This window comes from Ovis canadensis, chromosome 20, assembly GCF_042477335.2.
Source record: "Ovis canadensis isolate MfBH-ARS-UI-01 breed Bighorn chromosome 20, ARS-UI_OviCan_v2, whole genome shotgun sequence".
NCBI lineage: Eukaryota > Metazoa > Chordata > Mammalia > Artiodactyla > Bovidae > Ovis > Ovis canadensis.
In genome coordinates, this window is record NC_091264.1 from 16,758,755 (window position 1) to 16,830,843 (window position 72,089).

Sequence of the window (72,089 nt, forward strand, 5' to 3'; positions counted from 1 at the left end):
TCCAGTGGTTAAGAGTCCACCTTGCAATGCAGGGCATACAGGATTGATTCTGGTTCAGGAAGATCCCACATGACACAGGGCAACTAAGCCTATGCACTGCAACTACTGAAACCCGAGTACCTAGAGCCCATGCTCCAGAAAAAGAAAAGTCACCACAATGAGAAGCCCATGCACCACAACTAGAGAATAGCCACTGCTCACTGCAACTAGAAAGCTCACACAGAGTTTGGCTCAATGCAGCCAAAATAAATTTTAAAATTTAAGTCATATATTTTTAGAATGTTCAGCTGCTAGCTATTGATAGCTTTTGTGGCTGTTTAGTCCTTAAGTCGTGTTTGACTCCTTTGCAACCCCATGGACTCTAGCCCACCAGGCTCCTCTGTTCATGGGAATTCCCCAGTCAAGAATACTGTAGTGGATTACCATTTCCTTCTCCAGGGGTTCTTCCCGACCTAGGGATTGAACCTGTGTCTCCTTCTTAGCAGGTGGTTTCTTAACCACTGAGCCACCAGGTAAGCCCAGCTAGAGCTTAGATTCTTAGATAAAAAACGTATATTCTCAAAATTTTCATACATTATTTCTAGGTTCATTGTTAGAGTTAGCTAATCTGCTTCTTTTAACCACAAAACTAAACTCTCAATAGGGAAGTTCAACTGTCTATGAAGATCTCTTGTGGTCTCTTCAGTAAATAAAGGGAGAGTTCCAACATGAGTAAGCCTTAAAGTCCGTGATGCAATTAAATTGGGAAAACAAGACTATCGTTTTCCTTTTCTGTTAGGGGCCAACATCTGAAAATGTGCCATGTGTTTCAAGATGAAAAAATAAAAAGCAAGCACACACAAAAGCATTATCAGTTTCTAGGAGACCTTCAAAGTTTTCTGAAACTAATAAAGTAAAAAATCAAATTGTTAATGGAGCATGATTGAAATGCTCTATGATTTCCTGCATTATTTGTCTTAAATGTAAGGACAACTTTACTCTCCTTTAAATTACCCAAAAGTTAAACCTCAAAATACAAATGTTTAGAGCCACGAAGCAAGTAGTTTTGAGATTACCATTATGGCATTCTTTACAATAATGTGCCATTTAGACGAAGACCATGCAGTGGTTAGTTTTACATGTCCATTTAACTGGGCCATGGAGTGGCCAGATATTACCAGAAATTGGGACCAAGTATTTCATCATACTTTTTCTGAGTGTTTATCTGAAGGCATTTTTGGAGGAGATTAACATTTGAATCTTATTTGGGTTGGGAAGATCCCCTGGATAAGGAAATGGCAACCCACACCAGTATTCTTGCCTAGAGAATCCCAGGGATGGGGAAGCCTGGTGGGTTGCCATCTATGGGGTCAAAAGAGTCAGACATGACTGAAGTGACTTAGCAGCAACATTTGAATCAGTAAACTGAGTAAAGCAGATTGCTCTCTCCAGTGTGGCTGGGCCTCTTTCAATAAGTGAAAGGCCTGAGTAGGACAGAAAGGCTGACCCTCCCACAAGTAAAGGAGAGCTCTTCCTGCCTGACCCCATGGGCAGGAACATCACTTTTTCATGTCCAACTCTGTGATCCCATGGACTGTAGCTTGCCAGACTCCTCTGCACATGGAATTCTCCAGGTAAGAATATTGCAGTGTGTTGCCATTCCCTTCTCCAGGGGATCTTCCCAACCCAGGGACTGAACGTGCATTTCCAGCATTTCAGGCAGATTCTTTCCTATCTGAGCCACTTTCAGACTCAAATTGAGATGCTGGCACTTCTTGAGTCTCAAGCCTGCTAGTTTTCAGAGTAGGCCTATGCTACATTTCTATCTGCTAACTACAGGTCTTGGGGCCTCTTGATAGCTTACATTGAAAGGTGTCAGATTCTTGATCCCCAAAGAAGACCAGGGACCAGGGACCAGGCTTGATCACTCAAGAGCTTCTGCATAGTAGAGTTTTATCAAAGTATGAAAAGGGGCAAAGACAGCTTCTGACACAGACATCAGAAGGGAGATGGAGAGTGACCCCCATCCCTAGTCTTAGCAAGGGAATTATACATTTTTCAATTGGTTATTCAGTTCAGTTCAGTTCAGTCGCTCAGTCATGTCTGATTCTTTGTGACCCCATGAATCGCAGCATGCCAGGCCTCCCTGTCCATCACCATCTTCCAGAGTTCACTCAGACTCACGTCCATCGATTTCGTGATGCCATCCAGCCATCTCATCCTGGTTCGACCCCTTCTCCTCCTGCCCCCAATCTCATCAAAGTCTTTTCCAATGAGTCAACTCTTCACATGAGGTGGCCAAAGTACTGGAGCTTCAGCTTTAGCATCATTTCTTCCAAAGAAATCCCAGGGTTGATCTCCTTCAGAATGGACTGGTTGGATCTCCTTGCAGTCCAAGGGACCCTCAAGAGTCTTTTCCAACACCACAGTTCAAACGCATCAATTCTTCAGCTCTCAGCCTTCTTCACAGTTCAACTCTCACACCCATACATGACCACAGGGAAAACCACAGCCTTGACTAGGCAGACCTTGATCGGCAAAGTAATGTCTCTGCTTTTGAATATACTATCTAGGTTGGTCATAATTTTTCTTCCAAGGAGTAAGTGTCTTTTAATTTCATGGCTGCAGTCACCATCTGCAGTGATTTTGGAGCCCAAAAAAATAAAGTCTGACACTGTTTCCACTGTTTCCTCATCTATTTCCCATGAAGTGATGTGACCAGATGCCATGATCTTCATTTTCTGAATGTTGAGCTTTAAGCCAACTTTTTCACTCTCCTCTTTCACTTTCATCAAGAGGCATTTTAGTTCCTCTTCACTTTCTGCCATAAGGGTGGTGTTATCTGCCTATCTGAGGCTATTGATATTTCTCCCAGCAATCTTGATTCCAGCTTGTGTTTCTTCCGGTCCAGCGTTTCTCATGATGTACTCTGCATAGAAGTTAAATAAGCAGGGTGACAATATACAGCCTTGAAATACTCCTTTTCCTATTTGGAATCAGTCTGTTGTTCCATGTCCAGTTCTAACAGTTGCTTCCTGACCTGCATACAGATTTCTCAAGAGGCAGGTTAGGTGGTCTGGTATTCTCATCTCTTTCAGAATTTTCCACAGTCTATTGTGATCCACACAGTCAAAGCTTTGGCATAGTCAATAAAGCAGAAATAGATGTTTTTCTGGAATGGACCACATTCTGTCAGGCCTCTCCACCATGACCCGCCCATCTTGGGTTGCCCCACAAGCATGGCTTGATTTCATTGGGTTAGACAAGGCTGTGGCCTTAGTGTGATTAGATTGACTAGTTTTCTGTGAGTATCGTTTAAGTGTGTCTGCCCTCTGATGCCTTCTTGCAACACTTACCATCTTACTTGGGTTTCTCTTACCTTGGTGTGGGGTATCTCTTCACGGCTGCTCCAGCAAAGCACAGCTGCTAGCTGCTGTTCCTTACCTTGAATGAGGGGTATCTCCTTAACGCCACAGTTCCTGACCTTCAACGTGGGATAGCTCCTCTAGGCCCTCCTGTGCCTGCGCAGCCACCACTCCTCGGGTTGCTCCTCCCAGCTGCCGGCCCTGGCCTCGGGCATGGGTGGCTCCTCCCAGCTGCTGCCTCTGGCCTCGGCTCCAGGTGGCTCCTCAAGGTCACTGCCCCTGGCCTCGGGCAAGAGGTGGCTTCTCCTGGCTGCCCCTGATCTTGGACTCGGGGTGTCTCCTCCCAGCCACCACTGGCCTTGGACACGAGGTAGCTCCTCCCGGCCACCGCCCCTGACCTCAGTCGCAGGGTAGCTCCTCCAGATGCTGCCACTGACCTTGGACGCAGGGTAGCTCCTCTCAGCCATTCCTGCGCTGTTGTAGCCTGGCACTCTAGGCTGCTGCCCCTGACATCAGACGTGGGGTAGCTCCTCTTGGCCATGCTTAGTAAGCTGGCTCCCAGCCGCCTAATTGGTTATTACAATAAATCAAAAGAATGTCTCAAATTTGTAAAGATCTTACTAGACCCACTTCCATAAATTAAATTTTAAGATAACAGGACTAGCCAGAAGGTTTTCAGGAAGGAGACTTTATCTTGCTTGAGACCTGCCCTCTAGCCTGATACGTTTTTGTTATATAATCCTAAGTACAGAATTTAATCACAAGGGATTTTATTTAGGTCATACCTGAATGGTCTAGTGGTGTTCCCTACTTTCTTCAGTTTAAGTCTGAATTTGGCAATAAGGAGTTCATGATCTGAGCCACAGTCAGCTCGCAGTCTTGTTTATGCTGACTGTAAAGAGTTTCTCCCTCTCTGTCTGCAAAGAATATAATCAATCTGGTTTCAGTGTAGGCCATCTGGTGATGTCCATGTGTAGAGTCTTCTCTTGTGTTGTTGGAAGAGGGTGTTTACTATGGCCACTGCATTCTCTTGGCAAAACTCTATTAGCATTTGCCCTGCTTCATTCTGTATTCCAAGGCCAAACATGCCTGTTACTCCAGGTGTTTCTTGACTTCCTACTTTTGCATTCCAGTCCCCTATAATGAGAAGGACATCTTTTGGGGGTGTTAGTTCTAAAATGTCTTGTAGGTCTTCATAGAACCGTTCAACTTCAGCTTCTTCAGCATTACTGGTTGGGGCATAGGCTTGGATTACTGTGATACTGAATGGTTTGCCTTGGAAATGAACAGAGATCATTCTGTTGTTTTTGAGATTGCATCTAAGTACTGCATTTCAGACTCTTTTGTTGACCATGATGGCTACTCCATTTCTTTTAAGGGATTCCTGCCCATGGTAGTAGACATAATAGTCATCTGAGTTAAATTCACCCATCCCAGTCCATTTTAGTTCGCTGATTCCTAGAATGCCAACGTTCACTCTTGCCATCTCCTCTTTGACCACTTCCAATTTGCCTTGATTCATGGACCTAACATTCCAGGTTCCTATGCAATATTGCTCTTTACAGCATCGGACCTTGCTTCTAACGCCAGTCACATCCACAGCTGGGTATTGTTTTTGCTTTGGCTCCATCCCTTCATTCTTTCTGGAGTTATTTCTCCACTGATATCCTGTAGCATATTGGGAACCTACTGACCTGGTGAGTTCCTCTTTCAGTATCCTATCATTTTGTCTTTTCATACTGTTCATGGGTTTCTCAAGGCAAGAATACTGAAGTGGTTTGCCATTTCCTTCTCCGGTGGACCACACTCTGTCAGACCTACCCACCATGACCCGCCCGTCTTGGGTAGCCCCCTCATGGCATGGTTTAGTTTCATTGAGTTAGACAAGGCTGTGGTCCATGTGATCAGATTGGCTAATTTTCTGTGATTATGGGTTCAGTGTATCTGCCCTCAGATGCCCTCTTGCAACACCTACCATCTTACTTGAGTTTCTCTTACCTTGGACGTTGGGTATCTCTTCACGGTGCTCCAGCAAAGCAGAGCCACTGCTCCTTACCTTGGATAAGGTCGGCCCTCCTGACCTTGAATGTAGATTAGCTCCTTTCGGCCCTTCTGCACCCACACAGCTTCCGCTCCTTGGAAGTGGGGTTGCTCTTCTCAGCCGCCGCCTCTGACCTACGTATATTATTCAGCCATAAAAAAGGATGAGATATTGCCATTTGCAGCAACACGGACTTCATGTTTGGCCAAAATTTCTGATTCCTCTATGTCCTTGGTCCTTTACAAGAGTGACAGTGTACAGGAGAGAGGGATCAAGACCATTCCCAAGAAAAAGAAATGCAAAAAAGCAAAATGGCTATCTGAAGAAGCCTTACAAATAGCTGTGAAAAGAGACAGGTGAAAAGCAAAGGAGAAAAGGAAAGATAATCCCATTTGAATGCAGAGTTCCAAAGAATAGCAAGGAGAGATAAGAAAGCCTTCCTCAGCGATCAATGCAAAGAAATAGAGGAACAGCAGAATGGGAAACACTAGAGATTTCTTCAAGAAAATTAGAGATAGCAAGGGAACATTTCATGCAAAGATGGGCTTGATAAAGGACAGAAATGGTATGGACCTAACAGAAGCAGAAGATGCTAAGAAGAGGTGGCAAGAATACACAGAAGAACTGTACAAAAAGGATCTTGACCACCCAGATACTCACGATTGTATGATCACTCACCTAGAGCCAGACATCCTGGAATGTGAAGTCAAGTGGACCTTAGGAAGCATCAGTACGAACAAAGTTAGTGGAGGTGATAGAATTCCAGGTGAGCTATTTCAAATCCTGAAAGATGATGCTGTGAAAGTGCTTCACTCAATATGCCAGCAAATTTGGAAAACTCAGCAGTGGCCACAGGACTGGAAAAGGTCAATGTTCATTCCAATCCCAAAGAAAGGCAATTCCAAAAAATGCTCAAACTACCACACAAATGCACTCATCCCACACGCTAGTAAAGTAATGCTCAAAATACTCTAAGTCAGGCTTCAGCAATACATGAACCATGAACTTCCAGATGTCCAAGCTGGTTTTAGAAAAGGCAGAGGAACCAGAGATAAAATTGCAAACATCCACTGCATCATTGTAAAAGCAAGAGAGTTCCAGAAAAATATCTATTTCTGCTGTTTTGACTATCCCAAAGTGCTTGACTGTGTGGACCACAATAAACTGTGGAAAACTCTGAAAGAGATAGGAATACCAGACCATCTGACCTGCCTCTTGAGAAATCTATATGCAGGTCAGAAAGCAACAGTTAGAACCAGACATGGAACAACAGACCAGTTCCAAATAGGAAAAGGAGTAGGTCAAGGCTGTATATTGTCACCCTGCTTATATAACTTCTATGCAGAGTACATCATGAGAAACTCTGGGCTGGAAGAAGCACAAGCTGAAATCAAGATTTCTGGGAGAAATATCAATAACCTCAGATAGGCAGATGACACCACCCTTATGGCAGAAAGTGAAGAGGAACTAAAAAGCCTCTTGATGAAAGTGAAAGAGGACAGTGAAAACGTTGGCTTAAAGCTCCACATTCAGAAAACTAAGATCATGGCTTCTGGTCCCATCACTTCATGGGAAATAGATGGGGAAACTGTCAGACTTTCTTTTGGGAGGCTCCAAAATCACTGCAGATGGTGACTGCAGCCATGAAATTAAAAGACACTTACTCCTTGAAAGGTAAGTAATGACCAACCTAGATAGCATATTAAAAAGTAGAGATATTACTTTGTCAACAATGGTCTGTTTAGTCAAAGCTATGGTTTTTCCAGTGGTCATATGGACGTGAAAGTTGGACTTTGAAGAAAGCTGAGCGCCAAAGAATTGATGCCTTTGAACTGTGGTGTTGGAGAAGACTGTTGAGAGTCCCTTGGCCTGCAAGGAGATCCAACCAGTCCATTCTGAAGGAGATCAGTTTTGGGTGTTCTTTGGAAGTACTGATGCTGAGACTGAAACTCCAATATTTTGGCCGCCTCATGTGAAGTGTTGACTCATGGAAAAGACCCTGATGCTGGGAAAGATTGAGGGCAGGAGGAGAAGGGGACGACAGAGGATGAGATGGCTGGATGGCCTCACCGACTCGATGCACATGAGTTTGAATGAACTCCGGGAGGTGGTGAAGGACAGGGAGGCCTTGCATGCTGCAATTCACGAGCTCACAAAGAAACGGACAGGACTGAGCGACTGAAATGAACTGGACTGGACTGAACTGAACAGATTTTAAAAGGAGTTGTTATGTAATGTATGTATGTTATGCAATCATCAGTTTCAGGCTTAAAAAAAAAAGTTTTAGGTGACTAGACTAAGGAATGTAAAGAAAAAAAATAAAGAAAGGCCTTTGTCCTCTCCACCTCCTTGAGAATTTCAGACACCTATTTTTTCTTCAAGTGCCCCAGATCCCCTCTCCTTCCCAGGGACGGTGGACTTCTTATCACCCTGCCTAGGAATTGACTCCCTCACTCTCAGCCTGCATGAGCATATGAATTGATTCTTTACAGTATATTTTGTGGAGATATATATATATACACACACACATATATATATACATACACATATATACATATGTGTGTGTGTGTACATTTATATATAGACACACACACTTATACATATATATATAGAGAGAGAGAGAGAGAAAGAGAGAGAGAGAGCAAGAGAGAGATGGTTTATTTTCTCTAAAAAACCCTGAAGAATACAGACAGTAAAAGCAATACATACTTTAATTTCTCACTCTTTAAAGACGATCTGATAAATTTATTTTAATAAAAATTAAAATAAAAGACCACTTGATAAAAAGACAAGAGAATTAATGCACTCTATCCAGCAAGCATTAAAAAGACTATTGTTAAACAAAATGCAGACAACACAAAATGAACATATATTTCTTCTATTCAGTATTTGAACTTAAGATTAAAACTTTTTTTCAGAAAACTGTGAACTGTATATTCTTAGTCCTTCAGCATTGGGAAATAATCTACGACTTTCTGTTATATAACTTCTTATCGCATATATATGACTCAGATTATGTATATACATATACATACATGTATATATGTATGCATGTTGTTGCTAAGTTATGTCTGACTCTTTGAGACCCATAGACTGCAGCATGCCAGGCTTCCCTGTCCTTCACTACTCAGAGTTTCCTAAACTCATGTCCATTGAGTCCATGATGCCATCCAACCAACTATTTTGCAGAAAGCTTTCACTTTCCTCTCAAGTTCGAAAGATTTATTAGCAAAATAAGCTACTCATTATATACAAATAAATACTAATATTTATTAGAGAATTATCTAGCTTACTTTCAATACACTAAAGGAAAAAAAAGAGAAATACAAACAGCAGAGGATACATCACCAAACTAGGTTTTTACTAACACCTAGGCTTAAAAGCACAGGAAAGTTCCATGGCACAGCACATCCCAATTGGGAAAAGGTTTCCTGCAGTGTGTCTCATGGGTGAGATGTTAAAATTGCCACTCAGGTTTTTTGCTTATTATTCCAGAAAGCAAACTGATAAAATCACCAATCTGTGAACAAATTGCAGTTCTGGTTTCATGTTAATGCTGTTTGTTTTGTCTTGTAAAACTTGGAGTGTTGTTAAGCCCCAGCATGCTCAGCCCCTGGAGGGGGCTCAATAGTCTCAGGATTTATCCCCTAATTTATCTATGGTGCTGCAAGTGTTGCACTCACAGCCAGGGCAGTTTCCAGGCAGATTAGAAGCAAGGTCAGAGGCCTGCTCTATTTTATCTCTTAAACAAGCTTAAACAAGACTCTCTATTTAATTTTCCCAACACCATCTCATCCTCTGTTGTCCCTTTCTCCTCCGTGTCTTCTATCTTTCCCAGCATCAAGGCCTTTTCCAATGAGTTCGTTCTTGACAGCAGATGGCTTAAGTATTGGAGCTTCAGCTTCAACTGAAGTATTTGCCATCTACTTCATAGCAAATAGATGGGATATATATATATATATATATACATATATATGTGTGTATACACACACAAACACACACACACACACACACACACACACATATGGACTTCCTTGGTGGCTCAGATGGTAAAGCATCTGCCTACAATGTGGGAGACCCGGGTTCAATCCCTGGGTTGGGAAGATCTCCTAGAGAAGGAAATGGTAACCCACTCCAGTATTCTTGCCTGGAAAATCCCATGGACAGAGAAGCCTGGTAGGCTACAGTCTATGGGGTCGCAGAGAGTTGGACAAGACTGAGAGACTTCACTTTCACTTTCACACACACATACACATGTATAAATGTATACATATATACACACACATGTATATGCATCTATACACACATTATTATTATTGTTGAGTTTTCTAGTCATGTCCGACTCTTTGTTACTCCATGGACTGCAGCACACCAGGCCTCCATGTACCTCACCATCTCCCAGAGTTCACCCAAGTTCAGCCAAGTGCATTGGTGATGCCATCCAGGCATCTCATCCTCTGATGCCCTCTTTTCCTTCTGCCCTCAAACTTTTCCAGCATCAGGGACTTTTCCAATGAGTCATCTGTTCGAATCAGGTGACCAAAATACTGGAGCTTCAGGTGACCAAAATACTGGAGCTTCAGCATCAATCCTTCCAGTGAATATTCAGGGCTGATCTCCCTGAATTGGCTGGCTTGACCTCCTTGCTGTCCAAGGGACTTTCAGGAGTCTTCTCCAGCACAACAGCTTGAAGGCATTGAATTTTTTTGGAGTTCTTCTTTCTTTATAGTCCAGCTGTCACAACCATACGTGATCACTGGGAAGACCATAGACTTGACTATGTGGACCTTTGTTAGAAGAGTAACGTCTCTGCTTTCCAACACACTGTCTATGTTTGTCATCACTTTCCTGCTGAGAAGCAATTGTCTTCTGACTTCACAGCTACAGTCACCATCCACAGTAATTTTGGAGCCCAAGAAGAGGAAATCTATCATTACTTCTGTATTTTCCCCTTCTATTTACCATGCAGTAATGGGGCCAGAGGCCATGTTCTTAGTTTTATTTATTTATTTATTTTAATATTCAGTTTTAAGCTGGCTCTTTCACTCTCCTCCTTCATCTTGCTCTTTAGTATCTCTTTGCTTTCTGCAATGGAGTGGTCATCCACACATCTGATATTGTTGATATCTTGATTCCAGCTTGCAACACACATTGTACATACACACGTATGTGTGTATGCATTTATATAAGCTCGAATTAGAGAGTGGCAGAAGTGTGACTTGTTTAAAAAGGCTATTAGAAACCTGAAATTTGTCATAACTCTGAAATGCATTGTCCTAAGAGGGAAATCAATAGGACGAGTTATTGTTTGAAAGTTATATAAAGGGCAAGTAAAATATATTACCCACAGCCATTAAAATTTGTGATGAAAAGAAAAATCCTGACAAAAGAAGGTAAATAGCTATACATAGCACATACCAAATTAGTTAAGAGAAAAGTAAAATGGTTTTTGAGTCAATATTTCATTAAATGAGGCTTTCAGTAAATGATTTTGTCAGATTATGTTTAGCAATGTCAACCACATGTACAATATTGTATACATTGGCATTGGGAAAAAAAGGCTTAAACACAGATTTTATTTTAGTTATATTCATAAATCATTCTCTTATTCTACCTATTTGCAGTTTGTCCTGAGCATCAAATTCCTCAAACAATTTTTGAAGATCATAAATATTTTCAATAGTAAAATATTAGACTCTCATATTGATTATCTTAATGATATATTTGAGTATTTAAATTACCAAAAAAAAACTAATAAATCATTGGGGCAGAAATGAAAAACCCTTGCACTTGATGCACTGTCTGAGGGACCAGGACTTCACCCTGTGTGATAGATGTGAACTGTAGAACTCAGAGTCCCAGGGGAAATAGCTCTACCACTGGCTTAGCCAATCCACATTCCTGGACTAACAGAGCATGACTGTTATGAACATATGCTGACATAAAATTTTATTAGCTTTGTATCAAGTAATTGTTACTAATTTTCTATTATTTGTTTCAAGTTAGCTTAAGATATTTTGCATACATGAAGATAACATTCATATTTTAAAGTCTCATTATTCTTTTGATGTTTTGACATGATAACTATTTTCTGAGACAAAATAATTCAACATTTATAAAATGTTTACCTTCAAATATCATAATAGCTAAAAAAATTAAGTGAGCCATATATCTTTAAGGATTAAGCAGTCTTGTTTGCAAATATGCATTTAAAATTTTTGAACTTAGTTTATCATCTTTATAGTCTCTTCATCAAGACAAGTCCCCACTTTTTTTTACGTCACATATAATTTGTTCATTCATTTTGCCTTGCAAGATATTTGGGATCCATTTCATATGACACAATGGAAATTCTTGATTTCATAGTACTCCCTATACTTGTACAATTCAGTTATTTTGTTTGAACAAATAAATACAAAATTATAACTCTCTTTTAATACACACTCTTTGAAATCTACAAGTATAGTAATCAGGAAAAAAATAGATTTACAGTGGATTCTCATTCTTGACTTCCATAGATTTTTCTTTCATTATATGAAAAAAAAAAATCATGAGAAATACAAAACTTTCCACAAAAAATTCTTTCTTACATGTTTTCCAAGTGTTTTTATTATATAAAATTTACTTTACTTGAATGTAAACATAGTATAAACACACTTATTAAATTTGCTAGTTTTTCTCAATATCAAATGAAAGTATGTGGCTCACATTATTGACATTTTCACACTTGCCTTTTGAAGAACAAATAAAAATCCTAAAAGAACAATGTCAAAAATGAAGTTACAACAAAGCTCATATATTTGGCCTTCTCTATCAATTTTCTGCCCAAATGACCCACCAAGTACAATTCAGAAATTTTAATATGGCTATGGATGTTAGAGAGGGAATTTCTCTGCAACTCTGGTGGAGAATGTGTGTGGTGTGAACCTTGATTGCAGTATCAAAGTGTTTATTCAGCATCATTTGCCCCAAACCCTTGAAAAGACAGTGAACAAGTAAAATTTTATTTCTTCCTCACCTTACCCAACCTTGCAGAAATCAAATAACATCCTCTAATCAGGAATAAATGTTGGAGTTGGCCCCACTAAATATCTGAGTTTGGAGTCAATAGTGCAAGAATAAGTTGTTTGCAATCGATATACTCTGCCAGGATGCTAGGTGGATAACCCATGCAGAGAAATAAGAGCACAAAGATTAGTTCCCCTTGAGGTGGGCAGGCCTCAGCTCTGTCCAAAAATATATGAAAATAAGATTGCTTCTGGATAAAGTTCTGTAATCTCTCGTATAATACTGTTTAATTACCAATAGATATCATCTTTTGTAAACATATGAAAGTAAAGTGAAAAGAAATACAAGAAGATTCATTAGGTCAAAAGAAAGGGACGTAAATAGGACGTACATTTTGTCATTATAAACAATGGAAACAGTGACAGACTTTATTATTTTGAGCTCCAAAATCACTGCAGATGGTGATTGCAGCCATGAAAATAAAAGATGCTTGCTCCTTGGAAGAAAAGTTATGACCAATATAGACACCATATTAAAAAGTAGAGACATTGCTTTGCCAACAAATGTTCGTCTAGCCAAAGCTATGGTTTTTCCAGTAGTCATGTATAGATGTGAGAGTTGGACTCTAAAGAAAGCTGAGCACCAAAGAATTGATGCTTTTGAACTGTGGTGTTGGAGAAGACTCTTGAAAGTCCCTTGGACTGCTAGGAGATCCAACCAATCCATCCCAAAGAAATCAGTCCTGAATATTCATTGGAAGGACTGATGCTGAAGCTGAAACTCCAATACTTTGGCCACCTGATGCAAAGAACTGACTCACTAGAAAAGACCCTGATGCTGGGAAAGATTGGAGACGGGAGGAGAAGGGAACTAGAGAAGATGAGATGGTTGAGATGGTATCACTGACTCAATGGAAATGAGATTGAGTAAACTCCAGAAGTTGGTGATGGACAGGAAGGTCTGGCATGCTGCTGTCCATGGGGTTGAAAACAGTTGAACACAACTGAGTGACTGAACTGAAATGACTGAAATTTCAGAGACTCATAGGTTTATATTTTCCACTTTGCTTATGGGTGAAGAGGAAAGGGCCAATGAGCTTCTTCCTCTCTGACAAAGAAAACTAAGTATCCAAATAATTTGGCTATTTAATGTTGATAAATAGGTTTAAAAGCACATTCAGACAAGAATCAATCTTCCTAACATTTTTTTTCACAGATTGTAGCAAGAATTTCAAAGGTCTTAGGAAATTTAAAAGACAAAAAATAGCCCTCTGTTCAAATGACATTGTCATAGGTACATGTATTTAACAGAGAACAGAACAAGTTAATAATAGAGATGAATATTCACATATGTCTGTATTTTATAGAAAAGAATAAAATTTATATTCTTGGGAAAATTCTCATTTTAGCACATGACTATATGAGATTATTTATAAAAGTTTTATTATGCAAAAGAATATCTCTCCCCCACTCTTCAGAAATAGAATGCATCTCCTTCAAAAATTTCTCAGACTCCTTTTGTTGGTTATGTGAACCTAAAGCTTTAAGGGAAAGGTCTGGAATTTGATAATGTAGCATTAAGGAAAACAATCTTTCTATAGGGTTCTGTTTTACCAGAGGAAATTGAGAAAAGTCTGAACAAAATTTTAAGGATTTTACTGAGTTGCATAAAACAAAATCACTTTGTCATACAATTGTGTGGGTTTGAAATTTAGGCATAAGCTAATCTTTACCTGAGAAGATGAAGTCTTCAACTATGGCAGGTTGAAAGTTAGAGATGGTCTTGAAGGCTTGAATAGGACTATACATTTGAAGCCCTTAATCTGGATCAGCAGAGAAGGCAATGGCACCCCACTCCAGTACTTTTGCCTGGAAAATCCCATGGATGGAGGAGCCTGGTAGGCTGCAGTCCATGGGGTCGCTAAGAATCAGACACAACTGAGCGACTTCACTTTCACTTTTCACTTTCATGCATTGGAGAAGGAAATGGCAACCCACTCCAGTGTTCTTGCCTGGAGAATCCTGGGGATGGGGGACCCTGGTGGGCTGCCATCTATGGGGTTGCACGGAGTCAAACTGGACTGAAGTGACTTAGCAGCAGTAGCAGCAGTCTGGATACAGTTAATGTTTCTGCCCTTCTTCATTTTGTATCTATTGGGGCTCGTATATATGATACAGCATCTTCTTTCATGTATCTGCTTGTGGCTGGTAGGGCTGTGGAGTGGATTGGGGGACTGTCTCTCTTGATGACTTCTCCCTGACCTTCACACACCTTGTGCTCTCAGGGTAGCTGGATTTCTTATGTGGTCAGTTCAGTCCAGTTCAGTTCAGTTCAGCTGCTCAGTCGTGTCTGACTCTTTGCGACCCCATGAATCGCAGCATGCCAGGCCTCCCTGTCCATCACCAACTCCGGGAGTTCACTCAGATTCACGTGCATTGAGTCAGTGATGCCATCCAGCCATCTCATCCTCTGTCGTCCCCTTCTTCTCCTACCCCTAATCCCTCCCCAAATCAGAGTCTTTTCCAATGAGTCAACTCTTCGCATGAGGTGGACAAAGTACTGGAGCTTCAGCTTTAGCATCATTCTTTCCAAAGAAATCCCAGGGCTGATCTCCTTCAGAATGGACTGGTTGGATCTCCTTGGAGTGCAAGGGACTCTCAACAGTCTTCTCCAACACCACAGTTCAAAAGCATCAATTCTTCGGTGCTCAGCCGTCTTCACAGTCCAACCCTCACATCCGTACATGACTACTGGAAAAACCATAGCCTTGACTAGATGGACCTCAGTCAGCAAGGTAATGGCTCTGCTTTTGAATATGCTATCTAGGTTGATCATAACTTTTCTTCCAAGAAGTAAGCGTCTTTTAATTTCATGGCTGCGGTCACAGTCTGCAGTGATTTTGGAGCCCTCAAAAATAAAGTCTGACACTGTTTCCACTGTTTCCCCATCTATTTCCCATGAAGTGATGTGACCAGATGCCATGATCTTCATTTTCTGAATGTTGAGCTTTAAGTCAACTTTTTCACTCTCCTCTTTCACTTTCATCAAGAGGCTTTTTAGTTCCTCTTCATTTTCTGCCATAACGGTGGTGTTATCTGCATATCTGAAGTTATTGATATTTCTCCCAGCAATCTTGATTCCAGCTTGTGTTTCTTCCAGTCCAGCGTTTCTCATAATGTACTCTGCATAGAAGCTAAATAAGCAGGGTGACAATATACAGCCTTGAACCAGTCTGTTGTTCCATGTCCAGTTTTAACTCTAGCTTCCTGACCTGCATACAGGTTTCTTAAGAGGCAGGTCAGGTGGACTGGTATTCCCATCTCTTTCAGAATTTTCCACCGTTTATTGTGATCCACACAGTCAAAGATTTTGGCACAGTCAATCAAGCAGAAATAGATGTTTTTCTGGAACTCTCTTGCTTTTTCCATGATCCAGTGGATGTTGACAATTTGATCTCTGGTTCTTCTGCCTTTCTAAAACCAGCTTCAACATCAGGAAGTTCATGATTCATGTATTGCTGAAGCCTGGTTTGGAGAATTTTGAGCATTACTTTAACTAGTGTGTGAGATGAGTGCAATTGTGTGGTAGTTTGATCATACTTTGGCATTGCCTTTGTTTGGGATTGGAATGAAAACTGACCTTTTCTAGTCCTGTGGCCACTGCTGAGTTTTCCAAATTTGCTGGCATATTGAGTGCAGCACTTTCACAGCATCATCTTTAAGGATTTGAAATAGCTCAACTGGAATTCCATCACCTCCACTAGCTTTGTTCATAGTGATGCTTTCTAAGGCCCACTTGACTTCACATTCCAGGATATCTGGCTCTAGATGAGTGATCATACCATCATGATTATCTGGGTAATGAAGATCTTTTTTGTACAGTTCTTCTGTGTATTCTTACCATGTCTTCTTAATATCTTCTGCTTCTGTTTGGTCCATACCATTTCTGTCCTTTATTGAGTCCATCTTTGCATGAAATGTTCCCCTGGTATCTCCAATTTTCTTGAAGAGATCTCTTATGTGGTAGCTTGGCCTTACCTAGAAAAAAGCTATTACAAAAATGCTTGGATAGAAGCTACAAGTTTTCTTATGATCTAGCCTCAGAAGTTTCATCATTTCTGCATGTTCTCTTCATTAAATAAATAACTACAGCAAAATAATTTCAAAGATAATTAGATAAACAATTCTCAATGGAGGAAGTGACAAATATTCTGTGCTTATTTTTACTGTATCACAGAAACCTTTATTGTTTCACAGCAAGAATAATCAATTTATTCTAGAAAAAAATCTGAATTTAAAGATTAAGAGATAATTCTACACATATCTAATAAAGAAAAATCTAAACATTCAAGGAAAGGAAAATAATTTCTACGTTAGATACCTTTCCCACAAGAAAAAAAATGATAGAACATGATTATTTATGATATCTGAGTTTTAAACTAATAGTATTAGGAAGCAAAGTCTTTATACACTGCCAAAAGCTTTGTCATGTAAAAATTTAAAAAAATATTTAATATTCACAAATTTACAAAAGATGTCAAACAAAATAACTTTTCTTAAATTTTGATCAATGAAAGCTTGATTTCAAAGTTAAATATAAGTGATTATTAATGGGGATATGAGGATTAATATAAATATCAAGAAAGTAATATTTAATAATATTAATCATGCTGTAAATAATGGTAACAATCTAGACTTAAAATTTAGACTGTTTTAATAAATCTGGGAAATAGATAAGGAAACAATGGAAATAGTAACAGACTTTTTTTCTTGGGCTCCAAAATCATTGCAGATGGTGACTGCAGTCATGAAATTAAAAGATGCTTGCTCCTTGGAAGAAAAGCTATGACCAATCTAGATAGCATATAGAAAAGCAGAGACGTTACTTTGCCAACAAAAGCCCATATAGTTAAAGCAATGGTATTCCCAGCTGTCATGTATGGATGTGAGAGGTGGACTCTAAAGAAAGCTGAGCACCAGAGAACTGATGCTTTTGAACTGTGGTGTTGAAGAAGACTCTTGAAAGTCCCTTGGACTGCAAGGAGATCCAACCAGTCCATCCCAAAGGAAATCAGTCCTAAATATTCATTGGAAGGACTGATGCTGAAGCTGCAACTCCAATACTTTGGCCACTTGATGCAAAGAACTGAATAACTGGAAAAGACCCTGATGTTGGGAAAGATTGGAGGCAGAAGGAGAAGGACAAAACAGAGGATGAGATGGTTGGATGGAATCACCAACTTAATGGACATGAGTTTGAGTAAGCTCTGGGAGTTGGTGATGGGCAGGGAGGCCTGGCGTGCTGCAGTCCATGCGGTCACAAAGAGTCAAACACAAATAAGCGAATGAACTGAACTGAACAATATGGGAAGGGGGACAAGGCAAGATATAGAAAATTTTATTATGGAGATATTATTTCAATATCATGCTACTTCATTTTTATTCTGAGTTGCATATGTTTTCAATTTTTTTCTAGTTTTTCTAGTTCATATATTTCTCTTTTTTGCCACTTTATTTACTTTTTTAATTGAAGGATAATTGATTTAAATTTTTCTAGCTTTATTGAAGTTTTCTACAACATATATATGAAGTAAATCCTAAAGAAAACAGAAACAACTTGATTAATGTTTCAAATAACATAAAATACAAAGATAGCTTTAGGATAAGTAGACACACAATTTACAAAATATTACAACATGAATTGAGAAACCAACTTTTTTGTTAACTCGAAAATAAGAATAGGTTAATAGGCCCAAATTATCAGGTATAAGCTAATTACATGAGGGACACAAAATAATATCACATGTAAGATTGAAAAGCAAAGAATTAAATTCAGTTTGAAAGGAGGCAAAGAGACAACAGTATCCAAAGAAAAGAAATAAAGACAAAAAATATTACAAGATAAAAAGCAATTGTTCTTCATTGATGACAATACAAAGTATAAAATCATATCAAATGTATTTACATACCAAAATACATAGACTAGAAACTCTTTTTTAAATATAAATTTATTTATTTTAATTAGAGGTTAATTACTTTACAATATTGTATTGGTTTCACCATACATCAGCATGAAAAACAAAGAGACTGACTGTATAATTGATGCAGTAGATGTTAAGATGTAATTTTTAGAATAAGGTATTTTCAAGTAGAAAAAGATAAAACCTCTGTGTGTGTGTGTCTGTGTGTGTGTGTGTGCGTGTGAAAGTCACTCAGTCATGTCCAGCTCTTGGCAACCCCATGGAAATCCCCAGGCCAGAAAGCTATGGGTAGCCATTCCCTTCTACACAGTAAATCTAAATAATATAGTTTGGACTTTCCTGGTGGTCTAGAGGTTAATAATCCATCTGCCAATACAGGGAATGTGGTGCAATCCCTGGTTCGGAGGATTCCATATGCAATGGGGCAACTAAACCCCCACATCACAACTATTAGGTTGATGCAAAAGTAACAATGATTTTGCATTGTTGAACTTTGCAGTTGGATATCGGAATACAATCTTAAATAGATGTTGCTATTTTATACATAATTTTAAAGTTCATTTCCCACTTTATTTTTTTGCTAATGACTTATTCAGTTCAGTTCAGTTCAGTTGCTCAGTCGTGTCCAACTCTTTGAGACTCCATGAATCGCAGCACGCCAGGCCTCCCTGTCCATCACCAACTCCCGGAGTCCACTCAGATTCACGTCCATCGAGTCAGTGATGCCATCCAGCCATCTCATCCTCTGTCGTCCCCTAAACCCTCCCAGCATCAAAGTCTTTTCCAATGAATCAACTCTTCACATAAGGTGGCCAAAGTACTGGAGTTTCAGCTTTAGCATCATTCCCTCCAAAGAAATCCCAGAGTTAATCTCCTTCAGAGTTACTTACTGTTTATTTCTTATTTTATTTATTTATTTTTATTTTATTTTATTTTTTATTACTTTACAATACTGTATTGGTTTTGCCATACATTGACATGAATCCACCACAGGTGTACATGAGTTTCCAACCCTGAACCCTCCTCCCATCACCCTCCCCATATCATCTCTCTGGGTAATCCCAGTGCACCAGCCCCAAGCATCCGGTATCCTGTATTTAACCTAGACTAGAGATTCATTTCTTACATGATAGTACACATGTTTCAATGCCATTCTCCCAAATCATCCCACCCTCTCCCTCTCCCACAGAGTCCAAAATGAAGTTTGACAAAAAGCAAATTCAAGCGATTTTCTTCAGTACAGTTCTGTTCAGTCACTCAGTCGTGTCCAACTTTTTGCGACCCCATGAATCGCAGCACGTCAAGTCTCCCTGTCCATCACCAACTCCCAGAGTTCACTCAAACTCATGTCCTTCGAGTCAGTGATGCCATCCAGCCATCTCATCCTCTATCGTCCCCTTCTCCTGCCCCCAGTCCCTCCCAGCATCAGGGTCTTTTCCAGTGAGTCAACACTTCACATGAGGTGGCCAAAGTACTGGAGTTTCAGCTTTAGCATCAGTCCTTCCAATGAACACTCAGGACTGATCGCCTTTAGGACGGACTGGTTGGATCTCCTTGCAGTCCAAAGGACTCTCACGAGTCTTCTCCAACACCACAGTTCAAAAGCATCAAGTCTTTGGTCCAACTCTCACATCCATACATGACCACTGGAAAAACATAGCCTTGACTAGGCGGACCTTTGTTGGCAAAATAATATCTCTGCTTTTTAATATGCTATGCTATCTAGGCTGGTCATAACTTTTCTTCCAAGGAGTAAGTGTCTTTTAATTTCATGGCTGCAATCACTATCTACAGTGATTTTGGAGCCCCCCAAAATAAAGTCTGACACTGTTTCCCCATCTATTTCTTATTTGAGTTCAAAAACAGCTGAGACAACTCCCAACATCAACAATGCATTTGGCTCAGGAATTCCTAACAAACATACAGCGCAATAGTGGTTCAAGAAGTTTTGCAAAGGAGATGACAGCATTGAAATTGAGGAGTGCACTGGCCAGCCATCAGAAGTGGAACATGACTGGTTGAAACGATCATCAAAATTGATTCTTTTATAACTACATAAGAAGATGACTGAATATATCAACCATTCTATGGCTGTTTGGCACTGAAGCAAATCAGAAAAGTAAAAAAGCTTGATAAGTGGTTGCCTCATGTTGTTGTTCAATTGCTAAGTCATGTATGATTCCCTGTGACCTCGTGGACTGCAGCATGCCAGGCTTCCCTGTCATTCATTATTTCCCAGAGTTTGCTCAAACTCATGTCCATTGAATCAGTAATGCTATACAACCATCTCATCATCTGTCACCCACTTCTCCACTTACCTTCAATCTTCCCAGCAGTAGGATATTTTCCAATGAATCACCTCTTTGCATCATGTGGCCATACTACTGGAGCTTTAGTTTAGTCCTTCCAAATCACTCAGGGATGATTTCCCTTAGGAATTACTGCTTTGATCTCCTTGCAGTTCAAACGTCTCTCATGAATCTTATCTAGCACCACAGTTCTGAAAGCATCAGTTCTTCAGTGCTAAGTCTTCTTTATGGTCCAAATATCACATCTGTACATGACTACTGAAAAAAATAATAGTTTTGGCTACTACATGGACTTTTTTTCAGCAAAGTGATGTCTCTGCTTTTTAATTCCCTGTTTAGAGTTGTCATAACTTTTCTTCCAAGGAGCAAGTGTGCTTTAATTTCATGGCTGTAGTCACAGTCCACAGTGGTTTTGAAGTCCAAGAAAATAAAATCTGTCACTGTTTCCCCTTTCCCCCCTTCTGTTTGCCATGAAGTAATGAGTTCAGTTCAGTTCAGTTCAGTCATGTCCAACTCTTTCCGACCCCATGGACCACAGCAAGCCAGGCCTCCCTGTTCACCAACTCCCGGGGTTTTATTTAAACTCATGTCCATTGAGTTGGTGATGCCATACAACCATCTCATCCTCTGTCATCCCCTTCTCCTCCCGCCTTCAATCTTTCCAAGCATCAGGGTCTTTTCCATGAATCAACTCTTAGCATCACGTGGCCAAAGTATTAGAGTTTCAGCTTCAGCATTAGTCCTTCCAATGAACACTCAGGACTGATCTCCTTTAGGATGGGCTGGTTGAATCTCCTTGCAGTCCAAGGGACTCTCAAGAGTCTTTTCCAACACCACAGTTCAAAAGTATCAATTCTTCAATGCTCAGCTTTCTTTATAGTTCAACTCTCACATCCATACATGACCACTGGAAAAACCATAGCCTTTATTAGATGGACCTTTGTTGGCAAAGTAATGTCTCTGCTTTTTAATATGCTATCCCTGGTGGCTCAGAGGTTAAAGTGTCTGCCTACAATGCGGGAGACCCGGGTTCAATCCCTGGGTCGGGAAGATCCCCTGGAGAAGGAAATGGTAAGCCACTCCAATATTCTTGCCTGGAGAATCCCATGGACGGAGAAGCCTGGTAGGCTACAGTCCATGGGGTCACAAAGAGTCGGACACGACTGAGCGACTGAACTGAACTGAACTGAACTGACCACATAAGAAATCCAGCTACCCTGAGAGCACATGCTATGTGGAGGTCAAGGAGAGGTCATCGAGAGAGACAGTCCCCCAGTCCACCCCACAGCCCTACTAGCCACAAGCAGATACATGAAAGAAGATGCTGTATCATATATACCAGCCCCAAGGAGTAAGCGTCTTTTAATTTCATGGCTGCTGTCAGCATCTGCAGTGATTTTGGAGCCCAGAAAAATAAAGTCAGCCATTGTTTCCACTGTTTCTCCATTTATCTTCCATGAAGTGATGGGACCAGATGCCATGATCTTAGTTTTCTGAATGTTGAGCTTTAGGCCATCTTTTTCACTCTCCTCTTTCACTTTCATCAAGAAACTTAGTTCTTCACTTTCTACATAAGGGTGGTGTTGTCTGCATATCTGAGGTTACTGATATTTCTCCTAGCAATCCTGATTCAAGCTTGTGCTTCATCCAGCCCAGCGTTTCTCATGATGTACTCTGCATATAGGTTAAATAAGCAGGGTGACAATATACAGCGTTGGCGTACTCCTTTTCATATTTGAAACCAGTCTATTGTGAATGAGAACTGATGCCATATCTTAGTTTCTGAATGTTGAGTTTCAAATCAGCTTTTTCACTCTCCTCTTTCACCCTCAGCAAGAACCTCTTTAGTTCCTCTTCACTTTCTGCCATTAGCATGGTATCATCTGCATATCTGTGGATACTGTTATCTCTCCCAGAAATCTTGATCCCAGCTTGGAATTCAACCAGGAAAGCATTTCACATCATGCACACTGTATATAAGGTAACAAGCAAAGTGACAATGCACAGCCTTGTAATACTCTTATCCCAATTTTGAATCAGTCAGCTGTTCCATGTCTGGTTTTAACTGTTTCTTCTTGAGCTGCATTCAGTTTTCTCAGGAGACATGTAAGGTGGTCTCGTACACTCATTGCTTCAAGAATTTTTCAGTTTTATGTGGGGTCAAAGAATTCATCATGATCAGTGAAGCGGACATAGATGTTTTCCTGGAATTCTCTTGCTTTTTCTACAATCCAGTGTTGATAATTTGATCTCTGATTACTGTGCCTCTTCAAAACCTAGCTTGTGCATCTGGAAGTTCTTGGTTCACATACTGCTGAAATCTAACTTGAAGAAATTAGAGAATAACCTTGCTAGCATGTGAAATGAGTGCAATTGTATGGTAGTTGGAACATTCTTTGCCACTGCCCTTCTTTGGAATTGGAATCAAGACGAACCTTTTCCATTCCTGTGGCCACTGCTGAGTTTTCCAAATTTGCTGACATATTGAGTAAAGCACTTTAACAGTACCATCTTTTAGGATTTTAAATACCTCAACTGGAATTCCATCACCTCCATTATCTTTGTTTGTAGTAATGCTTCCTAAAACCCATTTGACTTCATACTTCAGAATCTCTGGCTATTGTGACTGACCTCACCATTGTGGTTATCACAGTCATTAAGATCTATCTTATATAGTTTTTCTGTGTATATTTGCCACTTTTTCTTAATCTCTTCTGTTTCTGTTAGGTCCTTACTGTTTCTGTTCTTTTTCATTCCCATCCTAGCATGAAATATTCCCTTCATACCTCCAATTTTTCTGAAGAGAAGTATAATCTTTCCCATTCCATTGTTTTCCTCTATTTCTCTGTATTGCTCATTTAAGAAGGCCTTATTATCTCTCCTTGTTATTCTTTGGCACTCTGCCTTCAGTTATATCTGTTTTCCTTTCTCGCTTACCTTTTGCTTCTCTTCTATCCTCAGTTCTTTGAAGAGCCTCCACAGAAAACCTCTTTGTCTTGTTTTATTTCTTTTTCTTTAGGATGGTTTTTGATCACTGCCTCCTGTACAAAGGGTTTCCCTGGTAGCTCAGTTGGTAAAGAATCCATCTGCAATGCAGGAGACCCTAGTTCAATTCCTGGGTCAGAAAGATCCACTGGAGAAGGGATAGGCTATCCACTCCAGTATTCTTGGGCTTCTCTTGTGGCTCAGTTGGGAAAGAATCTGCCTGTAATACAAGAGACCTGGGTTCAATCCCTGAGTTGGGAAGACCCCCCAGAGAAGGGAAAGACTAAGCACTCCAGTATTCTAGCCTGGATAATTCTATGGTCTGTATCATAGGGTTGCAAAGAGTCAGACATAGCTGAGTGACTTTCACTCCTGTACAGTGTTATAAATCTCCATCAATAGTTCTTCAGGTACTCTCTTTACCAGGTCTAATTCTTTGAAAATACTCTTCATTTCCACTGTATAATCATACAAGATTTGATTTAAGTCATACCTGAATGGTCTAGTGGTTTTCCCTACTTTCTTTAAGTCTGAATTTTGCAATAAGAAGCTGATGATCTGAGTCACAGTCAGCTCCAGATCTTATTTTCACTGACTATAGCTTCTCCTTCTTCAGCTGCAAAGAATATAATCAATCTAATTTTGTCTTTACCATCTGGTAATGTCCATGTGTAGAGTTGTCTCTTGTGTTATTGGGAGAGAGTGTTTTCTATGACAAGTGTGTTCTATTGTCAGCCTTTACCCTTCTTCAGTCTGTACTCCAAGGCCAAACTTGCCTGTTACTCCAGGTATCTTTTGACTTCCTACTCTTGCATTTTTTTTCCCCTATGATGAAAATGCACCTTTTTTGGTGTTAGTTCTAGGTCTTGTAAGTCTTCTTAGAATGAGTCAGTTTCAATTTCTTAGCCAACTTCTTAGCCAGTGGTTGTGACATAGACTTGGATCCTGGTGATATTAACTGGTTTGCCTTGGAAACAAATTGAGATCATTCTGTCACTTTGGAGATTGCTTTCAAGTACTGCATTTCAGGGTGTCCCAGGTGGCACTAGTGGTTAAGAATCCACCTGCCATTGCAGGAGCTGCAGTAGACTGTGGTTCAATCCCTGGGTCAGGAAGATACCCTGGAGAATAAAATGGCTACCCACACCAGTATTCTTGTCTGGAAAATTCCATTGGGTCAAGGAGCCTGGCAGACTACAGGCCATGTGGTTTCAAAGAGTCAGACAAGACTGAACACACACACACATTGAATTTCAGATTCTTCTGTTGACTATGAGGGCTACTCCATTTCTTCTAAGGCATTCTTGCCCACAGTAGTAGATATCATGGTCATCTGAACTAAATTCTCCTGTTCTTTTCCATTTTAGTTCACTGATTCCTAAGATGTTGATGTGTAATCTTGCCATCTCCTACTTAACCATGTCCAATTTGCCTTGATTTATGGACCTAACATTCCAAGTTCCTATGCATTATTATTTTCTACAGCACCAGATTTTACTTTCACCACCAGACACATCCACAACTGAGCATTGTTGATTCTTTTGCCCAGTCACTTCACTCTTTCTGGGGCCATCAGTAATTGCCCTCCTCTCTTTCCCAGTAGCATATTGGACACCTTCTGACCAGTGTTGCTCATCTTCTGATGTCATATTTTTTTGCCTTTTTGTACTGTCCATGAGGTTTTCCATGCATGAATGCTGGAATAGGTTGCCATTTCCTATGACCCATCCATCTTGGGTGATCCTGCATGGTATGACACATAGCTTCATTGCCTTATGCAAGCCCCTCCACCACGATAAGACTGTGGTCCATGAATAGCATGTGACACAGAAAACCAAGAATATAAAATGGGGGAAAGATGGTCTCTTCAATAAGTGATATTGGGGAAACTGGACATCTTAGATGCCAAAGAGTTATACCAAACTTCTCTCTTACACCATGCACAAAAGTAAATTCAAAATGGATTAGATATTTAAATGTAAATTTTGAAACTGAAAAATTTCTAGAAAGCAACATAGGTAATGTGCTCTCTTACATTGCTCTGCAAAAGGTTTCAGATATTATTTTGTCAGGCAAGATAAAAAAAAAAGCAAAAGCAAGTAGGACTACATCAAAATAAAAATCTGTGTACAGTGAAGGAAACTACCAACAAAATGAAAACCACCTACCAAATGGAAAAAGATACTTGTAAATAATATATTATATTATATATATTCTATATATAATATTCTATATATAGTAGAATATATTATTTATATTACTTATATATAATATCCAAAATATATATTTTTTAAAAACTCATGTAACTGAACATTATAAAACAAATAACAATTAGAAATCTCAATTAGAGATTCTGAATATAATTTTTCCAGATAAAATTTACAGATGTCCAACAAGCAAAAAATGATATTCAGCAACACTAATCATCAAGGAGATGGCAAAAAAAAAAAAAAACACACACACACAATGAAATATCACCCCACTCCAGTAAGATATGCTATTACTGAAAAGATAACAAATGACTAGCATTGGGTATAACGCAGAGAAAAGGGAAACCCATGCACAGTTGATGGAAGCACATATTGGTATAGCCATTGTGGAAAACAGGATGGAGAGTCCTTAAAAGTTAAAAATAAAACTACCAAACAAATCCACTCTTGTGAATTTATCTGAAGATAGTATAAGCACTAATTCTAAAAAATAGGAGGAGTGGTCCCAAGATGGCAGAGGAATAGGATGGGGAGATCACTTTCTCCATCAGAAATTCATCAAAATGCTGAGCAACTTCTACAAAACAACTTCTGAACACTGGTGGAGTGCACCAGGCACCCAGAAAGGCAGCCCATTCTCTTCAAAAGGAGGTAGGACAAAACATAAAAGACAAAAAAGAAACAAAAGAGTTATGGATGGAGACCCATCCTGGGGAGGGAGTCATGAAGGAGGAGAAGCTTCCAAACAGTAGGAAACCCTGTCACAGGTGGGTCTATGGGAAGTTTTGGAATCTCAGAGGGCAACATAACCAGGAGAAAAATAAATAAAGAAAACACAGAATACCTGCCTAACTGCAAGTGCCAGTGGAGAAGTAATCCAGATGCTCCTGTCAGCCACCACCAAGCGGGGCCTGGCCAGGGAGGCATGGGCTACATAATCGGTGCTTAGGGTAAGGACTAGGCCTGAATGCTCTAAGACAACCGGAAGGAGCTAATGTGCGATAACAACCCAGACTGGGATCACCAGAGAGAAAAAAAGAGAGAGAGAACTTTCCTGTGAAAGGCTCTAATGGAAGCCTGACCAGCTCACAGAACAAAGGATTGAATGAATATCAAAAGAGAGCTAGTGGGTTGCATATAGACCCCTTCCCTGCACTGGAGGCAGAGAGGTAGGCTTGAGACAGCCAGAGGCAGAAGGCAAGGTGCTGCTGCAATCTCATCCTCCACCAAAATGTGAGAAGGTTCCCAATTACTAACCACATCTTCCTGGGATCCTGTACGGTTGACATCCACCAGGAGGGTCGCAGCCTGAGATCAGCTCCCCAGCACACCTGAGAGGGTGCTCTCACAATGCACTGGGAAACCAAGAGGCCTGATCAGGGACAGACACATGGCCCACCTGGGACAGTGCACTTGCCAAGCATCCAGTCATCTGGGCTTCTTGAACCCAGGGAAAGCACAAAAAGCACAGCCCTACCAGGTCTGTGCCCTTGTGGAGTACCTGAGAACCTGAGCAGTTTAGACCTGGGAAGTGCACAAAATGCAGGGCCCACCTTGGACAGAGTCCCTGCAGAACACCCTGGAGCCTGAGCAGTGTAGACCCAGGAAGTACACACCACTTTGAATTGGGACAAACCCAGTGTGGTCCATACACTGCAAGCACTCCCCACACATGCCAGTGATATCTGTTTGCAGTGTCCCTCTCTCCCGACAACACAATTGAACAAGTGAGCCTAAATAAGTGACCATCTTTGCTCCCTTGTGTCAGAGTGGAAATTAAACACTGAAGAGACTTGCAGACAGAGTATGCCAAAATAAACCAAGAAGAGGGAACTGCTCTGGAAGTGACAGGTTCAACAGATTAAAACTCTAACACTGACTATGCATTTGAGGGGACCTATAGACCTTGAGAACATGTACAAGCTGGAACAAGGAACTATCTGAAACTGAACTGACCCACACTGTCCACAACAGCTCCAGAGAAATTCCTAGATATATTTTTACTATCATCAACTTTCATTTTTTAAGTTCTTTATTAATCCTTTAATTTTCATTTTTAAAACCTACTATTACCTTGCAAAAAAAGGACCTTATTTTTAAAGCAAATTTCATATATTATATATTTTTTATAATTTTGGTGATTGATTTTGTTTTGTATTTTTTATATTGTATTTTTGAGAGTCTAACCTCTAGATTTTTAATCATTGCTTTTTGGTATTTGTTATCAATTTTTTAACTTTAAGAATCTAATCTTCAGTATCCACTTTCACTTAGGGATGTGATTGCTGGCTTAATTGCTCTCTCACTTTTTGACTCTCCCTTTTGTCCCTGAGGTCACTTCTATCTCCCCCCTCCCCCTTCTATTTTCTACTTAACTCTGGATCTCTCTGGGTGTTCTGGGCTGTGGACAACACTTAGGGAACTGATTACTGGCTAGCTTGGTCTCTCCCCTTTTGACTCCTCCTTTTCTCCTCCTGGTCACCTCTACCTCCTTCCTCCCTCTTCTCTTCTCCATGTAACTCTGTGAACCTCTCTGAGTGTCCCTTGTTGTAGAGAATTGTTTCATCATTAACCTGGATGTTTTATAATCTTTGCTGTATGGATGGAGAAGTCTTGAAGCTACTGTAAAAGAATGACTGAAAGACAAAGACAGGAGGCTTAACTCCAAAACTTGTGAACATCAGAGAACTCCTGATTCCATGGAACACTAATAGACAAGAGGTCAGCCCAAAACCTCTACATCTACACTGAAATCAAGCTCCACTCAAGAGCCAACAAGTTCTAGAGCAAGACATATCATGATAATTCTCCAGCAAGCAGGAACACAGCCCTGAACATTAAAAGACAGGCTACCCAAAGCCATGCCAAACACACAGACATCCCAAAACTCACTACTGGACACTTCATTGTTCTTCAGAGAGGAGATCCAGCTCCACCAACCAAAACACATGATGCAAGCTCCTCTAATCAGGAAATGTTGATAAACCACTAGTCTAACCCCACCTACAGGGAGCAACTTCCACAATAAGAGGAACCACAAACTTCCAGCCTACAGAAAGGGCACCCCAAGCACAACAATCTAAACAAAACAAAAAGGCAGAGAAATATTCAGCAGGTAAAGTAACATGATAAATGCCCACCATACCAAACAAAAGAGGAAGAGATAGGAGTCTACTTGAAAAAGAATTCAGAATAATGATAGTAAAGAAGATCCAAAATCTTGAAAACAAATTGGAGTTACGGATAAACAGACTAGAGACAAGGATTAAGAAGATGCAAGAAATGTTTAACAAGGACCTGGAATAAATAAAGAAGAGTCAATCAATGATGAATAATGCAATAACAGAGCAAAAGCACTCTGGAGGGAAGCATCAGTAGAATAACTGAGGCAGAAGACAGGATAAGTGGGGTGAAAGATAGAATGGTGGAAATAAATGAAGCAGAGAGGAAAAAAGAATTAAAAGAAATGAGGACAAACTCAAAGACCTCTGGGACAATGTTAAACACCCCAACATTCAAATCATAGGAGTCCTAGAAGAAGACAAAAAGAAAGGCTGTGAGAAAAATACTTGAAGAGATAATAGTTGAAAGACCTCTGGGACAATGTTAAACACCCCAACATCCAAATCATAGGAGTCCCAGAAGAAGAAGACAAAAAGAAAGGCCATGAGAAAATACTTGAAGAGATAACAGTTGAAAACTTTCCTAAAATGGGGAAAGAAATAGCCACCCAAGTCCAAGAAACCCAGAGAGTCCCAAACAAGATAAATGCAAAGTGAAACACCCCAAGACACATAGTAAACAAACTAATGAACATCAGTCACAAGGAGAAAATATTAAAAGCAGCAAAGGAAAAGGAACAAATAACACACAAGGGGATCCCCATAAGGATAACAGCTGATCTTTCAATAAAAACTCTTCAGGACAGAAGGGAATGGAAGGACATACTTAAAATGAAAGAGAAAAACCTACAACCAAGATTACTATATCCCGCAATGATCTCATTCAAATATGAAGGATAAATAAAAAACTTTACAGACAAGCAAAAGCTGAGAGAATTCAGCACCACCAAACCAGCTCTTCAACAAATGCTAAAGGATCCTTTCTAGAAAGGCAACACTGGAAAGGTTTATAAACTCGAACCCAAAGTAACAAAGTTAATGGCAATGGAATCATACTTATCAATAATTACCTTAAATATACCCCCTAAAAAAGACAAACACTGGCTGAATGGATACAAAAACAAGACTCCTATATGTACTGTCTACAAGAGGCCCACTTCAAACCAAGGGACACATACAAACTGAAAGTGAAGGGCTAGAAAAAGATATTTCATGCAAATTGAGATCAAAAAAAGCAGGGGTGGTGGTGGTGGTGGTTTAGTCACTCAGTCATGTCTGACTCTTTGCAGCTCCATGGACTGTAGCCCATCAGGCTCCTCTGTCCATGGGATTCTCCAGGCAAGAATACTGGAGTGGGTTACCATTCCATTCTCCAAAATCAGGGGTAGCAATATGCATATCAGATAAAATAGACTTTGAAATGAAGGCTGTGAAAAGAAACTAAGAAGTATACTACATAATGATAGAAGGATCAATGCAAGAAGATAAATACATATGCACCCAACATAGGATCACCTCAATAAGTAAGGCAAATGCTAACAAGTATGAAAGGGGAAATTAACAGTAACACAATAATAGTGGGAGACTTTAATACCCTATTCACACCTATGGATGGATCAACCAAACAGAAAATTAGCAAAGAAGCACAAATGTTAAGTGGTACAATGGGCTAGTACATTTCACCCCCAAACAATGAATTTCACCTTTTTCTCAAGTTCACATGGAACATTCTCTAGGATAGATCACATCTTGTGCCATAAATCTAGCCTTAGTTAAAAAAAAAAAATTGAAATCATTTCAAGCATCTTTTCTGATCACAATGCGGTAAGATTAGATGTTAACTACAAGAAAAAAAAAACTATTAAAATACAAACATATGGAGGCTAAAGAACATGCTTCTGAATAACCAATAAATCATGGAAGAAAACAAAAAGGAAATCAAAGTATTCATAGAAACAAATGAAAATTAAAACATGACAACCCAAATCCTATGAGATTCAGTGAAATCAGTGCTAAGGGGAAGGTTCACAGCAATACAAGCTTATCTTAAGAAGCAAGAGGAAAATCAAATAAATAACCTAATTGTAAACCTAAAGCAACTAGAAAAATAAGAAATGAAGAACCCCAGGGTTAGTAGAAGGAAAAAAAATCATAAAAATCAGAGCAGAAATGTCTATTTAGTTCTTTGGCCCATTTTTTGATTGGGTCGTTTATTTTTCTGGAGTTGAGCTGCATAAGTTGGTTGTATATTTTTGAGATTAGTTGTTTGTCAGTTGCTTAATTTGCTATTATTTTCTCCCATTCCGAAGGCTGTCTTTTCACCTTGCTTATATTTTCCTTTGTTGTGCAGAAGCTTTTAATTTTAATTAGATCCCATTTGTTTATTTTTGCTTTTATTTCCAGAATTCTGGGAGGTGGATCATAGAGGATCCTGCTGTGATTTATTTCTGAGAGTGTTTTGCCTATATTCTCCTCTAGGAGTTTTATATTTTCTGATCTTACATTTAGATCTTTAATCCATTTTGAGTTTATTTTTGTGTGCGGTGTTAGAAAGTGATCTAGTTTCATTCTTTTACAAGTGGTTGACCAGTTTTCCCAGCACCACTTGTTAAAGAGATTGTCTTTACTCCATTGTATATTCTTGCCTCCTTTGTCAAAGATAAGGTGTCCATATGTGTGTGGATTTATCTCTGGGCTTTCTATTTTGTTCCATTGATCTATATGTCTGTCTTTGTGCCAGTACCATACTGTCTTGATGACTGTGGCTTTGTAGTAGAGCCTGAAGTCAGGCAAGTTGATTCCTCCCGTTCCATTCTTCTTTCTCAAGATTGCTTTGGCTATTCGAGGCTTTTTGTATTTCCATACAAATCTTGAAATTATTTGTTCTAGTTCTTATGAGGTACCACTTCACACCAGTCAGAATGGCTGCGATCCAAAAATCTGCAAGCAATAAATGCTGGAGAGGGTGTGGAGAAAAGGGAACCCTCTTACACTGTTGGTGGGAATGCAAACTAGTACAGCCACTATGGAGAACAGTGTGGAGATTCCTTAAAAAATTGCAAATAGAACTCCCTTATGACCCAGCAATCCCACTTCTGGGCATACACACCGAGGAAACCAGAATTGAAAGAGACACATGTACCCCAATGTTCATCGCAGCACTGTTTATAATAGCCAGGACATGGAAACAACCTAGATGTCCATCAGCAGATGAATGGATAAGAAAGCTGTGGTACATATACACAATGGAGTATTACTCAGCCGTTAAAAAGAATTCATTTGAATCAGTTCTGATGAGATGGATGAAACTGGAGCCAATTATACAGAGTGAAGTAAGCCAGAAAGAAAAACACCAATACAGTATACTAACACATATATATGGAATTTAGGAAGATGGCAATGACGACCCTGTATGCAAGTCAGGAAAAAAGACACAGATGGGTATAACGGACTTTTGGTCTCAGAGGGAGAGGGAGAGGGTGGGATGATTTGGGAGAATGGGAATTCTAACATGTATACTATCATGTAAGAATTGAATCGCCAGTCCATGTCTGACGTAGGGTGCAGCATGCTTGGGGCTGGTACATGGGGATGACCCAGAGAGATGTTGTGGGGAGGGAGGTGGGAGGGGGGGTCATGTTTGGGAACGCATGTAAGAATTAAAGATTTTAAAATTAAAAAAAAAAAATCAGAGCAGAAATAAGTGAAAAATAAACAAAGGAGACCATAGCAAAAAATAAAGAAAACTTAAAGTTGCTTTATTAGTCACTCTTAATGGTTTATTTAAAGTGAGTATAATGGCTTAGACTAATCAAGAAAAAAGGGAGAACCATTAGACTCATCTAGAAAAAAAGGAGAAGAAACAAATCAGCAAAATTTGAAATGAAAATGGAGAAATCACAAAAGACAACACAGAAAATAAAAGAGGGGGATCATAAAAGACTACTATCGGCAACTATATGCCAATAAAACGGGCAATTTGGAAGAAATGAACATATTCTTAGAAAAGTATAACCTTCCAAAACTGAGCTGGAAGAAATAGAAAATCTTAGCAGACACATTACAAGCATGGAAATTGAAACTGTAATAAAAAATTTTCCAACAGACAAAACCCAGTACCAGATGGCTTCACAGCTGAATTCTACCTAAAATTTAGACAATAGCTAACAACTATCCTACCAAATCTCTTCCAGAAAATTGCAGAGGAAGGTAAACTCCCAAACTCATTCTATGAGGCCACTATTACGCTAATACCAAAACCAGAAAAAGATGTCACAAAAGAAAACTACAGGTTCATCTATGATGAACATAGATGCAAAAATCCTTAACAAAATTCAAGCAAGGAGAATCTAACAACATATTTAAAGATCATACATCATGACCAAGTGGGCATGCAAGTATTCTTCAATATTCACAATTAATCAATGTGATATGCCACATTAACAAACTGAAAGATAAAACAATCTGATTATCTAAATAGATGCAGAGAAAGCCTTTGACAAAATTCAACACCAATTTATGATGAAAACTCTCCAGAAAGCAGGCATAGAAGTAACATACCTCAACATAATAAAATCCATATATGATAAACCCACAGCAAACATTATCCTCAATGGTGAAAAATTGAAAGTATTTCCCCTAAAGTTAGGAACAAGACAAGGGTGCCCACTCTAACCACTATTATTTCAACATAGTTTTGGAAGATTTAGCCACAGCAGTCAGAGAGGAAAAAGAAGTAAAAGGAATCTAGATTGGAAAAGAAGAAGTAAAACTCTCACTGTTTGCAGATGGCATGATCCTCTACATAGAAAACACTAAAGACACCATCAGAAAATTACTAGAGCTAATCAGCGAATATGGTAAAGTCACAGGATATAAAATTAATACACAGAAATCCCTTGCATTCCTATACACTAACAATGAGAAAACAGAAAGATAAAGAAAGGAAACAATCCCATTCACCATTGTGGCAAAAAGAGCAAAATACTTAGAGATAAATCTACCTAAAGAAATGAAAGACTTATATATAGAAAACTATAAAACACTGATGAAATAAAGAGAATACAAAATAATGGAGAAATATATCATGTTCATGGATTGAAAGATTAATATAGTGAAAATGAGTATATTACCCAAAGTAATCTATAGATTCTACCAGAGAACTAGAACAAATAATCTCACAATTTGTATCAAAACACAAAAAACTCGAATACCCAAGCAATCTTGAGAATAAAGAATGGAACTGGAGGAATCAACCTGCCTGACTTCAGACTATACTACAAAGTCACAGTCATCAAGACAGTAGGGTACTGGCACAAAGACAGAAATACAGACTCAGTTCAGTTCAGTCACTCAGTCGTGTCTGACTCTTTGCAACCCCATGAACTGCAGCACACCAGGCCTGCCTGTCCATCACCAACTCCTGGACCCTACCCAAACTCATGTGCTTTAAGTCAGTGATGCCATCCAACCATCTCATCCTCTGTTGTCCCCTTCTTCTCCTGCCCTCAATCTTTCCCAGCATCAGGGTCACTTCAAATGAGTCAGCTCTTCGCATCAGGTGGCCAAAGTTTTGGAGTTTCAGCTTCAGACCTTCCAATGAACACCCAAAACTAATCTTCTTTAGGATGGACTGGTTGGATCCCCTTGCAGTCTAAGAGACTCTCAAGAGTCTTCTCCAACACCACATTTCAAAAGCATCAATTCTTTGGCACTGAGATTTCTTTAGAGTCCAACTCTGACATCCATACATGACTACTGGAAAAACCATAGCCTTGACTAGACAGATGTGTCTCTGCTTTTTAATATGCTGTCTACTTTGGTCATAATTTTTCTTCCAAGTAATAAGCGTCTTTTAATTTAATGGCTGCAATCTCCAACTGAAGTGATTTTGGAACCGAAAAAATAAAGTCTGCCACTGTTTCCACTGTTTCTCCATCTATTTGCCATGAAGTGAAGGGACCAGATGCCATGAACCTTAGTTTTATGAATGTTGAGCTTTAACCCAACTCTTTAATTCTCCTCTTTCACTTTCCTCAACAAGGTCTTGAGTTCTTCTTTACTTTCTGCCATAAGGGTGGTGTCATCTGCATATCTGAGGTTATTGACATTTCTCCTGGCAATCTTGATTCCAGCTTGTGCTTCTTCCAGCCCAGTGTTTCTCATGATGTTCTCTGCATAGAAGTTAAATAAGCAGGGTGACAATATACAGCCTTGATGTACTCCTTTTCCTATTTGGAACCAGTCAGTTGTTTAATGTCCAATTCTAACTGTTGCTTCCTGATCCGCATATAGGTTTCTCAAGAGGCAGGTCAGGTGGTCTGGTATTTCCATCTCTTTCAGAATTTTCCACAGTTTATTATGATCCACACAGTCAAAGGTTTTGGCATAAGTCAATAAGACAGAGATAAATGTTTTTTTCTGGAACTCTCTTCCTTTTTTGATGATCCAGCAGATGTTGGCAATTTGACCTCTGGTTCATCTACCTTTCCTAAAACCAGCTTGAACATCTGAAAGTTCATGGTTCATGTATTGCTGAAGCCTGGCTTGGAGAATATTGAGCATTACTTTACTAGCCTGTGAGATGAAAACAATTGTGTGGTACTTTGAGCATTCTTTGGCATTGCCTTTGTTTGGGATTGGAATGAAAACTGACCTTTACTAGTCCTGTGGCCACTGCTGAGTTTTCCAAATTTGCTGGCATATTGAGTGCAGCACTTTCACAGCATCATCTTTCAGGATTTGAAATAGCCCAAATGTAATTCCATCACCTCCACTAGCTTTGTTCATAGTGATGCTTTCTAAGGCCCACTTGACTTCACATTCCAAGATATCTGGCTCTAGGAGAGTGATCATTCCATCGTGATTATCTGGGTCATTGAGATCTTTTTTGTATAGTTCTGTGTATTCTTGCCACTTCTTAATATCTTCTCATTCTATTAGGTCCACACAATTCCTGCCCTTTATTGAGCCCATCATTGCATGAAATGTTCCCTTGGTATCTCTAATTTTCTTGAAGAGATCTCTAGTCTTTCCCATTCTATTTTTTTCCTCTATTTCTCTGCATTGATCAGTGAGGAAAGCTTTCTTCTCTTTCCTTGCTATTTGTTGGAATTCTGCGTTCAAACAGGTCTATCTTTCCTTTTCTCCTTTGCTTTTCACATCTCTTCATTTCACAGCTATTTGTGAGGTCTCCTCAGACAGCCATTTTGCTTTTTTTTCCATTTCTTTTTCTTGGGGTTGGTCTTGATCCCTGTTTCCTGTACAATTGTCACAAATCTCCATCCATAGTTCATCAGGCACTATGTCTATCAGATCTAGTCCCTTAAATCTATTTCTCTCTTCCACTGTATCATCATAACAGATTTGATTTAGGTCATACCTGAATTTTTAATGGTTTTCCTCACTTTCTTCAATTTAAGTCTGAATTTGGCAATAAGGAGTTAATGAACTGAGCCACAAAAAAATATAAATTAATGGAATAAAATAGAAAGCCCAGACATAAATCCACACACCTATGGACACCTTTTCTTTGACAAAGGAGGCAAAGATATACAATGGAGAAAAGACAATCCCCTTATAACAAGTGGTGCTGGGAAAACTGGTCAACCACCTGTTAAAGAATGAAACTAGAACACTTTTTAACACCATACACAAAAATAAACTCAAAATCGATTAAAGATCTAAATGTAAGACCAGAAATTATATAACTCCTAGAGGAAAACATAGGCAAAACACTCTCTGACATAAATCACAACAGGATCCTCTATTACCCACCTCCCAGAGTAATAGAAATATAAGCAAAAATAAAGAAATGGGACCTAATTAAACTTAAAAACTTTTGCACAACGAAGGAAACTATAAGCAAAGTGAAAAGACAGGCTTCAGAATGGGAGAAGATAGACAAAGCAAATGAAGCAACTGACAAAGAATTAATATCAAAAATATACAAGCAGATTATGCAGCTCAATACCAGAAAATAAACAACCCAATCAAAAAATGGCCCAAAGAAATAAACAGACACTTCTCCAAAGAAGACATACAGATGACTAACAAACACATGAAAAGATGCTTAACATTACTGTTTATCAGAGAAATGCAAATCAAACCCATAAAGAGGTACCGTCTCATGCCAGTCAGAATGGCTACTATCAAATAGTCTACAGACAACAAATGCTGGAGAGGGTGTGGAGAAAAGGGAACCTTTTACACTGTTGGTGGGAATGCAAACTAGCACAGCCACTGTGGAGAACAGTGTGGAGATCCCTTAAAAAGCTGGAAATAGAACTGCCATATGACCCAGGAATCGCACTGCTGGGCATACACACATAGGAAACCAGAATTGAAAGAAACACGTGTACCCTCAATGTTCATCACAGCACTTTTTACAATAGCCAGGACATGAAAGCAACCTAGATGTCCATTGGCAGACAAGTGGATAAGAAAGCTTGGTACATATACACAATAGAATATTACCTAGCTATCAAAAAGAATGAATTTGAATCAGTTCTAATGAGGTGGATGAAACTGGAGCCTATTAAATACAGCGAAGTAAGCCAGAAAGAAAAACACCAATACAGTACATTAACGCATATATATGAAATTTAGAAAGATGGTAACAACAACACTATATGGAGACAGCAAAAGAGACACAGATTAAAAGAACAGACTTTTGGACTCTGTGGGAGAAGGCAAGGGTGGGATGATTTGAGAGAATAACATTAAAACATGTATATTACTTTATGTGAAAGAGATGACCAGTCCAAGTTCGATGTATGAAACAGGGCGCTCAAAGCCAGTGCACTGGGACAACCTAGAGAGATGGTATGGGGAGGGAGGTGGGAGGTTCAGGATGGGGACACATGTACACCCGTGGCTGATTCATGTCAATGTGTGGCAAAAATCACCACAATATTGTAAAGCAATTAGCCTCCAATTAATATAAATAAATTTTTTAAAAAAATATTTTAAGTACAATTTCAGGTTTTGTAATGGATGTAAAGTTGTTCAAGTTATTGTTTCTTTTTGAGTAAAATCTGATAGTCTGTTCTTTTAATAAATTTATATCTTTCATCTTAAAAAAAAGATATATGCACCCTTATGTTCACTGCAGCATTATCTGCAATAACCAAGATATGGCAACAACCATAATGTCCATGAATAGATGAATAAATGAAAAGGTTGTGGTATATATATAAACCACTTCCTAGATAGAACTAACGGTAAAGAAAGAACCCGTCTGCCAATTCAGAAAATGGAAGAGCGAAAGGATTGGTCCCTGTGTTGAGAAGATCCCCTGAAGAAGGAAATGGCAACCCACTCCAGTATTCTTGCCTGGAGAACCTCATGGACAGAGGAGTCTGGTGAGCTAAAGTCCATGGGATCACAGAGTCAGATATGACTGAAGCAACATAACACACAGCAGACATAACATACATACACACATAATCCAGAACTACTTAGCCAAAAATGAAATCTTGACATTTGCAACAACAAAGATGGATGTGGAGGACATTATTCTAAATAAATAAATCAGACAGTGAAAAAAAATACTGTATGATTTCACTCAAATGTGGAATTTTAAAAACAAATCAAGTGAAGAGATGTAGCAAAACAGAAACTTAGTTATAGGTAAAGAGAACAAGCATGCCAGAGGTGGGGGCTGTGGGGAAAAAAATAGGTGAGGGAGGTTAAGAGGCACAAACATCCAGCTGCAAAATAGATGGTTCATGTATGTGAAAGAGTAGAACACAACTAAGTGACTAAGAACACAGACACACACATAATAGTTAAATATAAGAATCTTGCAATAGGAAAGGGAGATGATTTGTTCAAATGTATTTTTAATATTTATAGGGCAATAATTCATCTTTTGTGTTAAATATTTGCATTCAAATTTGGAGATCAAACATTTTCCCAGAAAAAACTTTAAGACAATATAAATTGTTCTGGAAAATATAGCTAGTGAATCAAATATCCTGGGAAACTGAAGAGAAAAAATAAGTAATGAAGATATTAAAAAATGTAATACTCTGCTTACATATGTTACACAGAGTGTTTTTCTCTACCAAAGCAATTAATTGTTTGAGTAATTTGAGAATTGTGGGGAGAAGTGAAGTTAACTTTTATTTCACTTTTATTTCGTTAATATTATAATGCAATTATTGTATATAAAATGATAAATGCACCTCTGTGTGTATGTGTGTGTGGGGAAGAGGATGTTTGTGTATGAAACAGAAAGTATGACTTTTACATTTAAAATTAATTTTAAAATTTTAGAATTTTAAATTAACTGGAAAAATACTGCATTCATTCATGTTTTCTCACAAAATGACAGCAAGTTTATTTCAAACACACTGTTTGGTTTCAATGACAAGAACCTAATAATAATATTTCTAATATTAAAAAATAAATTTTGAATATATTTCAAATACATTCTTAAAATAATATCTCTGCTCCAAAATATCTAATGCTTCTGTCCATTTTAATTTAGAGAGACACACTTTAAATTACACTCATTTTATTTTTACTCCGTGTAAAAAGTACATCTTCCTCTTCTAAGGTCTATGATAATGATTGTTTTCTCAATTCAAAGTGAATTTTATATTCAATTTTAAGATCAATTTTGCCTGGAATGTTCAGGGAGTGGAAAAAATTTGACAAATTTGACAAATTGCTTTAAATGTGATAAATTGCTTCTTACCACTTCTATATTGCTTTCATACTAATGTTTATTTATTAAATTATATGTACACTTGTGGATTTTTTGTGTGTAATTTTAAGAATTTCTGAAGCATAATCTTTTCTCAGAATATTTCCTCACTCCAATAAGAGCTACTGTTTCCCTACAATGCTAGGTGATATGTAACACATCAAAATTATATATCTATTTTTCCATTATGGACATAATATAGATAATTCAATTCAAATAAAACATTTTATAAATAACTATTAAGTGTGAGGCCCTATTTGGACATGGCAGAAACTTCTGATCTCAGGGCCAATGTTCAGTAGAAGTTCCTGGTCCAGATACTATTAACTTACTTTCTTCCATTTCCTCGCTACCTTCCTTTCTTTCTCCCTCCCTTCCTTCCTCCTTCCATCCCTAACTTCCTTTCTCTCTTTTTATTTTTATCTTTTTTGAAAATGTAAGCCTATAAATAGGACAAACACTTCTGGGGAACATTTTTATTTGTGCATCAAAATATAAAACAAACTTTAAAGCTACTTGTCATGGTGGTCTCAGTACAAACTTACTGGAGGAGATATTCTTAGTTCCACTTAACAATTGAGTAAATGAGACCCAAAGAGAGAAGTAACATTAAGAACACTCACACAGTAAGTTGTACCAAGGGAATAACAAGCAAATATAAAGGGAACATTTCATGCAAAGATGGGCACAATAAGGGACAGAAATGCTATGGACCTAAAAGAAGCAGAAGATAATAAGAAGAGGTGGCAAGAATACACAGAAGAACTATACAAAATAGATCTCAATGACTCAGACAACCATGATAGTGTGATCAGCCATGTAGAGCCAGAAATCCTGGAGTGTGAAGTCAAGTGGGCCTTAGGAAGCATCACTACGAACAAAGCTAGAGAAGGTGATGCAATTCCAGTTGAGTTGTTTCAAATCCTAAAAGATGATGCTGTGAAAGTGCTGCACTTAATATGCCAGCAAATTTGGAAAACTCAGCAGTGGCCACAGGACTGGAAAAGGTCAGTTTTCATTCCAATCCCAAAGAAAGGCAATGCCAAAGAACGCTCAGACTACCACACAGTTGCACTCATTACACATGCTAGTAAAGTAATTCTCAAAATTATTCAAGTGATTCTTTAAAAGTATGTGAACCGAGAATTTCCACATGTTCAAGCTGCCTTTAGAAAAGACAGAAGAACCAGAGATTAAATTGCCAACATCCACTGGATCATCAAAAAAGCAAGAGAGTTCTAGAAAAGCATCTACTTCTGCTTTATTGAATATGCCAAAGTCTTTGACTTTGTAGACACCACAAACTGTGGAAAATTCTGAAAGAGATGGGAATACCAAACAACCTTATCTGCCTCCAAAAAAACCTGTTTGTAGGTCAAGAAGCAACAATTAGAACCACACCTAGAATAATGAACTAGATCCAAATTGGGAAAGGAGTATGCAAAGGCTGTATGTTGTCACCTTGCTTATTTAACTTATATGCAGTATACATCATGTGGAATGCCAGGCTGGATGAAGCACAGGTTGGAATCAGGATTCCCAGGGGAAATATCAATAACCTCAGATATGTAGATGACACCACCCTTATGGCAGAAAGTGAAGAAGAACCAAAGAGCCTCTTGATGCAAGTAAGAGGAGAGTGGAAAATCTGGCTAAAATTCAACATTCAGAAAATTTAGATCATGGCATCTGGTCCCATCACTTCATGGCAAATAGATGGGGAAACAGTGGAAACTGTGACAGATTTTATTTTGGGGGGCTCCAACATCACTGCAGATGGTGACTGCAGCCATGAAATTAAAAGACATTTGCTCGTTGGAAGAAAAACTATGACCAACCTGGACAGAGTATTAAAAAGCAGAAACATTACTTTGCCAACAAAGGTCCATCTATTCAAAGCTATGATTTTTCCAGTAGTCATGTATGGATGTGAGAATTGGACCATAAAGAAAGTTGAGAATTGAAGAATTGATGCTTTTGAACTGTGGTGTTGGTAAAGACTCTTGAGAGTCCCTTTGACTGCAAGGAGATCATACCAGTCAATCCTAAAGGAAGTCAGTCCTGAATATTCTTTGGAAAGACTGATGCTTTGGCCACCTGATGAGAAGAACTGACTGAATGGAAAAGACTCTGGTACTGGGGAAAGATTGAAGGCAGGAGGAGAAGGGAATGACAGAGGATGAGATGGCTGGATGTTATCACCAACTGGGTAGACATGAGTTTGAGAAAGCTCAGGGGTTTGGTGTCGGACAGGGAAGCCTTGCATGCTGCAGTTAAGGGGTTCACAAAGAGTTGGACACGACTGAGTGACTGAACTAAACTGATTACTTTCACCACACCATGTTGAAAGGACTACCCAGTTTAGTATCGGGTCTGTAGTTATTGTTCAGTCACTCAGTCGTGTCCAACTCTTAATTACCTGATGAACTGCAGCACGCCAGGCTTTCCTGTCCTTCATTATCTCCGAGAGTTTGCTCAAACTCATGTCCATTGAGTGGATGATGCCATACAACTATCTCACCCTCTGCCTCTCTCTCCTCCTGCCCTCAGTTTTCCTCAGCATTGGGGTTTACCTCCATGAGTCAGCTCTTTGCACCAGGTGGCCAAAGTGTTGGGGCTTCGCTTTCAGCATCAGTCCTTCCAGTGAATGTTCAGGGTTGATTTCCTTTAGGAATGACTGGTTTGATCTCTTATCATCCAAGGGGCTCTCAAGAGTCTTCTCTAGCACCACACCTCAAAAGCATCAATTCTTCAGTGCTCAGCCTCCTTTTGGTCCAACTCTCACATCCTTACATGACTGATATAGCTTTGACTATAGCTTTGACTATACAGATCTTCATCAGCAAAGTAATGACTCTGCTTTTAAATACACTGTCTAGGTTTGCCATAGCTTTACTTCCAAGGAGCAAGCATCTTTTAATTTCATTGCTGCAGTCATTGTTTGCAGCAATTTTGGAGTCCAAGAAAATAAAAATCTGTCACTGTATCCATTATTTCCCCTTCTATTTACCATGAAGTGATGGGACCAGATGTCATAATCTTAGTTTTTTGAATGCTGCATTTTAAGCCAGCTTGTTCACTCTCCTCTTTCACCTTCATCAAAAGGTTCTTTAGTTCCTCTTAACTGTCTGCCATTAGGGTGGTGTCATCTGTATATATGAGGTTATTGATATTTTTCCTAGCAATCTTAGTTTCAGCTTGTGCTTCATCCAGCTTGGCATTTCTCATGATGTACTCTGCATACTTACATAAGCAGGGTAACAATATACAGCTTTGATATAATCCTTTCTCTATTTGTAACCAGTCCATTGTTCCATGTCTAATGCTGACTGTTGATTCTTGACCTGCATACAGGTTTCTCAGGAGACAGGTAAGGTGGTCTGGTATTCCCATCTCTTTCAGAATTTTCCACCGTTTGTTGTGATCCACCCAATCTAAGCCTTTAGCATAGTCAATGAATCAGAAGTAGATATTTTTCTGGAATTCTGTTGCATTTTCTATGATCCAACGGATGTTGTCAATTTGATCTCTGCCTTTTCTAAATCTAGCTTTTACATCTGGAAGTTCTCATTCATGTACTATTGAAGCCTTGTTTGAAAGATTTTGAGCATTAGTTTCAGGTTAGGCAGTTAATTAATAAACTCTTTTTAGGGAATAATAAAGGTCTGCATCATTCAGTTTTTCTTAATGTCTAAATACATGTTATAGTATTCCACTTTTTGATAAAAACCAACAATTCAAAATATAAGTAATGCTCTGAGCTGTCTTCATTTTAGATTACATAGTCCTTTACAATTGATAAAAGTCTCTGACTAGAAAAAGACTTCTAAATGACATACATACTTGACTCTAATTGATTTACCACTCTCTAAATGACAATTTAAAAATTCACAATCAAACATGAAAGTAAAGTACATGTAGTTTATGTTGAAGCCATGCTGTCAATATACAAGTAGTTATTTGGCACAATTTTTCTTCTTGGTACAGCCAAGTAAGGTTGATATTCAATAAAAGAAAATAAATGTAAAATACAGGGCCCAGAAATGAGAGTGGAATATTTCCAAAGCTCTACAAACACTATCTGGAAAATTATACACCTGAATAAACACATTGGAATTCAGAAGATACTCTTACAAGGTTAAAAGCAAAACTTTAATTTCCTCATGTAAAGAAAAATAGCTGAAATAGCAGGAAGTGCAGTTGGTCCCCAGTGAATTACAAAGAAACATTTCTAGACGCCTTTTTCTGGAAAGGTAGGAAGAGGCAATGAGTGACATAAAGCATCCTTTATGTTAACACAGAAATTTATTTCTGTAGAGCCTCATTCCTATGTGTGTAAGGTTTAACAGGCTTCTTAAACCAGAGGAGAGATCTGAGTTATAGATCTCAGCTATGGAAGAAATCTTTCCCAATAGGTATAGAACAACATTTGCTTATGAAGTATGTGATAATAATGCAAGTACTACTCTGATCATTGCAGCTGCTCAGTGTTTTTGAGATTTCCTGTTGTAACTCTATGGAGCATTTTCTCTGTCTATAATGTAAGGCGAAATCCAAGGCTCTGAGATGACAGTAATAAAAAGTATGTTTGACTTTTTATTCCTAAATCATCCTGTTTACATGTGATGAATTTCAAGTGGATATTTTAACATAAATTTCTTTTTCACAGATAAGGAAAAAAATTTAAATATTTAAAAAGAAAAAAAAAAACTCCCACATTCTTCTTTATCAGTGTTCTCAGATCCAGTTGTTGTTAGTTTTTCTCCACTTTCTCTGGAAAGAAAGCCCATGGCAAGCTGGGCTCCTTAAAAAAAAGAGCTTTCATCATTTATTAATAACTGCTCCAAAGTTCAGTTTCCATATTTCTGGAGAAGCAACTGGACTTTAGAACTATATCTCAGATTTATCTTAGCTGCAGCAGAATTGAAGGTTCTGTGCTAATAATGACAGTGTTGTTTCTCTTAATGTATCTTTACATACATCATGTTTCTTATGTCTATGCATGTAACATTTTAACTGAAGAATAAGAACTTAATATTCCTCCATGTGTGATGAAATTCTGACCTTGAACCTGGCACAGAGAAGCTCATATGTTTCTTTAACTGCATTTCAATAGAGTTGTAAAAGCAGAAGACTCAACAGAAGTCATCCGGCTCAATCCCTAAGTCTATGGTTTCAGGAAGGTAAAGTCTATAGAAGTGAGATGATTTACCCAAGGTCATATGGTTAATTACTGACAGAGCTAGAATAGAAACTTTTATTGCATTCTCCTTGTATTGTGAGACACTAACTTTTACGGTTTGAAAACTGGCTGCACATAAAGATCCCTTAATGCTGTGGAGATATTTCAAAGTGTTCTCCTTATGGTCATTATTCTCAAATATAAGGGCGTATAGGAATCACCATGGAAGTTTGTTTAAAAATGTAGTCTCCCTGGGTACTACAGACAGATATCCTGAGTCAGAAAAACTTCTGAGACAAAACTTCTGTTCTAAGGCACACGACCAGGGCACTCCCCTTTTCAAAGAAGCACATGTGAACAAGTAATAGCATGCTGTGATGCCTCTCACATCCTTCATTAAAGATCAGAAAATTCAGGTTCAACATGTTAGTAACAGATCCATTAGCAGTAAACAGTGTATTCAGGACACACTAAACATTTTACCATTGAGAGGAAAATTTCTGTTATTTTAAATATTTCTCAAATGGCAGGTCGCCATCATCAAATTCTTCACAGTTTATGTGTTCTATCTATGAATTACTAAAGACTGCGTACAATTCATATAAAGTTTTTATTGATACTTGATATTTGCATTATATGAATAATCCTACATAGCCCTTGATATTTTACTCTATGAAAGGCAAATTCTCTACTTATAATTATCTTTTCCATAGAAAATAAATTTAATTCACCCCATAAGAAATGGAAATATTTCAAAGAGTCAGTCAAAGACATAATTCAAATCCTGTTATTTGTTCATTTTTAATGCATAAACTATAATTACTTCTTTGAAAGTTATATACAGACTATTTAGAATTAAAATGTTAATACAATCATCAAGTGTATCTTACATGAAAAAATCATAATTCTCCATTAAAATCTAAAATTTACAGGCATCACCTAGAAATCATCTGAAAAAACAAATGCCAGCATCTAGTTATTACTTATAGCTAAATATTATGCTCTGTTTGGAGAAGGAAATGGCAATCTACTCCAGCACTCTTGCCTGAAAAATCCCATGGACGGAGGAGCCTGATAGCCCATGGGGTCACAAAGAGTCAGACATGACTGAACGACTTCACTTTCACTTTCACATACTCTGTTAGGTTGTTATGTGTTCCCTAAGTCAAAGTGGCAAAGATTATTGTACTGAATGCATGTTTGTTCTATATTATTCTAAATCTTCACTATCCAACAATTTTCACATAATTAAAATATAAATTTCTATGTGGAGAATAACAAAATAATGTAGTTTAAGTCAGTGTTTCTTAAGAAATAGTTTATAGTTTTTCTGCTGGTTTTCATCTCTTAAGTAAAATTAAAACCTCATCCCAGAGTAGAACTGAAAAACATAACACCTTACAATGCAGAGTAGATTTACTGAGCATTTTTAGCCAGAACAATTAAGTCATAAAAGAGATAATATGCTAGTTAACTTACCATGAGATTACTGATATTATATAAGAAAAGCAAAGACACTTAACTGACATTTTCTCTTGTTCAGGTTTTTGGTCCAAAAGGATAAATGTTTGAATACCTGATACAGTAAATAGTTCTGGGACTAGTTAGAACCCTATGCTTTACTTGATATTTTTGCCAACTTTCTTTATATTAGATAATTTTTGACTTTCTATAATGAATTTTATGGCACAGTGTGATGACTCTAATAATCAGTGTTGAAGCTCTAATGCAGCTTTATGGTTAAATCAAGAGGCTATATATCTTTCAAAAATCTGTTTGGGAGAAAATATTAAATTTAAATTACTTCCCTAAATTTTGCACTGTATTTTAATCTCTGTATTGAAATACAAGTGAAGTTCTGTATGTTGATATTTTATACAATCAATTTACACTTTTTATTATTTCTAACAAATTCTCTGGAAATTATTTAGAGTCTTTTAGAACTGATAATTGTCTTATTGATAAAGGTTACTCTTTTTCTCTCCCTTTTACTGGAATATTTTAAATATCTAATTTCTTCAAAAGTAGAAAACAGAATCAAAAATTCCTGTGTATCTATAAATCATGTTCAACAATAATCCAAAGATGGTCTTATTTCAAAGCATATCATAATACTATTATCACACGTAAAAATTGTTAAGGTGATTTCTTATTATCATCACTATCCAACCAATATTTAAATGTCCTTCACTGTCACAAATACATTCATATTTTTATAACAACTTTATTGGCATACAATTCACATGCAATAAAACCCACCAGTTTACAGGGTACAGTTCAGTCAATGTTAAAGAGTTGTGCAAGCAAAACCACCCTCTAATTTTAGAATATTTTCAACTCCAAAGCAAATCTCTATTTATTACCCCAGCCCCTAGCAACTGAACTTCTTTATGCCTTTATTGATTTGACTCTCTGAACATTTTATATAAATAAAACCATAAAACATCTAAGTCCTTTGTGTCACATTCACATTGTAGCATATATCAATGCTTCACTTCATTTTATAGTCAAATTTTAGGGATAAACCATATTTTGCTTAGCCATTTACCATATGGTGGGTAGTTACTCTCTGTTTTTTTGGCTACTATATTACATTCATATACAAAGGACACATTTAAACTCACTTGGGTGTATACCTAACAGTGAAATATCTAGGTAATAAGAGTATTTAATACTTTGAGGAACTGCCCAATTGTTTTCCAAAGTGTTTCTACTATTTTACATCCCCACTACCACAGTATGAGGTTATGGGTTTCTCTACATTTCTGCCAACACATGGTATTATCTGTTTTTATTTTTTTTTTATTCAAGTTAACATAATAGGTATGAAGTGCTACCTCATTGTGGTTTTGATTTTTATTTCCCGATCACTAGTGACGTTGAGTACCTTTCATGTGTTTATTGGTCATTTGCATATCTTCATAAGGAAAATATCTCTTCTAAGACTTTCCTAATTTTTAACTTGGATTATCCATCATTTTAATGTTGAGGTGTACCATTTGTTGGAAAGACTATTCTTTGTTCATTGTGTTGGTATCCTAGTGAAAAATCAATTGACAATAAGTGTGTGGATTTATTTATGGACTCTTAGTTTATTCCACTGATCTACAAGTCTAGGTTTATGCCAATATTATTCTGTCTTGATTGCTGGACTTTGCAGTAAAATTTGAAATTGTGACATGCAAATTTTCCAAGTTTTTATTTTTAAAGATTGCTTATTTTTGTTCTCTTTTATTTCCAAATATATCATAGGATCAGTTCATCTATTGCTGTAGACAGAAATGTCATCTGGGATCTTGATAAGAATTGCATTGTATCTGTAGATCAATTTTGGTAATATTATATTTCTGTGCATTAACAATGAAGAAACAAAATGAAAATAAGAACACAGTTTCATTTATAATGGCATCAAAGAAGATAATATAATGAGATTCTTTTTTCTTTTATTAAATTCTTTTTTTTTTTTTACTTTATTTTACTTTACAATACTGTGCTGGTTTTGCCATACATATACACAATGGAGTATTACTCAGTTATTAAAAAGAATAGATTTGAATCAGTTCTAATGAGGTGGATGAAACTGGAGCTGATTATACAGAGTGAAGTAAGCCAGAAAGAAAAACACCAATATAGTATACTAACACATATATATGGAATTTAGAAAGATGGTAACGATAACCCTGTATGCGAGACAGCAAAAGAGACACAGATGTATAGAACAGTCTTTTGGACTCTGTGGGAGAGGGAGAGGGTGGGATGATTTGGGAGAATGGCATTGAAACATGTATAATATTATGTAAGAAATGAATCACGAGGCTAGGTTCAATGGAGAGATAAATTTTTAAGGCTAAATGTGAAATTTATATTCTGATACCACAAAAAATGCTAAAAGAAATTAAATAATTAGGAAAACCATTTCACAGTCCTGGATCAGACATTTTAATATGGTAAAAATGTCAACATTTCCCAAGTTTATTGAAAAGACATATTTTATAGGTACAGATATCTAGGTGTACATCTATTTTCCCTAATGAATTTGAAAATATTTTATCCTTTGGAAATATTTTTAGTGCTGTTGAAAAATATCCCATCAGTTTAATAATTATGTCCTTGTAGATAAACTTTTTCTCTTTTTTTTTTTTAAATTTCAGACTAGTTTTTTGTTTCTATAGTCTGATTACTGCATTTCCATTTATTTTTGCTTAGTTTATCCTATTTGGCATAAACTGTGATTAATACCTATACATTCTTATCTTGACTCAGTACTTGAAAATTCTTAGTGTTATAAATGTAACTTCAATACATTTGAATCAGTTGTAATGAAGTGGATGAAACTGGAGCCTATTATACAGAGTGAAGTAATCCAGGAAGAAAAACACCAATACAGGATACTAATGTATATATATGGAATTTAGAAAGATGGTAACAATAACCCTGTATGTGAGACAACAAAAGAGACGCAGATGTATAGAAGTTTTTTGGACTCTGTCGGAGAGGGTGAGGGTGGGATGATTTGGGATAATGGCGTTGAAACATGTATATTATCATATGTGAAATGAATCGCCAGTCCAGGTTCGATGCATGATACAGGATGCTCAGGGCTGGTGCACTGGGATGATCCAGAGGGATGGGGTGGGGAAGAAGGTGGGAAAGGGGTTCAGGATGAGGAACGCATGTACACCCATGGTGGATTCATGTCAACGTATGGCAAAACCAATACAATATTGTAAAGTAATTAGCCTCCAATTAAATTATATAAATTTATATTAAAAACAAAAAGTATTTACTTATAAATATAAATAGATAAATTATTGGCTGCAAAAAAAAAAATAAATGCAAATTCACCTTCATTATGTGTATCCTACCCTTTGAAGATGCTGGATGCTTGGGGCTGGTGCACTGAGACGACCCAGAGGGATGGTACTGGGAGGGAGGAGGGAGGGGGCTTCAGGATGGGGAACACGTGTATACCTGTGGTGGATTCATGTTGATGTATGGCAAAACCAATACAATATTGTAAAGTAATTAACCTCCAATTAAAATAAATAAATTTATATTTAAAAAACTGTAGATTCTCTCAATTTCTTCCATAGCTTTTAACACCGAAAATATTTTCCACCTCACCTTTCTAAATGATATGTTATAGGTAATTTTTTTTTCATATCTTCATTTCCTAGTTTTCTTTAGGTTGTTTCTTTGTTCCTGCTATTTAGTTTATGAATCCTAGTTTTCTTTTTCAGCCATATCATTTTTTTTAATTTTTAAAAGCTATATATACATACATATATTTCAAATCTGCCTCAAGACTTTTGATAATCTCTTACTGGTCATTTTTATGATCCCAATGGTCTCTCCATTAAACATTCATATGTAGTCATTTTATGTTCTGCATCTGACATTTGCATTTTCTGAAATCCTCTGAGGGATTGAGGTCTCCTTAATGATTCTCACTCCTGGTGGAAAGTTTCTTCTGTGTTTGGTGGTCTTCGGTGCTAAACTTAACTGTCCTTAGGTTTCATCAGTGACAATTCTGAAGCGCTTACCTCAGAGAGACCATGTATTGGTCTTTGTCAGGAGCCTAGGGATGTGGCCAACCTTGGGCAATTCCATCCTTTTTAGGACTTGAGAATTAAAGCAGTGGTGTTGGGTGAGCTCTAGCTCAGACCTAGGAACCCAACCAATTCATTTCAGTTCAGTGCAGTTACTCAGTCATGTCTGACTCTTTGCGACCCCGTGGACTGCAGCATGCCAGGCCTCCCTGTCCATTGACAACTCCCGGAGTTTACTCAAACTCATGTCCATTGAATGTGTAGATATTGGTATTTGCTGACAGACCAAGCTGCCACTAGCAGTCTCTTCATGCTTAAGACTTTTGCTCCAGCTGGTTATTTGTTTGAAGAGGAGGAGTCTTGCAGATCCTGCTCAGAAATGTCTTTAAAATATCTTTTACCCAAATTCTAGTTGTTTTGCATAAGAGGCTTTTTCATAGTGTCTTATTTGTCAAACTGACAAAAACTAGCCTTATATATTTTTAATTATTAATCGTGTTTTAATGAACTAAGATAGTTTTATCCATCCATAAATTTAGAATAATAATGTCCAAGTATTGTGAAACATATACCTTACAGATAAAAGTATTTGATATATGTTAATTACTATCATTACTAGTATCAATGTTAATATCATACACCATTCATATTTTGTGATACCTACAATTAAAACTCAGCACTTCTCTGATGATACCCAATGTGTCTAACAGTTGTTATTTTGATTAATAAAATGCAATATAGGTGTTTTATATGTATCCTACTAGGATGTTATGACATATCTTATTACATGCAAAAGCTAAGAAATATAATGGAATTTCCAAAATATGATTTCTCACAAATTATTATGTATCAAATAAAATAGCTTATATGATATAAAGAGAGGTTTATATGTAAGTACTGGTTTGGAAGAGATCAGAAAAGTTTTGAGTTGGACCTGGGAGGATGAATTGAGTTAGGAAGCAAAAACTGGGTGAGGCATCCACATTGAGGGGAAAAGCTGGCTTAAAACCCAACACTGAAAAAGTTAAGATCATAACATCCTGTCACATCACTTCATGGCAAATAGATGGGGAAACAATGGAAACAGTGATGGACTTTATTTTCTTGGGCTCCAAGATCACTGCAGACAGTAACTGCAGTCATGAAATTAAAAGATGCTCCCTTCTTGGAAGAAAAACTATGACAAATCTAGACAGCATATTAATAAGCAGAGACATTACTTTGCTGACAAAGGTCTGTATAATCAAAGATATGGTTTTTCCAGTAGCCATGTATAGAAGGCTACTATATTCACCAGACGTTACATCTTTAAAATTCCAGTTATTTCAGTCTTTAAAAAATTATCTTAGTGGAAAAGATTCCAGTTCCCTGGAAGATTGTAAATGTCACCTGGAACAGTCCTTTGATCACAAAGGTAAAAGATTTTTGGGAAAATGGAATTATAAAGTTTCCTAAAAAGAGGCAGAAGGTAGTGGAACAAAATAGTGAATAGGTTGTTCAATAAAGTTCTTGGTGAAAATGAAAGATGTGTCTTATTTTTACATAAAACTCAAAGGAACTTTTTGGTCAAACCAACATAATATTATATATATTATAATATATAATGTACAATGATATACGTGCAATATATAGCATACATAATCTATATTAAATATATATAGAACATATAATAGGTAATAGCATATATAATGTACATTATATAAATATAGTATGTATAATATATATTATAAGCATATAAATTCTGTATTAAATATATTGTAAATGTTATATATATATATATATATATATATAAAACTTCTATACATATAGGCTATATATAATCTACATTTTCTGGTGTTAAACCCAAACTAATTGATGGTATAAAGAAATGATTTTTAATGGATATCAGTGCATGCTCAGTCACTTCAGTTGTGTCCAACTCTCTGCAACCCCATGGACCACTGCCCACCAGGCTTCCCTGTCCATGAGATTCTCCAGGCAAGAATACTGGATTGGGTTGCCATTTCCTTCTCCAGTGATAAAGAATGAAGTGAGGGAAGTGAGCGAAGTGAAGTTGTTCAGTCGCGTCTGACTCTTTGCAACCCCATGGACTGCAGCCTACCAGACTCTTCCGTCCATGGGATTTTCCAGGCAAGAGTACTGGAGTGAGGTGCCATTTCATTCTCCAATGGGTTTCAGTAAGTATGCAGAAATAAGAGCCAAACAGAAGGTTAGTCTTGATGCTCAGCAGCCATGGGCCTTTACAGGGAATAAATGACTTATGAGCAATCATCAGTTCCACATATGGATAAACACTCACAAAATAACATTTTTACTGTGACTGGAATTTACCAGTGATGCACAAAAACCGCCATTCTTTCACATTCAAACATATCTATGTATTCATAATTTCTATTCTTATTTTATACAAAAGTAAATTGTAAACCAAAGAATTGACAATTAATTGGTACTTTCTGTTTGGTAGTCTTTTCTGAGGTCTTTGTAAGAAGATGCTGTAATGGTTGTACTGTCAACATTTGGTGAAGCTATTATTATAATTGCCTGCATTAACAAAGCCAAGAGAGTGATTAAAGAAAACATCTGTTAAACACTTTTGTAATTGATAATATCAATATTAAATTATAGGGTTCATAACTTGATCTCCACATATCCTGAAGTACAAAATAAATATGTAAATGCAGAAGTGTCAAAACTGTATAATAGTGCCCCAATATAGCCAACCACCAAATGCAAAACACAGGGCCAATATGATAGGTCGTGTTTTCTTGCTGTTTAATTTTTCTCTTTGGCATTCTACTCTATCTCAGGAGGGATATGAAAACATTCCTGAGACACAGATTGAAGCCATAAAGCATACAAGGAAAAATCAGCATCTCCCAGAAGATCAGTTTATTATATTACCAAATTTCTTATTCATGAAGTTTGATTTAATTGCCTCAACAAAGAAGTATATTATGTTTTTGGATCCTAATGATGCATGAATGTAATTACATTAGTGATTTTCACATATTAGCAAAATAATGCCTGTCTTTAGCAGTGCAAGTGTTTGATTTATTTGAAATACAACATATTTCATACATAATAAAATTATTGTGTCCACTTCATTTATAATACTATGACAAATGTAAATTATAAATATTTATATATATATATAATGTCTTCATCTTAAACACAAGGTTTCAATGCATATAGGTGAATTATAGTTCATGAAGTTTACTGTCAACAAAATTCCTGTTTCCAAATAATTTCCTAGGTTACTATTTTTGCTTTTAGTTCAGTTGCATTAGTCCTGTCCAGCTCTTTGCAACCCTATGGATTGTAGACTCCCAGGCTCCTCTGCCCATGGGATTTTCCAGGCAAGAGAACACTATAGTGGGTTGCCATGCCCTTCTCCAAGGGATCTACCTGACCCAGAGACTGAACCTGAGAGACTCTTGCATTGTAGGCAGATTCTTTATTGCTGAACTACCAGGGAATAGTCTATCTCTACTGTGTTAGGCCTTTAAATTTTCCTGTCTTTCTGTTCTAGGACCAGGCACAGAAAGTAACCAAAAATGAATATAGTATATTTTCAGTCAACTAAGTAGGAAAATATCAATCCTTCCAAAATAGTCTTTCAGAATACTACTTCTACGAGTTGTGGTATAATGCCATTTTATTAAAAATGATTCTTGTTCAGTCACTGAATCATGTCTGACTCTTTGAGAACCCATGGGCTGAAGCAACGAGGCTTCCCTGTCCTTCACCGTCTCCTGGAGCTTGCTCAAATTCATATCCATTGTGTCAATGATGCCATCCAACCATGTCATCCTCTGTCACCCCTTTCTCCTCTTGCCCTCAATCTTTCCCAGCATCAGGATCTTTTCCAATGAGCCAGCTCATTGCATCAAGTGGCCAAAGTTTTGGAGTTTCAGTTCTGTCCTTCCAATGAATACTCTGGAGTGATTTCCCTTAGGAATGACTGCTTTGATCTCCTTGCTGCAGAAAGGACTCTCAACTAATACAATATTGTAAAGTAATTAGTTTCCAATTAAAATAAATAAATTTATACTTTAAAGAAAAGAGTCTTCTACAGTACCACAGTTCAAAAACAACAATTCTTTGCCTCTCAGCCTTCTTTATGATCCAACAAACACATCCATACATGACTACTGGAAAAACCATAGCTCTGACTATACAGACCTTTATTGGCAAAGTGATGTCTCTGCTTTTTAATATGCTGTATAGGTTTGTCACAGCATTTCTTCCAAGGAGGGAGCATCTTTTAATTTCATGGCTGCAGTCATGATCCACAGTGATTTTGGGGCCCAAGAAAAAAAGTCTGTCACTGTTTGAATTGTTTCCCCATCTATTTGCCATGAAGTGATGGGACTGGATGCCATGATCTTAGTTTTTTGAATGTTGAGTTTTAAGCCAGCTTTTTTCACTCTCTTCTTTCACTCTCATTAAGAAGCTCTTTAGTTCCCCTTTGTTTTCTGCCATCAGTGTGGCAGAAACCTCATCTGCATGTCTGAGGTTATTGACATTTCTCCTAGCAATCTTGATTCCAGCTTATGCTTCATCCAACCCAGCATTTCACATGATGTACTCTGTACTGTGTTGCTGGAGAAGACGCTTGAGAGTCCCAGTCCCTTGGGCTGAAAGTAGATCAAACTAGTCAATCTTAATGGAAATAAATCCAAAATGCTCATTGGAAGGACTGATGTTGAAGCTCCAATATTTTCGCCAACTGATGCAAATAGCCCATTCATTGGAAAGGACACTGATGCTGGGAAAGATGGAAGGCAGGAGAAGATGGTAACAGAAGTTGAGATGGTTGGATGGTATCACAGATGCAATGGAGATGAACTTGGGCAAACTCTGGGAGATGGTGAGGGACAGGGAAGCCTGGTATATTGCAGTCCACGGGATCACAAAGAGTAGGGCATGACTTGGTGACTGAACAAACCTACATACAAGTTAAACAAGCAGGGTGAAAATATACAGCCTTGATGGACTCTCTCTCTCTCTCTTTTTTTTTTTTTTTACAAATTTGGACCAGTCCTTCATTCCATGTCCAGTCCTTACTGTTAATTCTTGACCTGCATGCAGGTTTCTCAGGAGGCAGGTAAGGTGGTTGGTATTCCCATCTCTTTAAAATGTTCCACAGTTTGTTGTGATCCACAGACTTAAAGGCTTTCGCATAGTCAATGAAGCAGAAGTAGATGTTTTTCTGGAATTTCCTTGCTTTTTCTATGATCCAAAGGATTGTGCAATTGATCTCTGGTTCCTCTGCCTTTTCAAAATCTAGCTGGTACATCTGGAAGTTCTTGGTTCATGTACTCTTGAAGACTGGCTTGAAGGATTTTGAGCATTTCTGTGCTCACATGTGAAATGAGTGCAATTGTGTGGTCATTTGAACATTCTTTTTTTTTTTTTAATTGGAGGTTAATTACTTTACAATATTGTATTGGTTTTGCCATACATCAACATGAATCCTCCCAAGGTATACATGTGTTCCCCATCCTGAACACCCCCCCTCCTCCCTCCCCAAACCATCCCTCTGGGTCGTCCCAGTTCACCAGCCCCAAGTATCCAGTATCATGCATTGAACCTGGACTGGCAGTTTGTTTTATATATGATATTATACATGTTTTGGGATTGGAATGAAAACTGACATTTTTCAGTCCTGTGGTTACTGCTGAGTTTTCAAAATTTTCTGGCATATTGAATGTGTCACTTTAACAGCATCATCTTTTAGGATTTGAAATAATTCTTTTAATATATAAAACTAAATCACTATGCTGTGATAGTGAAACTAACAATTTGTAAATTAACTACATGTCAATTAAATGAATAAAATAATGGGTATTATCATTTTCTACTTCAAAAAAAAAGTCATTTGACCTCTCTCCTCATATTTTAAAAGTTTCATTAATTTTCTTGGCTACTGGGAAATAATTGATTGACTTTCAAGATGTCAGGATTTGCTGACTTTTCATCCAAACTATTGAAGAACTGGTTTGTGATGTCCTTCCATGGTTGCCTTTTTTTGTAATTTTATAAAAAAAATATTTCTTTACACTGTTTAGTAACAAAAATATGAAAGTTTAAGATATGAGCAAGTTAAACAACTTCTCCCCACCACCAGCTTTACTAAAATATCTCTCCAGCAAGTCTTTCATTTTTACGCTCACTTTTTGATTGACCTCTTCCCACCTCTTGAAACTGCATTTGCCTTAATAGTATAAAAATTTCTATATTTTGCAAAAGTAAGAACCTCAGTACTCAAAAAAGAGTCCAAGAACCTGTTTTTAAAGAGATACACTGAGAAACAGTTTTATTAAGAAAATTCACATATGCATGAAAGTTACCTCCAACTGTGACCCAGAGGATATGGATTGTGTTACCATATACAACAGAAGCTGAGTCATCTGTCACTGTGTTAGCCTTCTGTGTTTACCCAGTGGGTTGTGTTGCCGCATCTAGAGACTTTAATCTCTCTGTGTTAAGAATGATATCCACTACCTTTTAAAAGATAAATTAGCATTTCTTCAGAACATCTTAGGAAAACATGACTAAATGCTCTAGGATTATTAAGCAAGATGAAAATCTGTTCAACACAGGCATCTATGAACTAACTCAGTAACACAACATTCAGAATGCACTTCTTCCTCTCTTTTGTTTTTCCCCAGCAGTTCTGAAGTTAAACAATATAACAATGCTCTCAAGTTAGGACTGTGGGTCACAAATTATCAATATATTTATCATGAACTGATAAAGATTTCTCTAAGACACTATGATTATAGTAAAAAAAAAAATAAAGATACTGTCTCCCTGTTTAAAGTAATTTTTAAAATGATAACGGTTGCAAATCACCAATGGGAATCCCTTCTGGATTTAAAACGATGAGAAGATTTGATTTATTCATAGAGTAGCAAAAAAAAAAATTTTTTTTTTTTCATTTTGCTTACTCCCTCCCACGGTACCCTTCCTTTCTTTCTTCCTTCTTTCCTTATTCCCTCCTCTTCTTGCTCTTCTTCTGCCTCATCCTTATCTTTCTCTTTTTTGTCATCCTCTTTCTCTTATATTTCCTATTTCCCGTTTTTCTTTTAATTCTACTAACATCATGACAAAATTAATTTTGTAATGGAATCAGCACAGGAGTGATATAACCAAAATACCCATCCCCTCCCCCAATATAATTATAAAATTGTGATAGACATCACAAACTTGAAAATTGTGAAATGAGGACCTGTGATTCCTGTGCTAAAATGTAAATATGAATTATTGATATTTTTTGAAAATATAGACATTTCTCGGAGTTGCTTTTAATATTAAGCAAGCTATAACAGGGGATAAAGTATTTCCAGAAAACTGGAAAAGATAATACTATTTTACCTCAGTAGGAAGAAGGTTGGGGAAAATCAGATGGCTCTGCAGTGGGATCTCAGTGGATCTGTTAGCTGGTTAACTATTGCCACATTTGAGAATAGAAAGAACAGGAGAGTGTGAGAACCGAAGAACTTTAGTTGAAAGATATTGCTTGGCTTTGGGAAACAACTTATGAAATATCTACACCATGAAATCCAATTAACCCCACATATGTATGGTTCGGTTCAGTTCAGTTCAGTTCATTCACTCAGTCGTGTCTGACTCTTTGTGACCCCATGAATCACAGCACTCCAAGCCTCCCTGTCCAGCACCAACTCCTGGAGTTCACTCAAACTCATGTCGATCGAGTCAGTGATGCCATCCAGCCATCTCACCCTCTGTCGTCCCCTTCTCCTCCTGCCCCCAATCCCTCCCAGCATCAGAGTCTTTTCCAATGAGTTAACTCTTCGCATGAGGTGGCCAAAGTACTGGAGTTTCAGCTTTAGCATCATTCCTTCCAAAGAAATCCCAGGGGTGATCTCTTTCAGAATGGACTGGTTTGATCTCCTTGCAGTGCAAGGGACTATCAACAGTTTTCTCCAACACCACAGTTCAAACGCATCAATTCTTCGGCTCTCAGCTTTCTTCACAGTCCAACTCTCACATCCATACATGACCACTGGAAAAACCCTAGCCTTGACTAGACAGACCTTTGTTGGCAAATTAATGTCTTTGCTTTTGAATATGCTATTTAGGTTGGTCATAACTTTTCTTCCAAGGAGCAAGGGTCTTTTAATTTCATGGCTGCATTCACCATCTGCAGTGATTTTGGAGCCCCCCCAAATAAAGTCTGGCACTGTTTCCACTGTTTCCCCATCTATTTCCCATGAAGTGATGGGACTGGATGCCATGATCTTTGTTTTCTAAATGTGGAGCTTTAAGCCAACTTTTTCACTCTCCACTTTCACTTTCATCAAGAGGCTTTTTAGTTCCTCTTCACTTTCTGCCATAAGGTTAATTCCTAGTAAAAGGAGTGTTAATTTATTAGTTTAAATCTGAAACAATCAAGAACCTGTCAACTGCTAAATGCAAGAAACCATCTGTGAGGTATGAGGTTAGAATTGAAATACTAAGTAAATTTTAAAGGTCTCATCATAAGAAATTTGTAACTAGGTATGGTTATAGATGTTAACTAAATTATTGTTGTGATCATTTTTCAATATATACAAGTATCTAATCTTATATCATAAACTGTATGTTGCATACCAATTATATCTCAAAAAATCAAAACGGTAATTCTCATGATATTCACATAGTGTTATAGTGAAATAACCACTATTACCAAATCCTTTTTTTCCCCAAAAAGAAAATTTTGAGTAAAATATTTACAAAATAAGAGAGCCCTTAAAAGAAAATTTTTGAAAATAGATAAATCATAATTATCACAGACATAAAAGTAAACATACTAAACTTTTAACTTAACTCAGCAATGACTAAATTAGTAATGTGTAACAACTGATTCAAAGGAGAACCCAAACAATAGGCATTATTAATCTAGAATATTAAAATGAATGGGCAAATGTCCACAGTTGAGGATGGAAATCATTTTTTTCTCTGCTGTACAGAATTGCATGTCTTCAGGAAAGAATTATTTTGCATTGTTAGTAGGTGTCTAAAACTTTTTTAAAAAGTTATAAAATAACTCCTATATAAACAGAAACAGATAATGTACCAAACAATGCATAATTTTCCAATGAAACACAATTTGTCTTTATACTCTAATGCTTTTGTCAGTACAATTGTTTCATAATATAAGTGATAAATAAGTAGATTAATGAGAACAATTATGAGTAGAAGAATAAAGGAATGAATGAATGAACTAATAAAAGTTAAAAGAAATAATGAGTCTCTGAAGAGTGTCCATATATTTTTCTGTTAGCCAATCATCTGATTTCACCATTTCATGTCTAATCTCAATCTTTTTTTAATTTCCCAATCATATGTTCTCTTCCTATACTTCTTTAAAACAACTACTTTTATTCCTAAATGATTCAATGGCTGAGGGTGAAAATATTAAATTACCTAAAACTTCAAAATATATACAGTAAAAATAAAAACTCAAAGGAGATAGTGTTCCCACATTCTTTTTTCCTTATGCTAGTTTTCTTTTAATTTTTTATATGCATTTATCATTCATTCATTTATTTACTTTGGCTACATTGGGTCTTAGTTATGGCATGTGGGATTTTTGTTGCATCATGCAACAGTCGAGTTTAGTTGTTTTGCAGCATGTGAAATTTCAGTTCCCCAACCATTGATCTAACTCATGTTCCCTAGGTGAATTCCTAACCATTGATCAAACTCATGTCCCCAAAGTGAATTTCTAACTACTGGGCAACCAGGGAACTCTCAGCTTTTCTTTTTTAATTGAACATATTTTCTGCTCTCTAAATACTTTTAAAGTTCTCTTTTTATTACTGAAATACTAGGTCAGGAAACCTAGGTTTAAAATAGCAATGTTAGAATGAAGAGTAACAAGCTAAGAGTATTAAAGGAAGAGTAGAAGAAACCTGGATCCCTGTATTACTTATCTATAGATTTAATTTACATGAAATGGAAACAATGGGCATTTTAGATAGACATGTATGTGCTACTATATTTAAAATAAATAACCAAAGATGGCAAAGGAGTAGGTGGAAGTTGAGTACACCTCTCTCTGTGGATGCATCAGGAATAAATATTCCAATGGAGAAAATCTTACAGAATACCACCTGAGAGCTGGCAGGAGTCCCTGACCTCAAGAAAGTAATATATAGATCCATGCAAAAGATAAAGGAAGCAAGGAAAAAAGAGGAAGAGGGTGATTTTGAATGGACCTGCACCCAGGGGTGGAGAAGCTGCAGCAGGGGTGAAAGCCTCACATCAGGGCAATCTGTTTTGACAAAAGAGAAGCATTTGAGGCTGTCAGAGAGTGAAGCATGAATGAATGGAATGAGAACCATACAATCTGTGCTATCGCCATATGTACCCCAGACAAGTTCACCAGAATGTGCAGTGATTGGGAGCTGGAGCGTAGAGACAGGAGAGCAATTCCAGGGTAAAGGCTGCTGTTGGCTGCAAGGAGGTGGTACAAGGGAACAGGAGGGAGGAGAATATGGTGGAAAATGCCTTTGGAGGAAAGAAAGGCAGTCATGGATGCAGGGCACTACTGTTAAGTCATGCACAGGAGGTGGAACCATCTCTGTAGACTTTCTCTCCCCACACACCAGCATCAGCAACTGGCCAAGAGAGAAAACACCAGAGAAGGTGTCCCTTTAAGTGCATGATGCACCGAGCAACAGAGAAGGACTAGTCAGGCAAGCCCTTTGAACACCAGCTGCCAGAGGCTAGAAAGACTCTAATAGTGTCATATCTCCTGCACCATGACTGCTGTCTTTCCTGCATACCTAATACCACCAGACTCCCCACAATCCAGCCACAGCACATCCACACTCAGTCTTCACTGGGACAGAGCTGTCAGAGACTAGAAAGAGTCCTAGTAATATCACATTTCCTGTGCCCAAGGCCTCTGGTTTCCCTGTCCACCTCATTCCACCAGGGTCTATGTGATCCATGCCACCTCCATACACGTTCTCACTGTGGGAGACCCAAGTCCTCCAAGGCAACCTCAGGAGCAAACTCCGGTGGATGACCCACAAACAGGTGGGGATAAAACTGCGACTTAGTTCCAATTGGCTCCAAATGGATGGAGTGGGTAAGGAAGAAAATTTAAAACCTTTCCACCAGCTGTACAAGCTGGAGATTAAATCAATATGACCAACTAGGTAGACTCTGTGTCTATGTAATATATAAAAGGATAATGAGTGTTCTCACAAAAGAAAATGCCCTAGTCTTGGCAACTGTGGACATGGGAGGCAAGTGTACTTAGGAGTAGGGCCAGATTAGTGTCTGAACTGTCCCCACAGGAAGTCCTGTCTCCTCAGTACTGGAGGGCCTCTGAGGGGGCAGAGGTGTGCTGTGGCTTACAGTGGAGGAAAGAATGCTGACAAGTAATACCAGAGAAAAACATTTATTATTATTCTTATATTTGACTCATGCTGTATTTGGTTCTGGATTTTTTCTTCTTTTTCTCTCTGCTGCTGTAGTTATTGTTTTATTATTACTATCTTATTATCTCTATTTATGCTTTTGAAATCTTTCTCTTTTTTTAAATCACACTTTTTATTTCCTTTATATACTTCTACACCTTCATTGGCTTTATTCTGTTCTGTGCTTGCTTTCTTTTTTTTTGTTTGTTTTTTTGTTGTAGTTATTCTTTAGTATACAAAAATATTTTAAACACTTCTATTTACCTTTGCTTTTCTATTTTTTCTTTCTTTCTTCTCACCATGTTTGCTAGTTTGTTTTGTTTTCTTTGCTTGATTCTTCAGTTGGCAATCCGTTTTGGTCTTGTTTTCTGTTTTATGTATGTGTATTCTTTGTTTTTGTTTCTGTTTGTCTGAATTTTGCATTTACCATTTGTTTGGGGCTTGTTTTTTTGTTTCTTGGGGTTTTCTGTTTGTTTGTTTATGTGTTTTTTAAATCTTCTTTATTACCAACGAACAGTTTGTGGGAAGTTGGTTCCCTGATCAGAAATCTGGCCTGAACCTCTGGTGGGGGAGCGCTGAGTTCAGAACACTAGACAGCTGGAGAATTCCTGACCCAAAGGAATATTAATTAGTGAGAACTCCCATGAAGGCCTCCACCTGTGTCCAAGACCCAGCACCAACCAACTGCTGGCAGCACACTGTGCAGACCTCACCCAAACAACAAGGAAGGCAAAAGCACAAACCTAATCACCAGCAGACAGGCTTCTCACAGATACCCCAAAATACACTATCTTACATAACCCTACCCATCAGAGGGGAAAAAAAAAAAACAACTTACCTCTTCCCTCTGGAACACATGTACAAGTCCCTCCTGACATAAAGCCTACACAAGTCGCTGAACCAAACTTGCCCACAAAGAGAAGAGAGCAAAAGCAAGAGGAACTGCATCCATAAAGCCTGGAGAAAGGAGACCTCAATCACAATACTTTAGATAAAATTAAAAGTCAGAGAAATATTGTGCAAACAAAGAAACAAAGTAAATAGGCAAACTACCTGAAAAAGAATTTAGGGTAAATATAGTAAAGATGATCCAAAAACAGAATGGAGAAAATGCAAGAATTATTTAACAAAGACCTAGAAGAAACAAATAGTAAGGAACAGTACAATTAAAAATACTCTAGAAGGAATCAATACCAGAATAACTGAGGCAGAAGAATAGATAAGTAAGCTGGAAGATAGAATGGTGGAAATAACTGCTGGAGAGCAGACTAAAGAAAAAGAATGAAAAGAACTGAATATAGTCTCAGAGACTTCTGAGACAGTATCATAAGCACCAATATTCAAGATATAGGCATCTCAGAAGAAGAGAAAAGAAAGAGAAAAAATTTGAAGAGATTATAGTTGAAAACATTTCTAACATGGGAAAGAAAAGAGTCGATCACGTCCAAGAAGCACAGAAAGTCCCACACAGGATAAAGCAAGAAGAAATGTGATGAGACACATAAGAATAAAACTAACAAAAATTAAACACAATGAAAAAAATTTAAAGATGCAAAGGAAAGGCAACAGGTAACATAAAAGGGAAACCCCATATGGTCAACCACAGATGTTTCAGCAGAAAGATTGCAGGCCAAAAGATAATGGCAAGATATATTTAAAGTAATGAAAGGGGGAAAACTACTACCAAGATTATCCAGAAAAAATTTCATTCAAATTTGATGGAACGATTAAAAGCTTTACAGACAAGCAAAAGTTAAGATAAGTTAGCACTGCCAAGCCAGCTTTACAAAAATGCTAAAAGGACACCTTTAGCCAAGAAACACAAGAGAAAGGAAAGACATTCAAAAACAAACCTAAAACAACTAAGAAAATACCAATAGAAATATATATATATAATTATTTAAATTAAATGGATTAAACCCACCAAAAAAAAAAAAATACACAGACTGGCTGAATGTTTACATAAAGAAGACCTGTGTATATATTGTCTAAAACCTATTTAGTTCAGACCTAGAGACATACAGAATGAAAATCAGAAGATGGAAAAAGATATTCTATTCAAAAGAAAGTCAAAGTAAGCAATTTTCATATCGGATCAAACATATATTAAAATAAGGAATATTGCAATATATAAGGAAGGATGCTGTATAATGATCAAGAGATCAATCAAAGAAGATAAAACAATTGTAAATATTTATGCACCCAACAATGGAGCACCATAAGGCAAGCACTAGAAGATATGAAAGCGGAAAATGACAACAACACAGTAATAATACAGGATTTTAATACCCTCACTTATTGACAGATTATCAAAACAGAAAATTAATATGGAAACACAAGCCTTAAATAATACATGAGATCATATGAACCTAATTGATATTTTCAGGACATTCCATACAAATGAAGAAGAATACACCTTCTTCTCAAAAGTGCATGGAATATTCTCTATGATATATTTTATTTTAGGTCACAAATCAGGCCTTCAGTTCATTTCGGTGCAGTTGCTCAGTCGTGTCCGACTCTTTGCAATCCCATGAATCGCAGCACGCCAGGCCTCCCTGTCCATCATCAACACCCGGAGTTCACTCAAACTCACGTCCATCGAGTCAGTGATGCCATCCAGCCATCTCATTCTCTGTTGCCCCCTTCTACTCCTGCCCCCTATCTCTCCCAGCATCAGGGTCTTTTCTAATGAGTCAACTCTTCACATTAGGTGGCCAAAGTATTGGAGCTTCAGCTTTAGCATCAGTCCCTCCAATGAACACCCAGGACTGATCTCCTTTAGAATGGACTGGTTGGATCTCCTTGCAGTCCAAGGGACTCTCAACAGTCTTCTCCAACACCACAGTTGAAAAGCATCAATTCTTCCGTGCTCAGCTTTCTTCACAGTCCAAATCTCTCATCCATATATGACCAGTGGAAAAACCCTAGCCTTGACTAGATGGACCTTTGTTGACAAAGTAATGTCTCTGCTTTTGAATATGCTATCTAGGTTGGTCATAACTTTTCTTCCAAGGAGTAAGCGTCTTTTAATTTCATGGCTGCAATCACCATCTGCAGTGATTTTGGAGGCCCTGCAAAAAAATAAAGTCTGACACTGTTTCCTCTGTTTCCCCATCTATTTTCCCATGAAGTGGTGGGACCAGATGCCATGATCTTTGTTTTCTGAATATTGAGCTTTAGGCCATCTTTTTTACTCTCCTATTTCACTTTCATTAAGAGGCTTTTTAGTTCCTCGTCACTTTCCACCATAAGGTTGTGTCATCTGCATATCTGAGGTTATTGATATTTATCCTGGCAATCTTGATTCCAGCTTGTGCTTCTTCCAGCCCAGCGTTTCTCATGATGTAGTCTGCATATAAGTTAAATAAGCAGGGTGACAATATAGTTTTGATGTACTCCTTTTCCTATTTGGAACCAGTCTGTGTTCCATGTCTGGTTCTAACTGTTGCTTCCGGACATGCATATAGATTTCTCAAGAGGCAAGTCAGGTGGTCTAGTATTCCCATCTCTCTCAGAATTTTCCACAGTTTATTGTGATCCACACAGTCAAAAGCTTTGGCATAGTCAATAAAGCAGAAATAGATGTCTTTCTGAAACTCTCCTGCTTTTTCCATGATCCAGCAGGTGTTGGCAATTTGATCTGATTCCTCTGCCTTTTCTAAAACCAGCTTGAACATCTGGAATTTCACAGTTTTCATACTGCTGAAGCCTGGCTTGGAGAAGTTTGAGCATTACTTTACTAGCATGTGAGATGAGTGTAATTGTGCAGTATTTTGAGCATTCTTTGGCATTGCCTTTGGTAAATTTAAAAAAAATTGAAATTATATCAAGCAACTGTTCTGACCACAACACTATGAAACTAGATATCAATTAAGCATAATAAAAAAGACAACTGTAAGAAAATACAAATATGGAGATCAAACAATACATTTCTAAATAACGGACAATTTACTGAAGAAATCAAAGAGGGTATAAAAACACACCTAGAAAAAATAAGGAAATATGATGTCTCAAAACATATGGGAAGGAAACCGCAAATATCAGAGAAGAAATGAAGAAGGAATGAAGGAAACAATACCAAAGACTATATAATTAAAAGTTGGTTATTTGGGAAGATAAGTGAAACTAAAAAACCATTGCCCAAAGTCATCAAGGAAAAGGAAGAAGGCCAAAATCAATAAAATTTAAAAATACAGTGGAAAAGGAGAGGCTACAATGGACAATGCAGAAATACAAAAGATCATAATAGACTAGTATAAGCATATGCCAACACAATTAACAACTTGAGAGAAATGGAAAATTCTTTAAAAAGTTCAATCTTCCAAGACTGAAACAGGAAAAAATAGAAATTATGAATAAGCCAATCACAAGTACTAAAATTGAAATTGTGATTTAAAAAATATGTCCATAAAACAAAGTTCAGGGCCAGTTAGCTTCACAGGTGAATTATATCAGATGCTAAGAAAAGAGCTAATGCTTATCCTTCTCAAACTCTTCCAAAAATTTGCAGAGGAAGGAATACTTCCAAAGTTTCTATGAGGCCACCATCACTCTGATAGCAGAACTAGACAAAGACATTACCAAAAAAGAAAATCAGGCTAAAATCCCTGATGAGCATAGATGCAAAAATCCTCAACAAAATTCTAGCAAGCCAGTCCAACAACACATTAAAGAATCATACACCATGATCAAGTCAGATTTTTCGAAAGGGTGCAAGGATTCTTTAATAGACACAAATCAAACAGTATGTTATACCGTATTAACAAATAAAAGACAAAAATCATATGATAATTTTAATAAATGCTAAAAAAGCTTTCACAAAATCCAGCACGTATTTATGATAAAAATAAACCTCTTCATAAAAGAGGTATAGAAGGAAACTACCTCAACATAATAAAGGCCTTATATGACAAATCCACATGAAAAATTCTTAACTTGAAAAACTGAAAGCATTTCCCTTAAGGTCAGGAATAGGAGAACTATGCCCACCCTCACCACTATTATTGAACCTAGTTTTGGAAGTCTTAGCCATGGCAATCACAGAAGAACAAGAAATGAAAGGAATCCAGACCAGAAAAGAAGTGAATTTCTCACTGCAGACAACATAGTACTACACATAGAAAATCCTAAAGACATCATAAGAAAATTACTAGAGCTAATCAGTATTGAGTAAAGTGGCAGGATACAGAATCAATACACAGAAATTCCTTGCATTCCTATACACTAACAACAATTATTAGGGAAATTGAGGAATTAATCCCATTTGCCATTGCAAAAACAAAACGAAAACAAAAAATATGAAATACCAAGGAGCAAACCTACTTATGGAGACAAAAGAGCCTATCCGACAAACTATAAGACACAGGTGAAAGAAATCAAAGAGACATTTCAGTGATGGGGAACATGCGTGTGCCCATGGCGGATTCATGTTGATGTGTGGCAGAACCAATACAGTATTGTAAAGTAAATAAATAAATAAATAAATAAAAATCAAGGACAACATAAACAGATGGAGAGATATACCATGTTCTTGGATTGGAAGAATCAATATTGTGAAAATGACTACACAACCCAAAGCAATTCACAGATTCAGTGCAATCCCTATTAAATTCCCTATGACATTTTTCATAGAAATAGAAAAAAAACTTCAGAATTCATATGGAAACACAAAAAAAAATCCCATTTAGGCATTTTTATCTTGAGAAAGAAAACTGAAGCCAGAGGAATCAACCTTCCTGACTTCAGACTATAATACAAAGCTACATACATCAAGACAGTATGGTTAGGAACAAAAGAGAAAGCCCAGAGATAAACCCATGCAACCTATGGGCACATAATATTTGACAAAGGAGGCAAAACTATACAATGGAGAAAAGATAGTCTCTTCAGTAAGTGGTACTGTGAAAACTGGACAGCTATGTTTAAAAGAATGAAATTACAAAACTCCCTAACATCATACACAAACATAAACTCAAAGTGGATTAAAGATTAAAATGTAAGACCAGAAAATATAAAACTCAAAAAGATAATCCTCAGAATGGGAGAAAATGTTTACAAACTCAGCTACTTTTACGAGATTAACCCCAAAATACAAAGAGCACATGCAGCACAATCTCAGAAAAACAAACAACCCAATCAAAAGATAGGAAGACTTAAACAGAAATTTCTCCAAAGAATATATACAGATGCTCAACATCACTTATTATTAGGGAGATGCACATAAAAATTACATTGAAATATCACCTCACATTGGTCAGAATGGCCATCATCAAAATATCTACAAATCTTAAATGTTAGAGAGGATGTGGGGGAAAGGGAATCCTTTTGCACCATTGGTGGGAATGTAAATTGATACAGCTACTATGGAGAACAATATGGAGATTTCTTTAAAAACTAGCAATTTAGAAAGATGGTAATGATGACCCTGTATGCGAGACAGCAAAAGAGACACAGATGTGTAGAATGGACTTTTGGACTCTGAGGGAGAGGGAGAGGGTGGGATGATTTGGGAGAATGGCATTGAAACATGTATACTATCATGTAAGAAACGCATCGCCAGTCTATGTTTGATACAGGATACAGGATGCTTGGGGCTGGTGCACGGGGATGATACAGAGAGATGATGTGGGTGGAAGGTGGGAGGGGGGTTCATGATTGGAAACTCATGTACACCCGTGGTGGATTCATGTCAATGTATGGCAAAGCCAGTACAATACTGTAAAGTAAAATCAAGTAAAAATAAAAATTAAATTAATTAATTAATTAATTAAAAACTAGGAATAAAACTACCATATGACAGAATAATACCACTACTGGGCATATACTCTGAGAAAATTGCACTGCTAAAAGACATGTACCCTAAGTTCATTGCAGCACTATCTACAATAGCCAGGACATAGAAACAACCTAAATGTCCATTGGCAGATAAATGGATAAAGAAGTTGTGGTACATATATAAAGTGGAGTATTAATCTACTATAAAAGTGAATGAATTTGAATTAGTTCTAGTGAGGTGGATGAACCTAGAAGCTATTATACAGAAGGAAGTAAGTTAGAAAGAGAAAAACAAATATCATATATTAATGCATATGTATAGAATCAAAAAAATGGTACTGCTAAACTGACCTGCAGGGCAGTTATAGAGACACAGACATAGAGAACAGACTTATGGACACATTCCAGGAAGGAGAGGGTGGGACAAATTGAGAGAGTAGTATTGAAAAATATACATTAGTGTATGTAAAATAGATAGCCTGTGGGAATTTGATGTATGATGCAGGGAGCTCAAGCCAGTACTCTGTGACAACCTAGAGGGAGTGGAAGGTAAAACGGAGGTTCAAGAGGCAGGGAGGGAGGGAACATATGTATACCTATGGCTGATTCATGTTGAAGTATGGCAGAAAACAACACAACACTGTAAACCAATTATCGTTCAGTTAAAAATAAATAATAATGTTCAAATAGGAAATCAAATTTGAATTTATTTAAAAGCTTCTGTTGGCTTTCTGAAAAATGGATACATGTTGATGTATAGCAAAACCAATACAACATTGTAAAGTAATTGACCTCCAATTAAAATAAATAAATTTATATTTAAATAAATAATATGAATGGAAATGTGGGAGAGAATTACAATTAATGAAAGGAAAACAAAGACTATAAACAGATGTCAACTTTTTACTTCGATTTTCTAAGAGGTACAGCATGATGATTTATGTACACACACACACTGTGATGTAATTACCAAGTTCAAGTTAGTTAACACATCAAACACTTCATATATTTACCATTTTATTTTGTGTTGAGAAACTTTAAGGTCCATCCCCTTGACTAATTTCAGATACAAAATCCAGTATTATTAATAAAAATCACCTGCTGTACTTTTGTTGTTGTTGTTCAGTCACTAAGTCATGTCTAATTCTTTGAGACCTAGTGGACTGTTGCAAGCCGGGCCCCTCTATCCTCAACTATCTCCTTGAGTTTGCTCGAACTCATGCCCATTGAGTTGTAATGCTATCCAATCATCTCATCCTCTACTATCCCTTCTTATTTTCCTACAGTTTTCCCCAGCTTCAGAGTTTTTTCAAATGAGTCAGCTCTTCATATCAGGTGGCCAAAGTATTGGAGCTTCAGTTTAATAAACAGTCTTTCCAATGAATATTCAGGGTTGATCTCCTTTAAAATTGACTGATTTGATCTCCTTATTGTCCAAGGAACTCTCGAGAGTCTTCTCCAGCACCACAACTTGAAAGTATCAGTTCTTCAGTGCTCAGATTTCTTTATGATCAAGCTCTCATATTCATACATTACTACTAGAAAAACCATAGCTCTGACTATATGAACCTTTGTATACAAAGGGATGTCTCTGCTTCTTAATATGCTGTTTAGATTTCTCATAGCCTTCCTCCCAAGGATCAAGCATGTTTTAATTTCATTGCTACAGTCATTGTCTGAAGTGATTTTGGAGCCCAAGCAGAGAAAATCTGTCACTGCTTCCAATTTTCATCTACTATTTGTCATGAAGTGATGGGACAAGATGCCATAATCTTAGTTTTTTTGTTTTTTGTTTTTTTAATGTTGAGCTTTAAATCAAATTTTACACTCTTCTCTTTCACCCCCATCAAGAGGCTCTTTAGTTCCTCTTCACTTTCTGCCATTACAGTGGTATCATCTGCATATCTAAGGTTGTTGATACCTCTCCCAATAATCTTGATTCCAGCTTGTGATTCATCCAGCTGGGCATTTCACATGATGTACTCTGCATATAAGTTAAATATGCAGGGTTACAATATTCAGCATTGCCCTTTCCCAATTTGGAACCAGTCCGCTGTTCCATGTTTGGTTCTGTTACTTTTTGACCTGCATGCAGGTTTCTCAGGAGATAGATAAGGTGATCTGGTACTCTTATCTCCTTAAGAATTTTCCGGTTTGTTGTCATGTACACAGTAATGTTTTCATGTAGTCAATGAAGTGGAAGTAGATGTTTTTCTGGAATTCCCTTGCTTTCTTCATGATGCAATGAATGTAGGCAATTTGATCTCTGGTTCTTCTACATTTTTTAATTCAGTTTGTACATCCAGAAGTTCTCAGTTCACATACTAATGAAGCCTTGCTTGAAGGATTTTGAGAATAAATTTACTGACATATGAAATGAGCACAATTGTCTGGTAGTTTGAGCATTCTTTGGCACTGCCCTTCTTTGGGATTGGGATTAAAACTGACCTTTTTCCAGGCCTGTGGTCCCTGCTGAGTTTTCCAAATTTGCTGACATATTGACTGCAGCACTGTAATAGCATATTTTAGGGCTTGTGATAGCTCAGCTGAAATTCTATCACCTCACCCAGCTTTGTTCATTGTAATGCTTCCTGAGGCCCACTTGAATTCACACTCCAGGATGTCCTGTTCTAGGCGAGTGACCACATCATCATGGTTATCTGGGTCATTGTTATCTATCCTTACTACTTCTATCCTTTGTCAAGCCCATCCTTGCATGAAATATTATCTTGATATCTCCAACTTTATTGACAAGACCTCTGGTCTTTCTCATTCTACTGTTTTACTCTTTTTTTTTTTGCAGTGTTCATTGAAAAAGGCATTCTTATCTCTTCTTGCTTTTCTCTGAAATTCACCATTCAGTTGGGTGCATCTTTCCCTCTCTCTTTTGCCTTTTGTTTCTCTTCTTTTCCTCATCTATTTGAAAAGCCTCTTCAGAAAACCACTTTGCCTTCTTGCATTTATTTTCCTTGGAGAAGGCTTTGGTTACTGACTGCTATATATGTTACGAACATCTTTCCATAGTTCTTCAGGCACTCTGTCTACAAGATCTTAATCCACTGAATCTGTAAATCACTTCCACTGTATAAGAGTTTGATTTAGATCATGCTTGAATGGCCTGGTGGCTCTTCCTAACAGTCACTAAACACAAGACCTGAAGCTGACTGTAACTCAGGTAGCTCCTTTTTGCAACATTCAGCAATAAGGAGCTATCTGAGTTATAGTCAGCTTCAGGTCTTGTGTTTAGTGACTGTAAAGAAATTCTCCATTTTCTGTTAGCCTTTGCCACGCTTCACTTTGTATTCCAAGGCCAAACTTGCCTGTTACTCCAGGTATTTCATGACTTCCTACTTTTGCCTTCCCCTGTGATGAAAGGGAAATCTTTATTTTTTATGTTAGCTCTAGGTGTTTTAGGTCTTCATAGACCAGT